The 72,089-nt window shown below is 40.5% G+C and overlaps 1 long non-coding RNA gene and 1 pseudogene across 2 annotated transcripts; both read right to left on the minus strand.

Moving 5' to 3' along the window:
* Positions 1 to 3,603: 3,603 nt before the first annotated feature.
* On the minus strand, positions 3,604 to 8,470 carry LOC140226995 (uncharacterized). Of its 2 annotated transcripts, none has more exons than XR_011901008.1 (4): positions 8,324 to 8,470; positions 5,198 to 5,465; positions 4,654 to 4,877; positions 3,604 to 4,137 (listed from the first exon to the last, which is right to left on the minus strand). It is a non-coding gene; the product is annotated as an uncharacterized lncRNA (long non-coding RNA). The 2 variants fall into 2 exon arrangements; XR_011901009.1 differs by lacking the exon at positions 8,324 to 8,470 and adding an exon at positions 7,502 to 7,718.
* A 23,394-nt stretch (positions 8,471 to 31,864) lies between these two features.
* Positions 31,865 to 45,096, minus strand: LOC140227700 (uncharacterized; annotated as a pseudogene).
* Between the last annotated feature and the right edge of the window lie 26,993 nt (positions 45,097 to 72,089).

Consider the following 72,089-nt stretch of genomic DNA (forward strand, 5'->3'; position numbering starts at 1 on the left):
TGCGTGCTACCAGTATGAACAGCTGCTCTGTTAGCAGCAGGACCTGCGCCGTGAGGTTCGCTATGACGTCCGCTGGAGGGCTGGTGGTAGCCATTGTATTCGTCGAAGTGAAGGGTGAGGATGTAGAATGGGACGTGAAGTTGGCCCTATACGATCACGTCGGGGTCACCAATGTAAGTATTATTGGTACGGGCCTATGATGAAATACCTAACTAAATTATTACTCACCGAGTGGCTAACGGGACTTGGAGCTGAAGGCACCACCAGCAGGAATGGTAGGCGACCGTATCAGTAGAGGAATGCACTAGGGCACCAGAAAAGGTGTAAAGTGTACGTGCTTGGCCCTATACGATCACGTCGGGGTCACCAATGTAGGTATTATTGGTACGGGCCTATGATGAAATACCTAACTAAATTATTACTCACCGAGTGGCTAACGGGACTTGGAGCTGAAGGCACCACCAGCAGGAATGGTAGGCGACCGTATCAGTAGAGGAATGCACTAGGGCACCAGAAAAGGTGTAAAGTGTCCTTGTAGGTTGTATTGCACTTCCCGAAATAATATGGACTAACTCCGAATGCACTAAGGGTGTCCGAAGACGACAGTGTCCCACAGAAGTATGTACAAAATATCCAGCAGCAGCGTGGAGTATCCTCCGAGTGCCGCGGCTAGCACAAGCGAGGGTAGAGTCGATCCACAGCTGGAGCGCTGGATAGAAGAACTGCACGGTCCCTAGCTGGTTGTGGTTGAATCTGCACACCACAGACCACGCGCTAGCAGGACAGAAGCAGCTAGCGATGTGATGGGACGCAGATCGCGTTGAATGCAACGATGTAACGAGGCGCCGATCGCGTTCAGATCGCGTTGAATGCAGCGATGTAACGAGGCGCCGGTCGCGTTGAATGTAGCGATGTTAAGATCCCCAGGTTGGAGTGTAGCCTGAAGAAAGGGCGAGTCGCGACGAAAAGTAGCGAATGCCGCGAAGTACGAAATCCGGGAAAGTGTAATAATCCGTATTGTATACCCTTGTAAAAAAATACCATGGTTTGACTATGAGGCATAACCATGGTTTTACATTGGATCCATCCATGGTTTAACCATAGTGCAATATGGTTTGATTATGGTCAAACCATGGTGCACTAATGTTTAACCATAGTTTAACAATAGTTAAACAATAGTGCACTATGGTTAAACCATGGTATCTACGGTTAAACCATAGGTTTAGCATGGGTTAACCATGGTAACCATGGTTTAAAGGTGGTAAATTGGAACGCACTTACCATGACATTACTGTGGTATTACCATGGTCACTACTGTGGTTCTACAGTACCAAAACCATGGTTAAGAAAAAGTAAAACCATGGTTACGGAAGTGTGAAACCATGGTTAGGAAATGGTGAAACTATGGTTAGGAAAAGATGAAACCATGGCAAACTTATGGTTTAACCATAGTGCAATATGGTTTAATTATGGTCAAACCATGGTGCACTAGTGTTTAACCATAGTTTAACCATAGTTAAACAATGGTACACTATGGTTAAACCATGGTAGCCATGGTTAAACCATAGGTTTAGCATAAGTTAACCATGGTAACCATGGTTTAAAGGTGGTAAATTGGAACGCACTTACCATGACATTACTGTGGTATTACCATGGTCACTACTGTGTTTCTACCAAGCCAAAACCATGGTTGAGAAAAAGTGAAACCATGGTAAAGGAAGTGTAAAACCATGGTTAGGAAATGGTGAAACCACAGTTAGGAAATGGTGAAACTACGGTTAGGAAAAGATGAAACCATGATAAACTCATGGTTTAACCATAGGGCAATATGGTTTAATTATGGTCAAACCATGGTGCACTAGTGTTTAACCATAGTTTAACCATAGTTAAACAATGGTGCACTATGGTTAAACCATGGTAGCCATGGTTAAACCATAGGTTTAGCACAAGTTAACCATGGTAACCATGGTTTAAAGGTGGTAAATTGGAACGCACTTACCATGACATTACTGTGGTTTTACCATGGTCACTAACTTGTGTTTCTACCGTGCCCAAACCATGGTTACGAAGAAGTGAAACCATGGTTAAGGAAGTGTAAAACCATGGTTAGGTAAAGGTGAAAGTTTGGTTAGGAAAAGATGAAAACATGGTTTTACAGCTGCCAAACCACAGAATTACAACCCAAATAACGATACAACCATGATCCATTGTACAAAGTAAACCCACTATTTAACCACAGTGCAATATCGTAGAAAAATGTATTTTTAACTACAGTTGTATTTCACAAGTACTTTGAGAAACCATGGGGAAATTTGGTTGGAGAAATATATTTTTCCACAATTGCTTTGCTATTTGATGAATAATGATCAATAAATAGCACAGTAGAGTCTTCACATAAAGTGATGAAATAAAAATATTTTCAGTAAATTACCTGGAGCAGAATAATAATTCTTACAATTCCTATACATATGTATTGTGATACAGTACATTTGTAAACATGTATATGAACCTGGACTCTGAAACAGGAGAAAACCAATTCTCTATTACATGTATTTTCCTTCTAGCTATAGTCTAAAAAATATGTACAGCTGTATTTAAAAACTGACTTCCATGTGTGTGTTGGTGGATGGGTGCAGATTTTAAGTGTTAATTGATTCACTGTTTAATAAAAGAAGCTATATGTAGCAACGAGTACATGTAGGTCGATGCTCTTACCAGCATTGACTTTCACACAGCCAAAGCTCTCCCCAAAACATACATGTATATCGAATACACTATGGCCAAATTGAGGAAACCAATAAGTCCCAATTTTTATGGCCTAGTCATGTGTATTCCTCTGAACATGCAGAAGTCAAACATTGCCCAATTTGATGTGCTTTTTCAGTCAAAAATGACTGACTGGAGTTGACTGTACTGTCATTAGCATTTAAAGGCACATAGACCCGGTGGTTTGCTTGCGTACACGGCGCATGGCACAAGCTTCCTTGAGAGACCTATGCTATCGACTCCTCTTTATCGTTAGCGTACACGGCGCACGGCACAAGCTTCCTTGAGAGACCTATGCTATCGACTCCTCTTTATCGTTAGCGCTTACGCTTTGACCCATTTCCATGAGTCCGAAGAAGTCCAATCCACTGCTGATGATGACAGCTTTAATATTTTTTTCTCTGAAGTCAAACAAAGAAGCATGCACCCTGGCATTCAAATTCTACGGACTGTCTGACACGCAGAGAAGACAATGAAGGCAACATTACCTAGCAACACCTACGCGCTTTACCGTTGAAGACAGCTCAATTTCGGCAGTCTTTGTATCAATGCTAATGGTGATCGGCACTCTCATCCAAAAGCGCTGCAGTAACTACCGGGTCTAGGCACCTTTAGAATAAGAAAGTACACAAGGGTAGAAACAGTCAATTATGATTATACATTCAAAAGTTATTTTTCAGCAGCTGGGTGTGAGAAGTCAAAGTATCATACAAATATCACATTATTTCCAGTTGCAAAACTGTAGGTTTATGTAAACAAATCAATGAAGAAAATGTACTCTTACTGAACCTCAGACAACAAATAAGACATAAGAATGCACATTTGCTCACTTTGCTGTTACGATTGAAAAGTAGCTTTTTATTGCTTCATGAGCAGCATCTTGACTGTACGTGGGTATGGCTTATTGCCAGTCACATGATTTAAAACTATAAGAATATCACCTGCAAAGAATTAGTTGGATAATTAAATACAGTGTACATATATTAGTGCATGTTTGATGTACATGATCATTAGTAGCTTTGAATTGTATAGATAATGCAAATTTGGACTTAAGTGACACCAGGAGCACTGGACAACAGAACAAAACAGCATCAAAAAAAAAAAAAAAAAAAAAATATCTAGCAACCAACAGTCCTGACATGAGAGCATACATGAACACTTCACATGCTTTGAAAACTGTCCTTGTACTTCTACTGTCCAAGACTATCCAGCAGTAAGCTTTGGTGCAACTTCTGGATGAGGCTTCGCAGGAACTAGGTCTTGATATAGCTTGGTTAGTGTGCCCTTTGTCGTTGTGGAGCCTTGAGATGTCCTTCTTTTGCAACCGTGAGCCGTGAGAATTTTCTTGGGGAAGATCACTCCTGCAACGAACTGAGAATTTATTCATTACGCTATTATTTTTTTAAAATAATAATAACGTGTAGTACGTGTTAAACTCTACTTCAAATACTCAACACACAAAATTCTTGCACAGAATAGTTACCTTGCAAAAAAAACATAAGAATGGGATTAGATTGATGTGGTACACCTAGCCATCATTTCATCACTCTAATGTGCTGGAGAGATACTGTTTAAAATACAGTGTACTTTTACAATCATTTTAACCCCTAAGTGCCACATACAGGTGAAGCCATTACGTTCCACATTCCATATCATGTATTGTGCACAAATTGCCTAGAGTAATTTCATGTTTTTCAAAAATTGATCACATTCTATTTTAAGCAGGTTGCCAATATTTTAGGATGCTGCATAGCATGCTGCTGGTATTTGAGGATGTTGCACAAGAATTTGGGTATGCTGCAGTGTAATGCTCAAATTCCTCATGAACTACACTAATAATGGGTTGAAAAAAAGAAACAAAGAAAGAAAGAAAGAGGAGTATCTTACCCTTGATGACATGGAAAAGCGGGAGAAAGTATGACATCAGTAGATGGACTTCTCTGCACCAGAATTCAGCCAGGAGGATGCCATACACGTATCAGCACTGCATATACTTGTACCCATGAAAGGAGCTAGCTAGGGGACAGCCTGATCGATGGTCATGGGTGGACTTCAAGTCTTCTATGGAGAAACCTTCTCGTGTCAGCCACTGGCACAATCAATCATTGATTCTGATGAGGAAAAAAAAAGATAACACAACATAACGATAATAGTGATGATTGAGAGAAGTGAAATAACGTTAGGCAGAAAAATCACACAGGAAAATGATGTAACATACAAAATACAGCATTGGATGATTTAAAGTTTGGTGCTTGTGCTAGCTCCCAAATGACTGCTGGAATAAAAGACTCCCAAATATTCTACAATGTCGCATAGCATGCTGCTGGTTTTTGAGGATGTTGCACAAGAATTTGGGTATGTTACAGCGATATGCTCAAATTCCTAATGAACCATACTGGGTTGAAATAAAGAAACAAAGAAAAAGGAATACCTTCTCCTTGATGACATGGTCAAACGGGAAAAAACATGACATCAGATGATCCACTTCTTTGCACCAGAATTCAGCCAGGAGGATGCCATGTACACATATTGATGTAAATCAGCGCTGCATGTGTATCATGTACTTGTACCCATGAAAGGAGCAAGCTAGTGGACAGCACGATCAATGGTCATGGATGGACCTCAAGTCTTCTATGGACTGCAAGTCTTCTATGGAAACACCTTCTCACATCAGCCACTTGCACAGTCAATCTTTGATTCTGATGAGGAAAAAAAAAAACACACGACATAACAATAATACACCTATTAATGATTGAGAGAAGAAAAATAAGGTTTGCCAGAAAAATCACACAACAATCCGTTAGGTGAATGATATACTGGTATAACATACAAATTACAAAATACAGCATCCTTTGCCATTGGGGGATTTCAAGATCAGTGCTAGTGCTAGCTCCCAAATGACTGACTTAAATTGAGCTCCAACACCGACGGTCGGATTAACTAAGCGATACTTATCAAAGTTATTGATCCCCAGCAATAGGTGTTGGAATCGCAGCATCGCAAGGTCCGTGAGAATCGCACGACGAAAAGTGATGGCGCATGATTACACTCGAATATTAAAAGATGCAGGACTGCTTAGTTTTTAGACACAAAGTGAGGAAGACAGACTAAAATGCCTCAAATTTCAACCATTCTTCAAAACACAACTTAATATTTAATTTTATGCTTCCAGGCTCAGATTTATGAAGCCACATGCTCCTGTAGGGCCTACGTTTCGTGGCGTGGGTGACCATTGCATTAGCATAAAATGTACATGCTACAGGCCTAACTCTTACACTACAAAATGGCGGAGCTAGGTTCAGCAGACGACATTCTTTGATTTCAACACCAAGCCCAGCACTTGACCGAAAGATTGGTCTGTATCTCGTCGACGGGGATATGTTCCACAGAGCAGAGACTGCATCTGGCTTTACGGATCCCCTCCTATAGACATAGTCCGGAGGTAGAGAGCCATAAGTAACGTCAAAAAAAAAAAAAAAATAAAAGACTCCTCCTTCGGACAGACGAATCTTTCACAAGTTTGCCCAGCACTAGCAACCAGAAATTTATGACATATTTTTGAGGTCATCCTACCAGCACCTACGGACTTCAAGTTCACTTCAGTTTTATCGCCAGTGCCAGTGGCTGCCAGTGCTTAAGTTAGTGCTGAGACACAATCAAAGAGTATAGAAGCTAAGAGGGCGTACTCTCGCGACTTGGCACGCAAACGGGTGTAGTGCGGCATGGAGCGGGAGCCCAACATGGAGCCCAATGGCAGCCAATTTAGTAATAATACCGCAAGCTTCTTAAACACGTGAGCCTATGGAGCAAACCCTACCTTCCTTTCATTTTCTTCATTTTAAAAGGAAGCACACAGCGGTAGAATTGCATTTCAGACCTCAAAATATCACAAAAAGTATATTTTCTGTCGATATGTAAAAAAAAAAAAATTGAAGTAATGTAATTACTTTTTTATCAGTAGTCCCTCAGCAAGTTTGTATTTGAACTGACAAACGCCACCTATCTCATTTCTCTCTCCCTCCCGAAACATAGTTTGGTCTACCTACTTCAGCTCAAACTTTGTGGGCCTGCAGATTGCGATTGGAAAGTAAATGACATTTTTTTCAAATACATTTCACGGTTAGACAGGAATGATATTTCTTTACGACAAAACAAGATTCTAAGTACATACATCGGTACATATCTTCCCCTGTTAAGTATGCCCCCTAAAAAGGGGAAAAATGAAAGGGAGACAGAAATACAAGGACCCAGTGATACGGCACTGATATCATGATCGCGTAATATACAGTACGCCCTCTAATCAATCTATCGGTCTGTTGCTTTCAATGGCGGAATGGAGTCAGTATTTCGCCCATGAGCGTACTAGTTCGCAGGAGTAAGCCCTTGTGTCTTAGCGTAGCTTCTACTGATTATCTTGATTCACTGGAGCAGTTACCACTAGAAGTCCTAACAGAGTTAGCAGAAAATAGTGTTGTTGATGTAGCTTGCACCGAACCTGATATCACCACCCAATATGAGGTAGGCCTATGCCTACTAACATTGTTAGGGATTACGCCTAACTGTTAGAACTACCGACTACCGTCTTGTTAGCCCGACCAGACGCTGTTAGAGTACGCTGTGCGAATAAATTATAGCCTGTCGCTACTAGTAGGGTTGGGGGTACCATGTATCGTCACCCTAAAGATCTGTAGCTTGTTTATTCTAAAAATATAACACAAATCCGCCTAATTCTTACCTCAAATATGCCATAAATACTGCAGTTTTGAATGTCGTGACCGTCTCGTTGATTATGAATCTCCGTTTTAAAATAGCGCAATTTTAGCGCGTGCGTTTCGTTTTCTTCGCGCAGCTAAAAAGGGAACCTTGCGATCGGCACCCCCTAACCTCCATAGGTATACACGTGAATTTCACAGCATAGGTAATACACGTGAATTTCACAGGCCATAGGTAACACGTTAATACACGTGAATTTCACAGCCATGCGTCGTTACTGAGCGGATGTGTAATTTTTAGCTTGGTTTGTTTGAGTTTGATTTTCGTTTCTTCGTTTTTATTGTTTTTATAGCTCATGACACTCAATCCCGTGCGTACCTTTTCGTTCTATACGCAAACAGCCATGATACGCAGGGTGCCGATGGGAAGGTGCCCTGCCGATAGGTGGTGCCCCAACCATACTAGATCTACACTGTCTACAGCGACTGGGTTGTGTATAGAATCTAGTTACCGTAGATAACTTGTAGAATTTACGTGACACAGTAACACTAACAGTTCAGTACATATACAGTAGCTGAGTTAGAACAACTCATTCCAAATTCTTGAGCTCTCATGTCATACTCTCACACTCACTGACTCAGTCACACTTTCAGATACAGAACAGTCTACTGGACTGGTTATCCCCACTTGATACGATCATGCGAAATTTGCACAGCAGGGGCAGGGCCGCTGCCGGCCCCGGGTCGGTCGGGACAATTCAATGCAAATCTCGCTGGTATCAGTGGTAATTATTTTAGCTAAGATTAGGTCTACTAATAATGTATTAAAAGTTACGTTGACCAACCTTCCTCGAAGAATCCCAAAGGAGCAGTTCCTCTTTTTCTTAGGGGCCGTTTGCTAGCCATTTCTGAAAATATCATATTCGTACGTCGAGATGTTTGACTCCGGTCAGAGATCATCACGAAAGAGCGTTTGAAATGATGAACAGCAAATCATCGTAGCCGTGTGTGTGGTTTTTGAGCGCGGTCGCGGACTAACGGTTCAGCAGTACATACACGTAAGGTTGTTTGTTGTTGTTGTTGGTGCTTAAAGGCGCGTCATTCAATATTGAATATTTACGCCTTTTATCTCATATATAAAAGGAATCACACTCATTTTTCGACAACGGAAAGAATAATAATTCCATTGTAATATAAATAAAATAATAATCATTATTATAATTAAGCGCGGGGAGCAATCTGTACGCATAAAGGTTGAGATAGAGAAAAACACCTCGTAAAAGGCTCGCAAAATCTGGTCAGCCCGGCTCGGTAATGTTGAGCAGGCTTCTCGGCCGATCGCGCATGACCTAGACCACTCATTTGCAACGAGGGCGCTCCACCCAACACATTATTTTGCAATACAGTTTCCCGATTTGTATACACCATGCTAAACAAAACATATTACCTAGCTATATAATTCTAACCACAAAATACAAACAGACAAGCCCAATAGCGGGTAAGTGCAGTGCTGTGCTGTGCATCAATGATGTTACGTTATATACTATTCCTCCTGATTATCTTCTCATTAGGTAGAAATAAGAAAATAAGAGAAAAGAACACAGAGGAGATGAAATGAGACTTGACACATCAGTCCCCGATAAATATGTTTCTTGAAAGAAAGAAAAAAAAAATCATATTCTGGCATATATGCCCGTGGATTTCAAAAAGAATAAAACACATTCTTGGCGGAGTTCGTCATTTTGGAGCAAATGTTGTAATGTGAGAGCATCAGATGATATCTTTAGACGTTTGCATAAAAACTTTCGTTCTCTGGAGTATTCTTTACAATACATCAGAACATGAGAGATAGTCTCTTGTTCTTTACAAGTATCACATTGTCCATTATCATGTTTTCCTATTTTACACAAATAATAATTAAGCCTACATTTTCCAAGTCTTAGTCGATGTAATACACATTCATCTTTTCTATTTTTACAGAATGATTTAAATTTCGCATATGGTGTAGGCTGAATGGTATAAAGATGCCTTCCATGTTGTGAATTTTCCCATCTCGTACACCAGATCCCGGTGTAAAAATTCAACATATAACCACGTAATTCTGTCACCGTATAAGAGACTTGCAAATCAACTTCTTGGTGTGCGAGTCCTGATTTGGCAAGAGTATCAGCTCTCTCATTACCTGATATTCCACAATGAGAGGGGACCCACTCAAAAAACAAATTTGTGCCTTTTCTATATAAATGTGTAATTTTGCACAGAATTTCAAAAACAACAGAAGAAGAATCTCGATGTTCTATTGCCTGTAATGCAGATAAAGAATCAGTTAAGATCAACACAGGTGTTTGGATTATATGGTTCACTTCTAACCATTCCAGGGCCATTAGGATGGCTATGAGTTCCGATCTGTATACTGAAACGGGAGGGATCCGGAACGCTTTACCATATTTATATTGTGGTACATAAAAAGCAGAAGAAGATACTTTATTCTCTTGTTTGGAAGAACCATCTGTATAAATCGTTAAAAAATTTTTCCTTTCATTATTAATATACTCTAACATCATCTCTCGCAAATCATACTCATTAACATCTTTCTTATTGGCTATTCTTTTCTTAATATAATAAGAAATATGTGGTGCAACCAAGTGCCAAAAAGGAATACCTCTAATACAACTGTTAAAATGTTCGATGCTTTCATCTAAAGTAGTGAATCTCATTGCAACTGGTTCTCTGCCAGCTTTCCAGTGACATGTTTCGTATTGCCAGCAAGGTAACAGGAGTGATTTTAAAGGATGATTTGCATTTTGCGCTTGAATGTGGAATTTAAATAAATCAGTAAAATATTGCCTTCGTAAATCCAGGGGCATCTCCCCACACTCTATTTGGAGTGCATCAGTTGAGGTAGTTACAACGGCTCCTGTGATAATCTTCAAACATTGATATTGAATTGATTGTAATCTATCCTTTTGATATTTAGGGGCTGAGTCATATACAATACACCCATAATCCAAAATAGATCGAATAAGTGCTCTGTAAACTACAAGTAGAGTTGCTGTATCAGCTCCCCAGTCAGTGCCAGCTAAACTCCTCAGCAAATTCATTCTTTTCTTACATCTTATTATAATTGATTCTATATTACTCTTCCAAGTTAACTTATAATCAAACCACACACCGAGATATCTAAACTCCTTTTTAACTTCCATGGGCTCAGCACCTAATCTAATACATGCCTTTGGTATTCTTCTGTTGCTAAATACAACAGCGCATGACTTCTTCGTTGATAATATCATGCCCCAATTATGGCACCATTCAGATATAAAATCAAGAGCTGTTTGAACTTTCTTCACACAAAAATCAAAATTTTTATTTACACACCATATCGCTACATCATCAGCGTACAAGGAGGCATTAACCTTGTTTAGTCCATCATTCAAATCACTCAGCATTATGTTGAATAATGTCGGGCTGATAACACTGCCTTGAGGTAAACCATAGTCAGACACAAATGTATCGGACAAAACATTGTTAAGCTTAACTTGAATTGTTCTGTTATTCAAAAAACTATGTATCCATGTAATAATTCTTCCACGGAAACCCATCTTGTGCATCTTATAAATAATTACTTCTCTGTACAACACATCATAAGCTTTTTCAAAATCCAAAAAACAAGATATAACATATTCCTTATTTACCAAACCTTTATGTACATCATTTTCTAAACTAACGATCGCGTCCATTGTGCTTCTATGACTTCTAAAACCAAACTGATTAGGGGATAATAACTGATATTTCTCTATTATCCACAACAATCTGTTATTAATCATACGTTCCATCAACTTACACATCACCGAAGTCAGAGATATTGGTCTGTATGACGAGGGTTTTGATGGGTCTGAGTCTTGTTTCAGAATCGGGTTGATGATTGAATGGGTCCATCCTTGTGGCAGCACGGATGTTTTCCAAATAAGATTGAAAATTCGTAACAAATTATATAAGGCACACTCAGGAAGGTGTGTAATCAAAGGTTGGCAGATATAATCATGCCCTGGCGCAGTATTTTTAGTGGCCTTAATCGCCGTAAACAATTCAGAAATAGTAAAATCTTCATTTACAATTTCATATTTATCGTATTCATTAAAGTCAATATAAGACTCCAACGTATCTATTTGCTTTTGCAAATTTTGAGCATTTGGCGGATGGAATGATGTGTACATCCTTGCTAACTCCTCTGCCTTTTCCTTATCATCAGCAACAACTCGGTCTTCAAAAATAAAAGCAGGGGTCCTTTTATTTACCCCGGAGATATTACCGTTCATTGACTTTATTTTATTCCATACTTTCCCAATCGGGGTGAAACGGTTTAGTGTTTCACAAAAACTTCTCCAATGGGAATGTTTTGCTTGTCTTATTATTCGTTGTGCTATTGCCTTTTTGCGAAGGTATATTTGCAAATCCGAATGAAGTAATGTTTTCTCAAATCTATTTTTGGCTTTATTTCGTGTTTTCACAGCTCTCTTACACTCGTTATTCCACCATGGTGTCGGCCTTCTTTTTACTGTTTTCATATCGTGTAACTTAAACATATCATTTGCAGTACAAAAAACCTTCTCGATAAACGAATCATACTGCTCTTGAACAGTACTTTCACGAGACATAGGATTGTTCTCAGCACAGAATACAGTACAGATTTTCTCAGAGTACAAATTCCAGTTAGCATTCAGGAATGACCAAATATGTCTTCCATTATTTCCAGATTCATTGACTTCGGGGGAAGTACCTGACATCTTGATGGTGGTACGGATAACATAATGATCACTTCCGTGATTCTGTGTTGTAGCAAACCAATTACAACGTGCGCCGAGGTCCTTTGACACTAAGGTCAGATCAAGGCTAGAAAAGTTTCCACTGCGGGGATCTAACCGCGTGGGGGCGCCGTCATTCAGTAGCACTAAATCATTTTTCGCTATGAAATTCTCAACTACATCTCCGTTTTTATCAGTGTGATCACTGCCCCACAGAACATTATGGCTATTGAAATCTCCGCAAAGGAATAATCTTCTCCTGGATTTATCTATGAGGCTCTGTAACTTGGTCTCTGTCAAAGTCGAACAAGGATTATAAAAATTTATTATCGAGAGTATGGATTTATCAATAAAAATATCTACTTGTTGACATTCTGCTTTCACATTACAGTCGATAACTTGGAAAGGGATTGACTCATGGATATAGATAGCGCAACCTCCCCGTGGGGTATCCCTGTTTCGGGGTATGCAGTGGTAGCGAGGAATATGAACAATATTTAGATCATGGAACCAGGTTTCCTGTAAACATATAACATGTACCGGCGTACATTGGGAATTTGACTTTGTTAAATATTGAATAAATTCAAAACCGTGAGCGTTAAAACTCTGTGAGTTCCACTGTAATAATATTATGGCGATTATGGGAAGTAGTCGGGCCGTCATCGTTTATACTTTCAGGTCTGACAGTAATAGATGGATATCCTCTGGTTTGACAGAATCTATATCCAGGAACGCAATCGCTGCATCAACCACAAGTTTGATTCTGTTTGAATGTGATTTGTGTGAATCTAAATTGTTGATGATAAAGACAAAAAACGACAGAAATTTAGTGAAGTCAACATGGACGATAAAGTTGTTGTTCGGCTTTGTATTTCCCACCTTCTCTGTTCTCACTGATGTATGGTTTTCATTTGCCTTTTCACAGAGAGAATCCACTGGGGTAGGTTCTTGGGTAGCGGGCATTGCCGTTTTGTTAAACTTCTCTCCATTGTTCCTATTTCGAGTATGGGGGTTTGGGTCAATGGTGTTCTGAACATTGGCAGTGTGGCTTTCAGCCTGTTTTACTACTTCCTCGGTAAGTGTAGTCTGCTTGGTGCGATTATATAGCTTCGCTGCGTCTGCGTAAGAGACGCGTTCTTGGTACCTAATGTTTTGTATTTCCCGCGCTTCTTTGTATTTTGGGCACCCTTTGTACGCGGCTGAATGATCCTGACCACATCGTACACATTTTGGGTTTTCTTTTGATTTACATTCATCGAAGGAATGAGGGCCGCCACAGCGGACACAAACTTGCGTTTTTGAATTACAAGAGTCTTGGGTGTGGTTCAATCGTTGACATTTAAAACATCTAATTGGTGGTGGGGTGTATGAAGAGACCTTGTGGTGTTCGTAACCAAGTTGAATGGATTCTGGAAGTTCTTTGCTACTGAATGATAACAGAACCGACCCGGTGGCTTGCAAAGCCCCGTTTCTTTTCTTCATGAAGCGTTTCACTCTTTCTACCTTTTGTGTCTTTAGGTTGTCTAGGATTTCTTCGTCTGTTAGTTCCGTATCTACCTGATGTATAACACCACGTGAAATGTTTTCGAAAGGCTCGTAGACTTTTACACAAACCGACATTCCCCCGAACTCCGTCAGCTCGAGAAATTTAGATACCTGTTGTGTGGTTTTACACTTGATGAGTAGTGTGCGATTTTTGCATCTTTTCATAGACTGCACATCCCCAACATATGAGTGTATTTCCCGTGCAATTTTGAGGGAATTCAGGGAGCAAATGTTTTTGTTTTCCAGGGCAGAAATTACTACCGATTGGTTGTGAGTTTGAGTAGACCTTTGCGGATGTTTTTGGTTGTTAGTGTGGGTTTCATTTTCTGCAGTATTTGATCTTGTCGTGGAGACAGACGACGAACGTCTTGGTCTTTTTTTCCTGGTATTATGGGAGTCATCTGACCCACCAGTATTTTGTCTTTCTTTCTTTTTTCTACCAACAGTCTTCCACACGCCTTCTTCATAATGGTCAACATCTTCGTCCTGGTTACTATCACTAGATCTATCTTTACGTCTATGGATCATGGAGAGGGAGGGCCGTAGATTTTCTACAGGAGTATCAGGATTGGGGGAGGCCATAAAAGAAGCATATTCTTCGTAGGCCTCCTCTCCGGAGGAGTCCGACATTGTTCCTTTTTCAAGTTTCAGAGATGGGGGTTACATGCCTTAAATAGGCGTTTTCCAGGCCTGTTGGTCCACTTTCAAAGGAAGAAAAACAAATATCAATACTGTCCAAAGAAGAGAGAAGAGAGACAATTGAGTGTTCGTAATCGTATGTGCTCGGGGTGCTGTTAGGGTGCTGCCCTAGTGCTTCTAAGAGGAAACCCGCTATATCTACGTGGGCTTACCTGTCTGTTTTCGGTTTTGTGAACTTTCAGTCCGGTTGGTGGAAAATCAGAGCAGAAACATATAGAGCAGAGCAGAGCAGAGCAGAGCAGAGCAAAGCAGAGCAGAGCAGAGCAGAACAGAACAGAGCAGAGCAGAACAGAGCAGAGAGCAGAGCAGAGAGCAGAGAGCACCCCTCGCACGTCCTCCCTCTCCGACAAGCAGCGTGAGTACAAAAACAATTCAATCAGCGACAGTTCAATCAGCGACAACAACAACACGCACATGACCTCTTACGTTACATTATTATCAAGAAAACTTGTAATCATTAATTTTTTGGTTTTGAATTAAAAAATATATGTTTAAAACTTTTTCTTATTGCGAATTAAAATTTTTTTTAATGTGTCAATATTTTTTATGCTCCATATATTTTGAAATATATTTTTGTTGTGATCTTTGGTACGAACGAGCCTCATATCAACAACCCGGATCTCCCATTCATCGTACACAATTACTACACGCCGATTGCATTCATATAGTTTTCTATTGTTGTGTGTACATGTCAAAGCTAGGGATCGAACGGGCGGCAATGGGTTACTACCTTTTTTTATTTTTTCACGAGTATGTAATCTCATTTAAGGTTTTTTATGTGCTTTATTCCGTAGTGAATAGATGTTGCATTTTAGGAATGCTGTAAATCAAGCAAGTGAAGCAGCTTTTTGTTTGCAATGGTAAGACTACTGTTTGTTTACATAATCCTGTTGAAGCCAAACGGGTGCTGGTGGTTGCGTTAGATGAATGTCCGTCATGACTTGCATTGGCATTGCGGCCATCAAATTATGAGTTTTCATATTGATTTTTGTGATCGACATCATTCAATAATCATGGCTAGTGCACGTGGTTTAAACTTTGGTAAAACAAAAAGTTAACCATGGTTTAATAACCACTGTTCTTATGCTATCATACAAGGTTCCATGGTTAGAAATTCTAGAATATGGTTTTTCCGCACTCTATATCTGATCAGCATGAAACCACGGTTGAAACCATTGATTGTTAAAAAATAACCACTTTTTCAACCGTGGGTAAACAGAAGTTAAACCACGGTTTTATAACCACTGTTCCTATGAGCTATCATACAACCATGGTGAAAATCATATGGCTTTTTAACCGCCTCTTCACTATCATGAAACCACGGTTCGTAGAACCAATCATTGTTTCATAACCATCCTTTGCACATCACACTATGATAAAACCATGGTTCAAATCCTGGTGTAGCTATGACCATCGTTTTCCTTGCTAAAATGGAATTTGAACGATTGTTTAAAACGTTGTTTTCACACTTTTGTTAAACCACTGTTAAAGTCATGGTTATATAGCCTAACCATCATTTTTTAACTATGATAAAACCATGGTTAATATAATCATGGTTAATAGCCATCGTTTTCAACCTTTGTAAAACGAAGTTTAACCATGGTATTATAACTAGTGTTTTTGTGCTATCATAAAACCACGGTTAAAATCATGGTTTTATAACTATTGTTTTTACACTATCATAAAACCATAATGAAATCATGGTTTTATAACGATGGTTTTCAACCTTAGTAGAACGAGAGTTACACCATGGTTTCCTAACCATTGTTTTTATACTATTGTGAAACCATGGTTACAACCATTGTTATATTATTATGTTATTTTTACCAAAGTAGAACGATAGTCTTGTTGTGGTTTTCTCACCATTTTTTTTTTATTTCTTAAAACTGTGGTATAACGATAATTTTTTAACCATGGTTTTAAAACACTTTCATTAAACCACTGTTAGAGCCATGGTTATATAACCATCATTTTTAACTATGATAAAACCATGGTTAATATCATGGTTATAATACCCATCATTTTTAACCTTTGTAAAACGAAAGTTTAACCATGGTATTATAACTAGTGTTTTTGTGCTATCATTATACCATGGTTGAAATCATGGTTTTATTACTATCTTTTTTACACTATCATAAAACCATGATGAAATCATGGTTTAATAACGATGGTTTTCAACCTTAGTAGAATGAGAGTTACACCATGGTTTCCTAACCATTGTTTTTATACTATTGTGAAACCATGGTTACAACCATTGTTATATTATTATGTTATTTTGACCAAAGTAGAACGATAGTCTTGTTGTGGTTTTATCGCCATTGTTTTTTTAATTTCTTAAAACTGTGGTATAACGATAATTTTTTAACCATGGTTTTAAAACACTTTCATTAAACCACTGTTAGAGCCATGGTTATATAACCATCATTTTTTAACTATGATAAAACCATGGTTAATATCATGGTTAATACCCATCATTTTTAACCTTTGTAAAACGAAAGTTTAACCATGGTATTATAACTAGTGTTTTTGTGCTACCATAATACCATGGTTACAATCATGGTTTTATTACTATCTTTTTTACACTATCATAAAACCATGATGAAATCATGGTTTAATAACGATGGTTTTCAACCTTGGTAGAACGAGAGTTACACCATGGTTTCCTAACCATTGTTTTTATACTATTGTGAAACCATGGTTACAACCATTGTTATATTATTATGTTATTTTTACCAAAGTAGAACGATGGTTTTGTCGTGGTTTTCTCACCATTGTTTTATTAATTTCTTAAAACTGTGGTATAACAATGATTTTTTCACCATGGTTTTAAAACCGTCGTAAAATGAAAGTTTTATCATGTTATCATAACTATGGTATTTTAACAATGGTATTACCACACTTTCGCCACACATTTACCATGGATATGAATTAAAAATCATGGACTACCATCGATCCATTGTAAAACCGTCCATAACCATGGTTATACCATAGTTACCGTTGTAAAACCATGGTTTTTTTTTATAAGGGTAATCCGTATGAAGTGCCAGTCCACGGCGCGAGGTATCGTCAGCGCGAGAAGACGTGTGAAGTATACGGACGTAGTATGCGGACGTGAGTGACTCCAACGATTAGGACGTGCTCTCGGAATGAAAGCTAATCGTGAAGTGAGGAAGCGTGGAAAATGAAACAGCGTGGTCGGAGAAAACATGTCACGGACAGGAGCTTTGAGAGTGGTAATTGGCTGATGAGAATGCACAGCTCGCCACTAATTGGTAGCTTGTTTCCGTGACAGCAAAACAAGGGGTGTGTTTATGAAAATCCGACTACTGTTGGAATGTGAAATACGCGTACCTCGGCACGATGACAAAAGCGAAGAATGTAGTGCGCACCTGTCGTGTGCCGGCGCACAAAGAAAGCTCGCGTGGATGTTGACAGAATGCTGGGTTGTCAGACAGCATAATTGACAGCAGGCAGACAGTAAAAATACCGAGATATTGGAAACCGCTACAGGATAATAACAAACTGCTGTAACCATTAGACCTAGATAACTGGAAAGAAGAAGAAAAAAATCTTTCAAATGGGTAAAATATTTTTGATAGCTATGTGCTGATTTAATGTAATCAGACGGTTCATTCTTTGTCGCAAATTACAAGGACTTCTTGATATCTATTCAACAGGAAAAGAGCTCCAATTGAATCCATGGGACAAACCTGAACACTGTAGCACACAATTCACTTCCCCAAACAAACAAACAACAACAACAACTAGAAATGTCGCTATGGCGACTGGTATGCCTCTGCCATAATGCATCGTTCTCCTAATAGGTCTATAGTACAACATCTTGACAATGTGTGATTACAGTTTCACATAACTGGCAAAATATTAGAATGACAGGTTTGTCACAAATGTGTTGAATGTTCACTTTCCTTGAAATAGCTTTAATTGGATGGATGGCTATACTGCCTAAGAGTGCAGGTACAATTGTATTTGGGGATTTGAGAATCTTCACTTGACTTTTGACACTTTTATAAGTCTATGCATTTAGTAACTGTCAAAGTATGGAGAAAAAGTGTAATTCATGTATCAAATACTACAATTTTTGCATTCTTACTTGGCCTTTGACCCTGGACCTTAGACCCTATGACCCTAAGATTCCCGAGAGAATTACCGTCAGGTAGAACATGCATTAATCTGTACTAAGTTTCATGATGATATCTTGAGTCACTTTCGAGATATGGAAAAAAAGAAGAAGTGAAATTTAGCACTTTCACTTGACCTTTGGGCAAGAAACTTCCTAGAAAATCTCTATTGGGCAATATATCAAGTTTCAAGAAAAATCTTGGAAATATTGCAGAAATATGAGGGAACAAATGATATTTTGATTTGACCTTGATTGTTGACCCCTGACCTTTGACCCATGATCCCTACATTCCCTAGATGATCACTGCTAGCAAGTACATGCATAGATGTAATTACATTCTATGAAGATGCCGTGAACCATTTCCAAGATATGGAGAAAAAAGGGTGAAATTTCAACATTTTAACTTGACCTCTCACCTTTGAACTTTGACCTCATAATTCCAACTCTCTGGAGAATCTTTATTTGGTATTACATGTTTGCATCAAGTTTAAAGAAAAACCTTCAGGCATTGCATAGATAAGGGGAAGATAGTGAAATTTTGGAGCCATTTGACCTTGACCTTTTGACCTTTGACCTTGAGCATGAGCACCTAAAAGTTAAAAGGCACAACCTCGTTCACTCATGTATATACATACCAAGTCTTATTAGGATGCCTCAAAGTTTTTTTTTTTTTGTTACGCTGTCCACAAAATTCATGACGGACAGAAGGACGGACGGACGGACGGACGGAAGGACAGACAACCTGAAAACATAATGCCTCCGGCGACACTTCGTGGCGGAGGCTTAAAATTGTAGGCTGAGGGTCAGAATTTCATTTCAAAGGCATATTTGGAGCTTAGTTCATAACTGAACAAAAAAATAGCATTCAAAGACAGACTAACACTAAATTCATGTCCATTCCGAGGTACAATCACTCTCATCCCTCTGATATATTATTACAGTCCTGGGCTGAAAGTCATACCAAAACTCAAATTGTAATTTCAACATACAAATAGTTTATCATGTAGAATCGCAATTTTGGACACATTTTGGACAAGAACTTGCTGACTACAAAAAGATTAGGTCTAAGGCATGACTTCTAAGATGAATGACTTCAAAATTGGTACAGTTTAGTGTGCACAAAGTATTTCACCATGTTTTATTTGGACTTTTTAAACTGACATTTCAGACAGACTTCTATTCTTTTTCATCATACATAATATGATCTAGAGGCTGCAGCTGAAATCAGACTTTCTTCACTTCTTTCCAATATTGCATCACTTTAAATTCCCCAGCAAACAATCTCGGAACCTAATATATAATGTATTGGACAATTACAACAGTCTGTATGAACTCTGCATCACATGTACAGCTATGTTTTGCAAAACATGAGGATGGAAATATTTAATCTGACAACTCAGGGGACTTTCTGGGTGTTATTCCCCCTCTAAAAAAACAAAAACAAAAACAACAAGGAAAAGTAGAAATTACGCGGTGCGTAATATATGTCCCCGCCGGAAGTAGCATTTTGTAACAAAATGTGCAATATACACGTAGGTAAAAAATCAAGGTCAAAGGTCAAAGAAGTCAAAGGTCAAAATTCTGTGTAGAAGTTTTGAAGCCCTCACCTAGTGCCATCACATAAAGCAAATGGAATCGAAATTGGGTTAGAAATGGCGAAGGAGTAGCATTTTGTAGCCAATGTACAATATAGGTCAAAAATCAAGGTTAAAGGTCAAAGAAGACAAAGGTCAAAATTCTGTGTAGAAGTTTTGAAGCCCTCACCTAGTGCTATCACATAAAGCAAACGGAATCGAAATCGGGTTAGAAATGGCGAAGGAGTAGCATTTTGTAGCAAAATGCACAATATATTTCAAAAATCAAGGTCAAAGGTCAAAGAAGTCAAAGGTCAAAATTCTGTGTAGAAGTTTTGAAGCCCTCAACTAGTGCCATCATATAAAGCAAACAGAATTGAAATCGGGTTAGAAATGGCGAAGGAGTAGCATTTTGTAGCAAAATGTACAATATAGGTCAAAGGTCAAAGGTCACAACTGAAATTCTGTGTAGAAGTTTTAAAGCTCCCATGTAGTGCTATCATATAAAGCAAACAGAATCAAAATTGGCTCATAAATGACAGAGAAGTAGCAAATTGAATATTTTGATCACACACGGACGCACACACGGACGGACGCACGGACGGACGGACGCACAGACACACACACGTACGGAGCCCGTTTCATAGTCCCCTGCTCGAACTCGTTCGGCGGGGACAAAAACAAAACAAAAACAAAGCAAAACAAAATTAGAAAAGCACTGAGAGCGCAGACCTCCGCCAAGCATGCAGCTCATTTCCACCACTGATCTTGTTCTTCCATCCACCCATATGTACTTATAGCATTGTATGCTGAATGTCGCCGGATTTCCCAATATAAAAGCCTTTGTTACGTCATAAACCCTCAGTTGCATGGCGAGCCTAGCCCTACAGTCAGACCGCAACACCCTGAAAAGCCTTCTCATTTATCGTACGCGTATGCATGGACCTTGCGGACATGAATACGTAATGAGCTGGAAGACCATATTTTTAGAGTCCCTGTAAATCTAAACGACATTACCAATCTTCCTGATTAATACATCGATAAAAAGCTGAAAAGTTGTACTTTAATGACATCCGACTACTTGAAAGGTTGTGACATATAAAATATACTGAGCAAGGAAATTATAAAACATAAAATTTGCATATTTTTCATTTTTCTTAGGGGGTACATTAGAACAATGAAATAAACGTGGACCAAAATCGAAGAGGTATGAAATGAAAGAGGAAATATCATACTATGGAAATATGATGACTTCATGTGGACTGATTATTGGAACGGGTCAGGTGATCGAATAAATCATTGCGTTGTACAGTTAATTTTTGACGAGATTTCAGTTTGCCGCGAATACGCGTTTCTGATTGGTTAATTCCCTCTGAGTGGAGAGTTGAAACAGTTGGTCAGCGCGGAAGGACAGTAACACTTTAGTGCGCGCATGTAAACCTCAAATACGTGCAGCCTGAACTCCCAAGTTCATTGACCCTACCTGCCAAAACATAAAAAAATCCTTCATAAATTCCCCCAAAATTCTCGGATCACTACCAAAAGTTAATCGTTTGTTACTTGTGTCATTCTAAACCTTTCCTGCAAGTTTAATCCAAACCGTTAACTACTTTTTGAGTTATGTTGCACACGGGCAAACTAACAAACAAACAAACCATAACGAAAACATAACCTCCTCCCTTGGCGGAGGTAACAAAACAAAACAAAACCAAAAAAAAAAAAAAAAACTCACCTCGTGGTAGGGCCTATTGATGTCTGCAGGCCAGCACAGCTCCAAACACACCAACAGCTTGCTTCTTCAGATGGAACCATGAAGGTGGCAGGCGTCAATCCTCTTTTTCACCTCCTTTCACTTTTTTTTTCCACCTGGTGATTGGCCTACACCAAACCGATATTGTCCTCTTGCACACAATATCATAACATGGTCCCAACAGCTGTACGGCTTCCTAGTCTGGGTCATTTTGCATGCTGAACTGTATTAGTCTATAGACAACAGAAGAGAAAACGGTAGAAGGTTTGACCTTTTTAATAGCATACTTATACTGTCCTGAGTTACTCAGGAGCGGATCCAGGAATTCCATAAAGGGGGGGGGGGGGTGTAAAAGTACCGCTTTGAAATACAGCACAACTCTTTCTACATTTCAGTGCTTACTGAAGTGCTCCTTTTTTTAACAGGGGGAGACTGAGCACGTCGATTCAATAATCTATTAATTTCTTTAGGTTGACTTAGAGGAGGGACTATCTGAGGTTGTGGCTGGCCTGGGTGATGCTTTCTCTCTGATGATAACGTAATCGTCATTCGCAATGTTGCAAAGGTCACGTCGTCATCATTCTCAACCTGTCAACCCTTGCCATCATCAATGGTTGTGGATAGTAGGCTTAATCACTCTGCAGAAGTTAAGGAAACAATTAATAACAATAACTTTAATATTCCCAAACGGGTCCAATCGCACTTTAAATGGGGGTCGCTTTTGATCCCCATTGTGAAATATATCGTATCTTATCTCAACAGCCCGCACTGGTTCGCGGTATTCGTATTGGAACGTATCAGAATGTAGCTGCACCCAACAAACCGGGGATCCTGATCGTAATGATCGTGGTAGATCGGAACCAATCATGGACTCGATCGGGACAATCCTATCGTATCGTATTTGAACGGGACACCAGATCGTGACAGATCGTATTGCTTGTAATAGACCATTCGTGACCATATCGCGTCCAAGCGAACCAACACGTATTGACTCGCATAACCTCGTATCCGAACGTGAAATTTCATACGAGTTCAACAAAACTTCCACGATTAGTTACGAATGTCCAATCGTGGTGTTCGCAATGGATCGCACGATATTGGGAACTATTGTATGATCCATTACGGACGCCACGATTGGACATTCGTAACTGATCGTGGAAGTTTTGTTGAACTCGTATGAAATTTCACATTTGCAGTTTAATGAGAGTTGACACAGATGCTTTCCTCTAAAACTGTTCTCAACCAACCACAACAAAACAAAACATGAAAGTGTCACAATAGATGTGAAGGCGTCAAACGATGGAGGATGAAACAACAACAGCGATTTATCATTGTATACAATACACAAGAATCAGATTACTTCACATCCCCACCCAATTAAAAAAAACACACAACGACAACAACAAAATAATACTGTATATAGTATACTTTTAAAAAGTAACCAAATTTGCCTTTGATGTGTGCTCACTCATGCACTATTTTCATTTTTGTACTGACGTTAGTCAATACGTACAGACATATCATTTCATCATTTTATTTTTGCGCATTTCTTGATTTTCGTTAAATAAATTTCCCCAAATTGATTACTCCTTTTGTATGTTTCTGTGTAATGTTAACATGGATTAATGATATGTCTGAAAATATCTAATAATTTATGATACAATTTTCATTTCATGAAATTATAAACAATATGCTAGTAATTAAATTATACCTAACAAACAATGCAAATAAAATGCCTACACAATCATAAAATTTACCATTTGGAAATGGCAATCTAAAGATGCAAGCTATCCTCTCGAGAATACAAAATATGTACGATCGGCGAATTAATTAGGGCAAATGCGCCAAAAGAAGTGAGCAGAATGAAAGTGAAAAAGTCGATCCCTATCAACACAATTAAGAAGCACGACTAAATGAGATTTGCTGCTTTTTGATACGAGCCAATACAACTTGATGCGATGATCACGATCCAAAATTAATCGTTTTAATCGTAGAAAATTTTTGATCTGTCCAAAAATTTGCTACGATTAACGCGATTGCCGTGATTAACCTTAAGATTTAATACAATCAGATACGATCACGATTTACACCACAATTTCGTGATAGTGGGAACCCCGCTTATAGTAAATAAATATCATTTCATTTCAAAAAACCTATCATATTAATAATTGAATATCTATTGCCTTGTATTTCAATGGTCACATAAATGGATTGCCAATCTAAATTCTGTATCTGGTGTTCAACGATGATCATGTATGGAAGCAGGAACCCGTCAAAAGCATCATTACCACACGACGTTTAGAACTTTGCCTCTGCCAAGAATTAAAGGGATGGCACAGTATTGGTGGAGATGAGAATTGTGCTTTTAACTTTAAAACACCTATGAAATACTACAAAGCATACCATTGATCTGGTTTGGAATGACTGAAACAGCCAAAAACAAAGTAAAACAGAAAGCTATCATGATAAAGTATGGGTCCCACACTGATATTAGAATTGCTCTGTTTTGGATATGTAAGCCATTTGAAAACCAATTTTTATCAAATAAATTTTCGATTCCTCATGGAATTACATGCTCTTTCATATTCCATAAAGGGTTTCTCATTATCTCGCCAAAAATGTTAGAAACCTGAAATTAGGTCTTAACCAAAACTATACAATCCCTTTAACGTCATGTTGTTATTCGAATTACAACGTGACCACGGAATCAGCGTCATGTTGTAATTTGATTTACCACATGTAGCAAATATTTATGTCATGTGGTATTTCGAACTGCCACATGTCGCAAATAATTACAACGAGTTGTAATTATAATTGCAACGGCAGCAGCAAGTGGAATTACAACATGTCGGAAAGTGATATTTTTGACGGTTTCCTGCTTCCATAATCATGCATCTATAATAGCCAGAGAGCTAGCGACCACTCAAGTTACCCCATCAAGCCTAAAAGGTTTGACCCCTCAGAGTTGCTGGGACCACCCTCCTCATTAGCAAAATGCGCGACAACCTGATCCCTGAGGGCGGGTTTGGCCCCCAGGGTCCCCCCTAAAAGGGCCCTTGGCGGGTGTAATTCAACCCATGGAGCCCATGGACCAAACTTGGTCTAAAAGAATATCCTATGGGTGTACATCATAAAAACATAAAAACTGACAAAATATCTGGTTGGGATTTAAAACAAGGGGTTGCCAGACGGCTAGTTTGCAGGCACAAACCCTTGTTGGTCGTGAATGAGTCTGCGCCAAGTCTACACTTTCCCATAGGCCCTGAACTGTAGCGTCTCCCAACAGTCTGAAGGACAGTGCCAGTTTAGTGCTTGTAGTAGTCTTGGCGCAGACTCCTTTACTCCCAACAAGGGTTTGTAACTGCAAACTACCCGGTATATTCTGGGATCCAGGGTAGTTTGCAGGTACAAATTGACCAGGCACAATAGTACACACACATACACACACACACACGCGCGCACACACACACACACACACACGCACACACACACGCAAAGGCATATGTTCACATATCCCTTCATGTTTCATGTACCTACATACCTTTACACAAAACACGTCTCATAGGTTTCTGCAGCCATGATACCTTGCACATATACAATGTCAGACCTATAAGAAGTTCATACTTTTTGAATGTTTTACGTGGATGCTATCAATGGACATTTTAGCAAGAACTTAACATTTGTGTGAAGTTGTTTTATGTTATACTGGCCCTACCATCTACTTATCCTTTATTATGTATTCAACTCATGAGACACCACAGCTTTTCAGAAAATGCTGAAATGAAACCTTTCTTGTGAGTAGAGACTTCAGTTTCAGACCAACCTCAGAAGTACTAAAGACCAGTTGTATAACACATTGCAGTAAACCATATCATCAACCATATCATCAACAGTGTTCAATATAACTTTTATAAAGTTCGTGTCAACAAAAGAAAGTCGGGTATAGCCTGGAGTACTTCTTTTTTTTTCGCATGCTTTTGCGTTTAGAATGCAAAAACCAAGTCTCAACCGTTACCTAATTGTTTTTTTTTTTTGAAAACCTCAAAAAAAAATTACTTTTGAGGTTTTGGCTACTGGATATCACCTTTTATGTATGAAAAATGGCATGGATTACAACATTTATGCCACTATTTCCTTTATTTGATTCTAATAAATTCCAATCAGAATAAACTGCATATAAAAAAAAAAAAACCTGAAAAAAGAAGATGGTTTCAGAAATGATATCCATTCATTTTCATAATCAGTAGTCCGTGTCACCTCTTAGTCTTGGACAAATCTGCAAATTGATGAGAGTAATGAACATAATAATGGTGTTCGTTTAGATGTATTGCTGAACTTCCTTGAAACATCAAATAACAAGGTTCACTATAGAACGCTTATTTCAGCACTTTTGTCAACTTTTTGTTCCTGGAGATACCTCATGATGGAGATAACTTATAACTTTATAATAGTTCTGGAGATAATAGTTCCCAGCCCCACACATATGAATCTCAAATATGGTATCACATACTGCAGACACTGCCATTGACCCTGGCCAGTAATACACACCAAGTTGAAATATTGAATCATCACTTGAATGAAGTGCTAAGCTCTATCAAAATAGAGCAAGTAGGCCGAGAGTGTTAGCTTGATGTGTTTTCTTTATATCAGCACTTTTGTCAACTCCTTATTTCTATAGAATTTGTTCATCATCTTTAGTTTTCTATGTCATGCATCATACTGTAGGGTAGACAAGAAAGGGCTTGTTTGAGCATTTTCCACAAGCTATTTGTCACATACAGTTAAACTCGCCTAAGTCGACATCGCATATGTCGAATAATCGCGTAAGTCGATGATTTTAAAAAGTCCCGATTTTTCCCCATTGACTTACGTGTATTAATTCACTCACAAGTCGAATTTTGTAAGTCGAATACTCGCCTATGTCGATGAAATTCCAAGAACGCTTTCACGGAAAAAACATTGAATTCACTGTGCCTAAGTCGAATAAGATTTTATTGTGTAATAAATCACTGTCATTATTCATTATTCATTACTCATTACAGGGGAAACTCGATATAACGAACACTGCTATAACGAGATATCGGTTATAACGAGGAAATTTTCTCGGTCCCAAATTTCCTTCCACACAAGTCTATGTAAAATGCTACTCTTATAGCGAGATCGGCTATAACGAAATAACTGCTATAACGAGATAAATTTTGTGACTTCCAAACAAAGAAAAACATAGTGAATCAAACCTGCTATAGCGAGGTAAAGCAAAATGCCTTCGGTAAAGCTTTACTTCGCCTGTGCTATCATCTTCCGAGATTGCAAAGCTTGATGCGCCAAAAACTGTCTTGTACACACATAATCATTTTCTTCAGTGCACTCCAGCTAGCACTGCATGTTGTACGTGTGAAGTGTGTGTGTGCACGCACACATGATACATGCAGAAAATGTGGTGGGACGGCCATATGTATACATGACATCATCATGACGTTTAGCAGGTGTGAGGCAATCTGATGCTGTGATTGGCCTTCTACTTAGGGAATTCCCCGTCTTCACACACAATTACACGCAGTCATAATGTACATACAGAATGTCTCACATACACACCACAGCATTGTGCAGACCATATTCAAGCTTTCCACACAACACACACCCATACGATAACCATATACCAATCCATAGACGATCTTGATACAATCGCAAGCTATGTAAATTTACAAATTCAAACATCTACAATTAATAAGAAACACATTCTTGATATTGGATTTCCTTGGCGAAAAACATCTTCTTACCCATAAAGGTGAGTAATTCCCTCACACACAATATCAAGTTATCAGTGTTGATTGAAATATGATGGGTAGTCCCACATGTGCAAATTAATGTCTTTATTTTATGCCTTCTTTTATGCCTACTGATATAACGAGATATCGGCTATAACGAGGAAAATGACTCGGTCCCGACCATCTCGTTATATCGAGTTTCCACTGTATTATTTTGTTTGTCAGATGAGTTTGAGGTGACAAAAAAAAAAATGATCTAAAGTATCAAAATTCAAAGCGATCGCATGAACTCGTTGAACTCTCTTCTTGTTCGGAGGTCCGCTGGTACAGCCCTGTCAGCTGCCGCGCTATGTACGTACAGCGACTGGGCTGTGTATTGCTCCACTCGCAGTAAGGCGTTCGTACAGTACATATGCGTTCATTTACATGTACAGTATTGAGCTTGCAGTGTAGTTTGGGCATTTGCATTTGCAGTGCCGTGCAGTGGAGTGGTATGGACGAAGCTGCTGAGTTTTCAAAGCGGAAAGTAGGGGGAAAGTTACGGGCACGGGTAAATCAGAATTGCACCTCTACACGCATTTCAAGCCACGGTATGGTAAACTGGAATCAATCACTGCTCAAATATCGTTCATATTCACTTCCCCAAGGTTTAACAAGGGTATAAAGTAATCGGACCTGTGCCAATACGCATGCACTGTCCATGCAAAGTTAGCCGCGGCCCTGCCGGGCGACCCGTGCTGCGGCACACCGCTCCAGCTCTCGGCTCCAGAGTAGACAACATACAAATGTACATGTACATTATACATATGTACGTGTGGTGTAACTGTAAGTCGATTTTTTTTTCGACTTACGCACAAGTCGAAAATCGCCTAAGTCGATGTGTTTTGCTCAGTCCCGAGAAGATCGACTTATGCGAGTTTAACTGTACTATGTATAGTATGGAAACATAATAAAGGATAAGCAGGCTGTGTGGCCAGTAAAACATAACAACTACACAAAATTCGAGTTCTTGCTGGAAGGTTCATAGATAGTATCCATGTAAAGCATGAAAAAAGTATATCTGTAATTAGGTCTGACCTGTATTATGTGCAGGTTCTGTGGCTGAAGAATTAGATTACCAATCCAAGTGACATGTTTTGTGTACTAGTATGTACAGCTATACTTGGAGTCATATCGTCGGCGACCATCCGAACCGTCGTATATGTCAGCGGTGCGCGAGAACACGTTTTCGAGAAAAACGCGTTTGAAGTTTGGGGGTCTTTTGAAGTCTAGTGTGGAGAAATTTCTTGCTTTTATTCCCGATCTTTTTGTATGAAAAGAAAGGCAAATTCCAGACGATTCGTATAATATATGTATCTAAAATCATTTATGAATAAAACTAATGCTACGTTCACAAAAAGAAAGGCCTCCGCACACGAAGAGTCGAAAAACAGGTATACGACGGTTCGGAGATCGCACTTTCAGTACGCGCGGTCATCCGAACTGACGTATCGGGGTGATACGTCAGTTTGCTGAACGCGCGTACCGAGAGTGCGACCTCCGAACCGTCGTATCCTATTCTTATAACACGCGCGTCTATGCGGTATGCATAGTTACATGGTATTTATCTATAAAACGAGTGATTTCGTGCATATTTTTGTGTGAATGCAGTGTCATAATTTCATAAGATGTAGTACAAATACGTCCAAGGTCTAGTTTTGACATGCAAGATGAAACACTGGTGGGGGAGAATCCTCTGCAGATTGTTTGTTTGTTTTTTGTTTTTTCACATGAATTACGCTTCAGGCATCAGGCGAGTGTTCCTTTGATGTAAAAAACAGACCAACAAACAAACAATCAAAAAAAAAAACCACTCCATGTTTAGGACACATTATCTTTGATCAGTTTGTATCTAATTTGTATCAGGCAAAAAGTGGTTATACATATTGTATTGTGAAAGAGGTGGAGCTTATGAAATTATTGCTTTTTCATTGCAGCCTGCCTCTTTTTTTTTTCCCTCTCGTTTCATCTTCTCATGCTCTCCTCCACCTCTTCTCTTTCCCTTGCCACGCTTTAACCCTCTCTCCTACTCTCCAATACTACAAACAAAAACCAAAATCACACATCCAAGCCTTGCTATTCTTTGTGATAATTCATGTTGCAATCATGACTGTAATGACCTAACTTTCATTCTTTCTAAGCTGCCATGATGGATACTGTACATTTGAAGCCATGAATAAAGATTTTCTTTTACAGCTTTAAACCAGACCACATGCTTGGCAGACATAATTCATGATCATTCTGTTGGGTAAAACTCAATTATCAGCTTGCTCATGAGAAATAACAAGCAAAAAAATTTACTTAGCCACACGTCTGTCTCACATTATTGTTTGTTTGTTTTTTATATAATATACGTTCAGGACTCTGAAACAGATGCAAATTAATTTTCTACACAGAAACATCTACACACACAAACATGGATTGTACTTGTTCACACAAATGATAAAGGTGAATTGTCCTACAGACCCCTACAGACTTAAATGATATTCAAGTACATGTAGTACTATGAATATCATTTCACTTCCAATTATATATGCTGACATTTTAGTGTGCATAATATTATGATTTCCTCATGATATGAGATCCCAGTACATAGAAGAGAAAAAAAAAGTGAGTCTTGAGACAATGCTGCATTAAAATGCAGCAATATTTATTTCAAAATCAATCCATATCTCACATCCAAAAAGAAAAGAAAAGGAATGAACATGTCCTTAAATACAATGGTCAAATTTCATGAAAAACTTTTAAATTTACAGAATGATCAAGATGTCTGTGGTACTGTAAAATGAATATTGATTTAAATTCACTGATAATGAACATGTCCTTTAATACAGTGCACTCCCGTTACAACGAACACGGTTATAACGAAATTTCGTTATAACGAAGTAAATCTTCTGGTCCCAAAATTATCACCATTAAAGTCTATAGTACAAAATTCGCTTATAACGAACACGGTTATAGCGAAATTTCCGTTATAACGAAGTCTCTTCCGAGCGCCACAGACAAAGAAAAACAAAAGAAATGTGCTCCGTTATAACGAAATGCGAATTGCTTTCGAAAATACGTAGCGGAACAAGCATATTATATAGCGTTTCTGCATGGGTGAACGCTTCTCACCACTGTGTGTTCGCTCCTTGTGTCACGCACGTTTTCTGAGGGGAACTTGCGTTTATTATTGTAATACAGCCATCCCATCACATTTCACATAGCTTTCCATTGTATGATGAGTATTCAGCAAACAGAATATGATAATAGTATATACAAGTTGTACGTGTATTCCTTGTTTTCGTTATGTATTGTATTTGTTCGGTTATAACGAAATTTCGTTATAACGAAAGAAAACTGCCGGTCCCGAGCATTTCGTTATAACGGGAGTGCACTGTACAATGGTTACATTTCCTCGAAAATTTTTAAATGTACAAATCAAGATGTCTTTGGTAAAATAAACATTGATCTAAATTAATTGTCAAACCGATTTTAACATGAGAAAATTGTACACAATACAGTTTATATTGAAATACATTCTGAAACATTCATTAGATGGAAATAGCTTAAAGCAGAGGGCCAACTTCCTCCTAATACATGTATTAGTGAATCTCTGATAACGCAGGTCTTAGGGCTCAAAAAAAAAAAAATCAGTATGATATGAGTTGTTATTATGTGCATGTTTGTGATTGTACTTTCATTTCGATATAACAGTAATATCTACGCAATGGTCCTACAGAAATCAAATCACATTTGGAAGGAGGAATAAAGCTTTTACATGTACATCTTTCACATGAAAAATATGACAGTTATTGTTAAAGAAATATCAAAGCTTATTACGATATCATAGAATATTTAATAGCTATAGAATAGACAAATCATAACATGGCGAATTGTGGTGGGGAGATAGTGCTGAGTGATAAATCATCAAAAATTTGAATACATAGACTATTGGAAATTGCTTTTGCATGCACAAACAACTGTAGGCACCATAGGCAAGCAATAATAAGTCAGAAGTTAGAGCTGACATTTTTCTGGGATGGATCTGATGGTGCTTCATTGTTCAATTCTGGTACAAAGTGTTTATTGGTATCTCTTGAATGCAGTCCATGTCCTTGGTGATGCCAACTGGAAATGAAGAAAAGAAAAAGAAAAACAAGATACACATGGTGCATAAATATAACATTTGTATCATCATGTTTATTTAAAGACTGAATTTATCATTTCTTTGAAAGGACAAGATGTCATCCACATTACAACTCGTGGTGGATCCATGTGTGGACATATGGGGTGTAAGATGTCCTTATCGTTTTTGTTCTTTTAAACAAAAAATCAACAGAAAAAACTGGAGGACGTGCGTGTGGTTCCCCCCCCCCCCACCCCCCACACACACACACTTTACAGAATTCCTGGACCCACCCCTGACAACTGCAAAAAAAAAAAAAAATAGTAATAATGGTACATATCAGCCAGGATGCTACATTCTATGCTTGTGTATAGTTGATGTCATTCTTTTTATTTGTTATTATATGACAGCAATAGCATCATTTAATCCGGATTACTAATGCTTAATCCAACAAGATTGAGTCAGCAATATCTGGCTGGGTTTCCCAATTAGATTAAGTGCTTTACAAACACTCACCAGTGAGAAGTTGGTCAGAGCTGACATTCTGTGGGATGGATCTGACAGTGCTTCATTGTTCAATACTAGCATTGGTATCTCTTGAATGCAGTCCATGTCCTTGGTGATGCCAACTGGAAATGAAGAAAACAAAAAGAAAAACAAATACACATGGTGCACAAATATTCCATTTGTTTCCATCATATTTATTGAAAAATTGACTTTATAATTTCTTTGACTAAGATTAACCTTTTAATAGCACAATTTTCAGATAGCCCTTTGCAAATGTCCACAAACAAGAGTTTTTTTTTGCCCATCAGCAGAGATCGGACAGACTGGTGATCTGCATTAATGCGAAAGCAGTCAAACGGTACACGCATCCTCATTTGAGAATTGCTCATAGATTATCACTCTGCTTGGAAGGTCCAGGTACAATTGCCAGACAAGCTACATTCTCCATCCAGCTGTGTGTTAGCCATATCATTAATCTTGTTTGCTACAATATGACAAGAAGGATAACATGTCATCCAGACTGCAACAAGTGGTTAATTCATGTGGGGCACATCGGGTGTAAGATACCCTTTATTTTTGTCTTTTTTTTAAACAAAAGAAATAAACAGAAAAACTGGAAGACATGCACGTCCCCCTCCCCCCCCCCTAGCCTTTAAACAAGGCGACTCGCTCTGCGTGCCCCCGTATAGCGCGTTTACCCCACAAACCTGTTGGCCGGCGAGTGGAGCGAGCCGCCTTTATCCACTCGTTCAGGGATGTGTACTTTTGTCGTTGTTGTTGCTTTATATTCTTTGACAAATTTGCGTACAAATTTGACGCAGAAAATACACACGGCACCAAGGCAAGCCGCGCGCGCTTGGTAACAAATTTGTACGCAAATTTGTCAAAGAATATAAATTTGTTAGCAAGCGCGCGCGGCTTGCCTTGGTGCCGTGTGTATTTTCTGCGTCAAATTTGTACGCAAATTTGTCAAAGAATATGTGTGTTCGTCCCTCGTTCTCGAGGATGACCATTGACATCAATTGGCTCGATGGGTTCGGAGGTGGCTGATGAGGCCAATCTGGGCAAGAAAGCCTCTCCCACAGGTAGGGCAGAAGTGGGTAGGGGCTACACTGCTGGGGTTGGCTGCTCTTGCTTTTCGCATCTGGCGTTTGTGCTCTGCCTGCTTGACGCGCTGCTCCTCTGCTCTACGGGCCCCTACAGCAATAGCGTGGCGCCAGGAAGGGCGATCTGCGGCAAGTGTCTCCCAGGACTCGGTGTTGATGGAGAAGTCTTTTAGGTAGAACTTCAGGTTGTCTTTGAAGCGCTTCTTTTGTCCTCCCACCTTACGCTTATTCCCATCAGCGAGTTCCCCATAGAAAAGCTTTTTTGGGATGCGGTCGTCAGACATGCGGGTGACGTGGCCTGCCCATCTCACCTGGGCCTTGCGGATTTTGGTAATGATGCTGGGGATGCCTGCCCGCTTCAGTACCTCTGTGTCCGGAATTTTATCCTCCCAGCGGATGCGAAGGAGGTTGCGGAGGCATCGCATATGGAAGTGGTTGATTTGCCTCTCATGTCTCCGGTACAAAGTCCAAGTTTCGCAGCCATAGAGAAGCGTGGTTAGAACAACTGCACAGTAGACTTTCAGCTTTGTTGAGAGGCTGATCCCTCTCCTCTCCCAAACATTTTTTCTGAGTCTCCCAAAGGCACTGCTGGCTTTAGAAATCCTGTTGTTGATCTCAGCATCAATTGTGACACAGTTGGAGAGGGTACTGCCCAGATAGGTGAAGGTCTTTGCTGCCTGGAGGGTCTGTCCGTTCACCTGGATTTGTGGTTTGTGGTACTGGCTCCCTGGAGCTGGTTGGAACATCACTTCAGTCTTCTTGGTGCTGATGGTGAGGCCGAAGTTGTCACAGGCTGAGGAGAATCTGTCCATCTGCAACTGCATCTCGTCCTCACCATTGGCATTGAGTGCGCAGTCGTCAGCAAACAAGAAGTCTCTGATGACGGTCTCCTTCACCTTCGTGATGGCCTTCAAGCGCCTAAGATTAAAGAGCTTTCCATCCGACCTGTACCTAATGTTGATGCCAGGTTCGCAGTCTTTGAAGGCGTCTGAGAGCATTGCCGAGAACGTCATGCTGAATAGTGTCGGGGCCAGGACACAGCCCTGCTTGACTCCATTTGTCACTGGAAAGTCATTGGAGGGTTCACCATTGTCAAGAACTTTGGCAGTCATCCCATCGTGAAACTGGCGGACAATTGTGATGAACTTCGGGGGGCAGCCAAACTTTCCCATAATTTTCCAGAGTCCCTCACGACTAACCGTGTCGAAGGCCTTGGTCAGATCGACAAAGGTTGTGTATAAGTCACGATGCTGCTCAATGCACTTCTCCTGAAGCTGGCGGGCAGCAAAAATCATGTCAGTGGTACCTCGACCTGCACGGAAGCCGCATTGACTTTCAGGGAGATGACCCTGCTCCAGATGTTCCAGTAAGCGATTGAGGAGGACTCGGGCCAGGATCTTGCCTGCTATAGACAGGAGGGAGATGCCTCGATGGTTGTCACAAGCCTGGCGATTTCCTTTCCGTTTGTAGATGTGAACAACTGTAGCATCTCTGAATTCTTGTGGTAACTGTTCTTTGCTCCACATGGATTGGTACAGCTTGGTGAGCTTAATGAGGGTGATTGGGCCACCCTTTTTGTACACTTCAGCAGGGATGGAATCAGAGCCTGGGGCTTTCCCACTAGACAGTTGTGTGATGGCTGTGTCGATTTCCTTCTTTGAAGGGGGCACATCAAGCTTGTGATTTATGGGCACCTGGGGGAGGCGATTGATGGCTTCATTGTTGATCTGGGCTGGTCGATTTAGTACGCTGTTGAAGTGTTCAGCCCATCTATCTAGAATCAGCTTCTTCTCTGTGAGCAGCGTAGAACCATCAGCACTGAGAATTGGGGATGATCCGGACGGTTTTGGCCCATAGACTGCTTTCAGGGCATCATAGAAGTTCTTCATGTCGTTTCTGTCGGCAAAGCTTTGGATCTCATCGGCCTTAGCACTAAGCCAAGAGTCTTTCATGTGGCGTAGTTTTGCTTGGACCTTGCTGCGGGCCTTGGTGAATGCAGCTTTCTTTGCCATGCTGGAGGGATCATTCTGATGTAGACGTAGAAGGTTGTGTTTAGTATCTAAGAGCTCCTGAATTTCTGCGTCGTTTTCATCAAACCAGTCTTGATGGTGCCTAGTGGCTGGACCAAGGCATTCAAGGGCGACAGAGTGAACAGCATCCCTAAAGGTTGCCCACTGATCCTCGATGCTAGACTGGTTTAGCTGAAGGTCTGCTATGTTGTTATGCATGTGTTCTTGGAAGTCTTGCAGCTTCTTGGGGTCTTTGAGATTGTTGACATTCAGTCTCTTTTTTACTTTCTGGCCCTGTGGCCTTCTCTTGGGCTGGATTAGGAGTTTCAACTTTGAAATGATCAGGCGATGATCCGTCCAGCAGTCAGCACCACACATGGCCTTAGTCACTCTCACGTCCTGCCTGTCCCTCGCTCTGACGATCACATAGTCAATAAGATGCCAATGCTTCGAACGAGGGTGCATCCATGACGTCTTGTTCCGAGTCGGTAGTCGAAACATGGTGTTGGTGATTACTAGGTTATGAGAGGAGCAAAATCTGAGGAGGAGATGCCCGTTGCTGTTACAGTTTCCAATGCCATGTTTTCCTACTACATTGTGCCAGGCATGATAGTCGGCCCCTACTCGAGCATTGAAATCACCAAGGATAATGAGCTTTTCAGACTTTGAAGAAGCGATGAGAGAATCAAGTTCCTCATAAAATTTGTCCTTGACCTCATCAGGGTTTGTCATGGTCGGAGCATAGGCACTAATGATGGTTGCACTTGTCTTCTTTCCAAGTGGGAGATGCATTGACATCAGACGGTCATTGAGTCCCACAGGGATGCTTGCTAGTTTCTGCACGTGGATGGATTTGACAGCAAATCCAACACCAGCCTCTCTTCTCTCTTTACTGCTACGTCCACTCCAGAAGAATGTGTAGCCACCACCAATTTCAGTTAGCTGACCTCTCTCTGCTAACCGTGTTTCGCTAAGAGCAGCTATGTCAACATTGTAGCGAGCCAGTTCTCTGGCGACCAGTGCAGTGCGTCTCTCTGGCCTGTTTGCTTTTGTGTCATCAAGTAGAGTTCTCACATTCCATGATGCTAGGGTGAGCGCTTTTGTTTTCATTTTTCTTGTGTTTCGACCGCTAGAGGGGGATCCCCGCCAGCCGCGGTATGCTGACCAGGGTAAGATGAGGCAGACTATGTTTAGGGCACCTTTTCTAGCCCCGTCCTCTTGCTGAGGAGGCGAGCAGAGCGATCCTCAAGAGGGCTGCTCGGTCGCTCAGAAGGCTGCCGAACTCCACTGCCGCCTAGGTCTAGTGAAGAGCGACCACATGTCCTGAGCCGCCTGTGTGTAGGTTTACGACTACAGCTCCCAGTGTATCCGCACCTGCTGCTTCACCGCTCCCCTATCGCCACAGGACTTGAAGGTTGCCAAATTGGCGATGTCATGACTTGCGCTAAACTTTGATTAAAGTGAAGGAGACTTGCGCAGGATCAGCCTCACTCTCTCGTCCTGAGACGCCGGGTCCAGTGGCAAGACGAAGTCGAGACGGCTGGAGGCGAGACAGGATGCAGGAGCTGCCGGAAGGTGACAAGTATGCCAGCCAACCGCCTAAGGGGCCCCACTCCATTGATTCCCATTGAGCACTAGACAGTCGCCAAGAATCAGCCCGCCTAGCCCTTCAGTTGTCCTGTTCTCCAGCAGTTTGAGGGATCTTCACCCCAGCCGGAACATGATTCACAAGAACTCTAACCTTAGGGCAGCCGAACATGACCCAGATGACCCCCAGCACTCATGGGAGGGGCACAGGTATGACGCTGGATGCCATCCCAGTATTCAAGAACAAGTTCTTGTCTGTCGCCAACCCCTGATATATGAATTATAGCTGTAGCCTTCGACCGCTGTCCACGGAATATGGAGTGGCGCGCCCTGAAGAGTCTAACAACTATAGGTCGTTGAGTCCGACTTGGTCTCTTCCACTATGGCCGTTGACTGCCTGGCAGCTCATCCGCCCATAATTAACCAAGCAGATAATTGACCAAGGAGACAGATAACAAATAAAGCAACAACGACAAGTGTCAAAGAATATAAAGCAACAACGACAAAAGTACACATCCCTGAACTGAACGAGTGGCTAAAGGCGGCTCGCTCCACTCGCCGGCCAACAGGTTTGTGGGGTAAACGCGCCATACGGGGGCACGCAGAGCGAGTCGCCTTGTTTAAAGGCTACCCCCCCCCCAGCTTTCACAGAATTCCTGGACCCACCCCTGACAACTGCAAAAAACAATGGTACATGGTAGCCAGGATGCTACATTCTTTGCTTGTGTGTAGTTTATGTCATCCTTTTTAATTGCTATTAAAGTGTATAAGACAGCAATAGAATCATTTAATCTTAATTACTAATGGATATTCCAACAAGATTAATGCAGCAATATCTGGTTGGGTTTTCCAACAAGATTAAGGCTTTACAAATACTCACCAGTGAGAAGTTGGTCAGAGCTGACATTTTGCTGGGATGGGTCTGCTGGTGCTTCGTTGTTCAATTCTGGTATTTGTATCTCGTGAATGCAGTCCATGTCCTTGGTGATGCCAACTGGAAATGAAGAAAACAAAAAGAAAAACAAAATACAAATGGTGCATAGATATTACTTTTTTTTTTTGAATCATATTTAATGAAAGATTGACTTTATCATTTCTTTCAAAGGACAAAATGTCATCCACATTACAACCCATGGTGGATCCATGCGGGGACACATGGGGTTTAAGATGCCCTTTTTAAAACAAAACAAAAATTAACAGAGAAAAACTGGGGGATGTGCGTGTGGTCCCCCCCCCCCCCAATTTGCAGAATTCCTGGACCCACCCCTGACAACTGCAAAGAATACTGGTACATGGTAGCCAGGATGCTACATTCTATGCTTGTGTATAGTTGATGTTTTTCTTTTTATTTGCTATTATATGGCAACAAAAGCATCATTTAATCGGGATTACTAATTGATATTCCAACAAGATTGATTCAGCAATATCTGGTCGGGTTTCCCAACAAGGTTAATGCTGTACTAACACTCACCAGTGAGAAGTTAGTCAGAGCTGACATTCTGCTGGGGTGAATCTGACGGTGCTCCTTCATTGTTCAATACTAGCACTGGTATCTCAGGAAGGCAGCTGATGTGTCTTTTGATGCCAACTGTAAATGAGGAAAACAAAATATACATAGCCCATGTTTATTTTATTGTTTCTATCAGATTTTTTTAAAAGAATGAATTTATCTTTTTTTTTTAATATTAAGATTAACCTTTTAATACCACAATTTTCAGAAAGCCCTATTTAAATGTCCACAAACAAGAGGGTTTTTTTGCCCATCAGCAGAGATCGGACAGACTGGTGATCTGCATTAATGCGAAAGCAGTCAAACCGTACATGCATCCTCATTTGAGAATTGCTCATAGATTATCACTCTGCTTGGAAGGTCCAGGTACAATTGCCAGACAAGCTACATTCTCCAGTTGTGTGTCAGCCATTTGTTACAATATGACAAGAAGGATAACATGTCATCCAGATTGCAACCAGTGGTTGATTCATGTGGGGCACATCGGGTGTAAGATACCCTTTATTTTTGTCTTTTTTTTTTAAACAAAAGAAATGAATAAAAAAACTGGAGGACATGCGTGTGGTCCCCCCCCCCAACTTCACAGAATTCCCGGAGCCATCCCTGACAACTGCAAAAAAACACTGGTACATCGTTGCCAGGATACTACATTCTTTGCTTGTGTGTAGTTTATGTCATCCTTTTCAATTGCTATTAAAGTGTATAAGACAGCAATAGCATCATTTAATCTCAACTACTAATGGATATTCCAACAAGATTAATGCAGCAATATCTGGTTGGGTTTCCCAACAAGATTAAGGCTTTACAAACACTCACTAGTGAGAAGTTGGTCACAGCTGACATTTTGCTGAGATGGATCTGATGGTGCTTCGTTGTTCAATTCTGGTATTGGTCTCGTGAATGCAGTACATGTCCTTGGTGATGCCAACTGGAAATGAAGAAAACAAAAAGAAAAAGAAAATACATATGGTGCATAGATATTACATTTTTTAAAAAATCATATGTATTGAAAGATTGACTTTATCATTTCTTTGTAATCCAGATTACAACCCATTGTGGATCTGCGCAAGGACACATGGGGTTTAAGATGCCCTTTTTTTAAAACAAAAAATAAACAGAGAAAAACTGGAGATGTGCGTGTGGTTCCCACCACCCAATTTACAGAATTCCTTGACCCACCCCTGACAACTGCAAAAAATACTGGTACATGGTAGCCAGGATGCTACATTCTTTGCTTGTGTATAGCTGCTGTCATTCTTTTTGTTTGCTATTATGTCAGCAATAGCATAATTTAATCTGAATTACTAATTGATATCCCAACAAGATTGATTCAACCATATCTGCTTAGGTTTCTGAACAAGATTAAGGCTTTACAAACACTCACCATTGAGAAGTTGGTCAGAGCTGACATTCTGCTGGGATGGATCTAACGGTGCTCCTTCACTGTTCAATACTAGCTTTGGTATCTCTGGAATGCAGCTGATGTCCTTTTTGATGCCAACTATAAATGAGGAAAACAAAATGTACATAGTGCATATATTTTCACTGTTAATATATTTTTTTAAAAGTTTAATTTATATCTTTTTTTATTAAGATTAACCTTTTAATAACACATTTTTCAGATAGCCCTATGTAAATGTCCACAAACAAGAGTTTTATTTTTGCCCATCAGCAGAGATCGGATAGACTGGTGATCTGCATTAAATGCAAAATCAGTCAAGCGGTACATGCATCCTCTTTCCACAGTCAATTGCATGTGCTTATGAAGAATACAAAAACATCATTGGCACAAAAATAGCATTTGCTAATAGGCTTACAAACTCTTTTGTTACTATAGGGCACCCGAATGGGATCAGCAAGTCAACATTTTTTAAACTCAGCCTTGCTGGCTACACACCATGGGCGTAAATCCCGGGGGGGATGGGGGGGATATATCCCCCCCACTTTTGAAGGAGGGGGGGATGGCCTGTACAAATATCCCCCCCTGAAATTCTCCCAAGAAAAAGATGTAGGAACAAAAAAACAAACAAACAAAGAGAAATGTGGTGATGTTGATTTCAGCATGATGGATTATTGCATAGCCTATAATCTAGGCGGAGAATGCAGTTATTGTCTTTGTAATTTGCTGAAACGTATGATGCAGCGAGATAATTGTCTTTGCCAAGCGATACACCTGATGGGGCGAGACTACAAACAGTGGACGCATCTACCGCGTCCGCTAGGCGCCACGATCGCAGTTTTTTTTTTTTCCGTGTAAGAAGACTGCCACCGATTAAAAAAAAAAAAAAGAAAACAACGACAAACAACTGGATCATAGGCGGCGTATTCGCGCGCATCCACTGTTCGTAGTCTCGTCGCATCAGACCAGCTGCATCCCCACCTAGCTAGCTTATAGGCTATATACTGTAATGCAAAGATCTAAAATTTTAGATAATCGTAGGAATTGCAACACATTTACCCTCTCCATATTGGCAGTGATTTTGCTCAGTTAGTATAATTCGTTTGCCTCCAGAAAAAACAAAAGGAACGCGTGTCGATTCCCATATTTTGCCATATGCAAGTACCTCCTTTAGTCTAATGAACATTGCTTTAGATTAATGGTTCAGACCTATTAACCAGATTTCTTGTTGTTTTCATGGGAGATGTGCAAAAAGCACTAGAAAGTTCACCTGTTAACAAACATAAATCAATAGATTAATAAGACAAGTTTATTCGCAGCCAATTTTACTGATATACAACATTCATCTCACGAACAGAAAAATGGATTCTTTAATCCCTAATTAAACAATTCCACAGAAAAGGCAAGACAGTATCATCAACAGTTTGCCAGAATAGTACGAAAAGTGTTATACACTTCTGGGATTGAAATTTCCCCAGATTACATCATAAATGTGTTTACGAGATATTTGTTGCTGCCAGTAATTACCAGCAGTTGCGCCCGGTGCGCCCCCATCCCTTAATTCCCAAAGCGAAAAAAGTACAGCTACAAACGGCAGTCTCTGGACTGTAAAATGTCAAAATTTCACGCTCGCTCGCTTCGCTCGCTCGCATTGAATCGTCATGCCATTCTCCTGATGTTGCTGCCGGGTAATTGCCAGCAGTTGCGCCCGGTGTGCCCCCCTTATTTTTCAAAGCGAAAAATATATAGCTACAAACGGCAGTTTGGGGACTGTAAGATGTCAAAATTTTCAAGCTCGCTCGAATCAGGGAGGTGGGAAGAGAAACACCTCCCTGCTCGCATTTAATCGATATGTCATTCCCCTGATGTTGCTGCCAGTAATTGCCAGCAGTTGCGTCCGGTGCGCCCCACCCCCTTCATTTCCTAAGCGAAAAAATATAGCTACAAACTGCCGTTTTGGGACTGTACAATGTCAAAATTTTCAAGCTCGCTCGCTTCGCTCGCTCGCATTTAATCGTCATGCCATTCTCCCGATGTTGCTGCCGAGTAATTACCAGCAGTTGCGCCCAGTGCGTCCCCCCCCCCTTATTTTTCAAAGCGAAAAAGATATAGCTACAAACGGCAGTTTTGGGACTGTGAAATGTCAAAATTTTCAAGCTCGCTCGCATTTAATCCTTATGTCATTCTTCTGATGTTGCTGCCTGTAATTGTCAGCAGTTGCGCCCGGTGCACCCCACCCCCCTTAATTTCCTAAGCGAAAAAATATAGCTACAAACTGCCGTTTTGGGACTGTACAGTGTCAAAATTTTCAAGCTCGCTTGCTTCGCTTGCTCGCATTTAATCGCTATGCTATTCTCCTGATGTTGCTGCCGAGTAATTGCCAGCAGTTGCTCCCGGTGCGCCCCCCACCCTTAATTTTCAAAGCGAAAGAATGTAGCTACAAAAAGCAGTGTTGGGACTGTAAAATGTCAAAATTTTCAAGCTCGCTCGTTTCGCTCGCTCGCATTTAATCGTCATGCCATGCTATGCTATTCTCCTGATGTTGCTGCCAGTAATTGCCAGCAGTTGCGCCCGGTGCGCCCCCAACCCCTTCATTTCCTAAGCGAAAAAAGTACAGCTACAAACGGCAGTTTTTGGACTGTAAAATGTCAAAATTTTCAAGCTCGCTCGCTTCGCTCGCTCGCATTTAATCGGCATGCCTTTCTCCCGATGTTGCTGCCAGTAATTACCAGCAGTTGCGCCCGGTGCGCCCCCCTTATTTTACAAAGCGAAAAAGATATAGCTACAAACGGCAGTTTTGGGACTGTGAAATGTCAAAATTTTCAAGCTCGCTCGCATTTAATCCTTATGTCACTCTTCTGATGTTGCTGCCAGTAATTGTCAGCAGTTGCGCCCGGTGCACCCCCACCCCCCTTAATTTCCTAAGCGAAAAAATATAGCTACAAACTGCCGTTTTGGGACTGTACAATGTCAAAATTTCAAGCTCGCTCGCTTCGCTCGCTCGCATTTAATCGGCATGCTATTCTCCTGATGTTGCTGCTGAGTAATTGTCAACAGTTGCTCCCGGTGCCCCCCCCCCCCTTAATTTTCAAAGCGAAAAAATGTAGCTACAAAAAGCAGTTTTGGGACTGTAAATGTCAAAATTTTCAAGCTCGCTCGCTTCGCTCGCTCGCATTATTTAATTGTCATGCCATTCTCCTGATGTTGCTGCCGAGTAATTACCAGCAGTTGCGCCCGGTGCGCCCCCCCCTTAATTTCCAAAGCGAAAAAAATATATAGCTACAAACGGCCGCTTTTGGACTGTACAATGTCAAAATTCATGATCGCGTTCATGATCTTCAGTGTAAGAATTAAGACAAGAAGTTTCTCTAAATGATACCATTTTATAGGCAAAATTGTTCAATAATAATCTACATAAAATGTACTGCTGCCTTAAACATGTTGGACTGTTTCAAGTCGATAGAACACGCAAAAAAAAAAATGAATCAAATTGCACCATTTACAACATCAATATGCAAAAAGTTCTCACACACCCTCCCCCCTCGCTCGCATCTCTCCCTCGCATCTAACCGCTCTCCCTAAGATCAAATCCTGGCTACGCCGGTGATAGGCCCCACTACTTCACATCAGTGATGTCGCACAGGCGGAGCAAGAGCTGAAATACCACGATGTAGTCATTCAATTATCTATGAATATTTCTTTTTCTTACTTGTTTTTTTTTCATAGGAAAAAGATCCCAAATTTTACCAAAAGTGTGCACCAGATCGCTGAATTTGAGGTCTGAAAATGCCATATTTTCCTCGTCTGCATGGGAGGGGGAAACCCCCTCCCCACACCCTCCCCCAGGCCGCTCCGCTCCCTCGCACAGATATTCAAACTCAAAGTCCCTCCCCTATCCCCCATCATTAAAACGGAACGATGCCCCTGTGATGACTTAAATCAAGAAAATTGAAGAATACAATTAATAGCTACAGGAAAATATCTACTGCGTTATTCAAGAAATGGATATCCTTATTATCATTTTATTGAATTTAGTTGGGCATTATTCAGGGCTGCGCTACGTTTTTGAAAGGGGGGGGGGGGGCGCAAAATCGCCTGTCAGCCAAGAAGAAAGAACATCAAAAGACAAGAGAAACAACAACCAAAAATTCTTCATACTTTTAAGGTCTGATTCTCCGCCGAAAGTCGGCTGACAAGAAAAAACAAACAAACAAACAAAAACAAGACCAAAAAGTCGTCATATTTTTGCTGCCACTTCCCTCCCACTTTGCATGGAAAGGAGTGGGACATTTGATCCCTGTAAAGTGTGTGTGTGTGTGTGTGGGGGGGGGGGGCAAGCTTCCCCCCCCCCCTCCCAGGGCTGCGCCGGTCCGGTTATGGGCTTGTAATCGTGGTGATGGTGACTATCGCCAATCATCACCCCCACTCCTCAGCACGGATTTACGCCGTTGCTACACACATAGATCTTCAGTTTTGCAGCAAAACAAGGGCATTATGAAATTGGAAAAAAGTAACTAACACAAAATACAAGCAGATGTGACACAGAAAAAGAAAAGATACTGATAGAAGGTCTAATCTGTTCATTAAAGTTGTTTTTTTTTTTTTTTTTTTTTTTTTTTGCAGGCATAACACTAATAAACATGAATTAAGGCTACACAAGTACACGCTCATGTCTTTATTTTGAAAACATGGTATACCAGGTTGTGCTGTATACGAGTTGACACCATGAAAACCTAATATACCAGGCACTACTTAAATGCATTCATGCAGTATGGAGTAAGCTACTTCTAACATTGCAGCACAGTTATGAGGTTATTAGAGGCATTGAATAAACACACACGCTGTATACTGTCCATACTTTTTACTACAAGTATGTATTGATTTGTGTGCGCTCAATCTTACCTAATTTCGCCAGGTAAATGTTGTCATCATTGTCATAATCAGAAGTATCATCTTCGTCACTGCTGTCTGCGGTGCTTGTGTTTCCATCATCGCTACTGCTTTCAGAATTCTCTCGACCCCCATACACAGCAGTAACTGTGCATTTCCACAGTTTCCTGTGCCATCGCATTGACACATGAACTCCAAGTCGTGGGAAGCTGCCCTTCCTGAATTTCAGCTGATCAACAGCTACGGTATTCCTCGTACCCATCTTTGTCCCAAAGGACTTCAACAACTGTTGGTTTCCCTGAGGACAAAGACCTGTATAAACAAAAACAAAAACATTCACTACAAGTGTATTAAAAAATGTTTAATTTTAGCAGAAATGTTTTACCTCAAGCCTATCTAGTGGTCTATTTATACATTGATCATTAAAATGCAAAAGCACAATTCAACTCATATTATAAACAGATAGAGGGCGAAGATTCCCTGTGCTTATGGTACTGTAAAACTACTCTCTAGAATGTGTGAGCACCTATAGCCTAGCTAGGCTAGATCTGACAAGTGGAACATTGCATTTAGACCTCAATTTATATATAATTAATTGTAGTGGAACATCAGCGTATCACTATTAGATATCACAGGAGGGGCTTACTCAAGTACTGCCCTCTGGCCTGTTAACACACTAAAGCCTTCATTGCAGTGATTTCAATATTATGGGGACTTGGCACTCACAGCGACATAAAAATGCATGCGATAAAAACATACGTACTCAGTACCGGTACCGTACAAAGCATTTGCAGTTGGCTAGATCTCTGAACAACACACATGTATTTATGGGCCAGCATAATTTAATCCTACTCCTTGAGTCCTAGGAATACTAGTATCAGATAAATTTACAGACGTTGGTAAAATTATTCATTTTTACTATAGCCAGTATAGGCCCTTCTACTAGATCCTTGACCTTGGCTTACATCAATTGGCAAAGTCACACGAGATACATTACACTCAGATTTGGGTGTTTTTCTTTGTGTGTGTTTGCAAGCTTGGGGCTCAATTGGCCAAAGATATATAAGTAAGTATAGAACCTATCATCAGAACTCTAGGACCCTACACTCAATGATGAACCAGCGATTAGCGGCTCTAAATTGTTGGCTGTGACTACGTAACTTGTTAGACTCGTCTACGGTCTAGTAATCTCGTACTTTTTGTGGTATAAATTCCCAAACAACTCACCCTGAAGTGTTAACAGTTTGGCACTGTCCACACCCACTACGTATGAGGTCCATATATGGACCATAAGCACATACAGCCAACTCAACGAGATCATTGTGAACGTTGTTTTTCTAGACTAAAGGGTCTATGATAAACCCTAAAAGTAATAGAGTATCCCTTTGTACCCACATATTTATCTATACACAGGACTACACCTAACAACAAAACGAAATATTTTGGAAAACCCACGACAATCTGCGTATTTAACTCGACAAGTGACAATCTTACGGATAGAACTTGCTTGGGTCTGTTCATTTAATTTGGAATTGCATGATTTCATAGCTACACATTATAAAACTCACCGGTCCTGGGGAGGGTCCGGTTGACGTTCCATCGTCTGCTTCTGCCAGTTCTGGCGATACGACACCTTCTCTGAACGCGACTCGCAGATTCGCGCCCCACCCGAACCGACGAATGTCGGTTCGGATGAACGCCTTCAGCCAATTCGCGTTCAGGCAAAATGACGTATATCAAATTTCTCTGTTAAAAACACAAAATCCGGTTTCAAAATTTTGTGAGTAGAAAGAGTGTGTGCTGGGCTTTCTTAAAACGGCAAAATCTGAAATTCGAAAAATTTACCGAATTTTTTTCTGTGACGCGCTATGTGTATTTTTTGGCATGGGCAGCGCCAGCGGTGTCTCAGCCGACCCCCCCTCCTCTCTCCCCACCCCTCTCACGCGCGCAGAATGAAAAACTGATGCATGGCTGTTTTAGCCAATGGGCATCTCGTACTGAGTGCGCGAATGCTTGCTTAGTGCGCGAACCTTTGTTACAAGTGCGCGATAAACATGTTGCCCGTGGGGTGGGGGAGAGCAGGGGGGGTCGGCTGAGACACCGCAATTTGAGCTCATGGCTGCGCCCAGTGCCATAAAATGTCTGCTGCCCTCAACGAACCCGAATCGGTCAATACGACGGTTCGGATGGTCGCCGACGATATGTGAACATAAATGTGTACATGTGTGTGTGTGTGTGTGTGTGTGTGTGTGTGTGTTCTATTGTGCCTGGTCAATTTGAGCCTGCAAACTACCCTGGATCCCAGGATATACCGGGTAGTTTGCAGGTACAAACCCTTGTTTGGAGTAAAGGAATCTGCGCCAAGACAAGTCTGCAGCCAAGTCTGCGCCAAGAGTCTGCGCCAAGACATGCACTAAACTGGCATAGTCCATGGGCCAAGACCCGAAAAATGGGTTGTTGGTACCATCTGAGGTGGCACAACCTTTTTGGTGTCAGTTTGTTTATCGGGCATAGATATGCTTATCAAGCTATGATAGCATTTCCAAATGAGTAGCTTAGTCATAATAAATGAATTTTTAACCAATTTGGTCTCGTTTTTAAATCCCTATACTTCTGAATCGAAACTAAACCGCTATACAAAGAAGAGCACTGCCTTCTGTATGTCCACAGGTGTTCTGTTGTAATCGCGGTGCGCTTAGTCTTTATTCAAGGCAGCGAAGGGAATATCCAAAGGGTTATGATGTCCACAGCTGTCACGCGGTGCGCTTAGTCTTTATCTAGACCAAAATGTGCCGTTATCATATCTAAAGTTCCTCATAAAAGGGATTATCTATACTGTTTTTATACTACCCTATCAACAAATACATCAGTTTTAAACAAAAATCACTCTGTTCATTTACAATATCATTCATGGAATGTATCGTAGTGTTGCGGTACATTGTTTTTGCATTATCTTATATTGTTGGAGGGACATGAAGCGACAATGGCGTGGTATCAGCGTTTTTACCGTGGCGTTTTCGCCGGAAAATGATAAATAATTGAAAGACACGGTAAAATTCACGAAAAATTGCTTTTATTGTTGTTGTTGTTTTTAGATAAAAGGATATACACTGTATCATAAGCTTTGGATATTCCCTTCGCCGTCTAGAATAAAGACTAAGCGCTGTGGACATCATAACCTTTGGATATTCCCTTCGCTGCCTTGAATAAAGACTAAGCGCACCGCGTTTACAATAGAACACCTGTGAACATACCATAGAGCTGCATTTTACAGCTCTATGGAACATACAGAAGACAGTGCTCTTCTTTGCGTAGCGGTTAGTTTCGATTCAGAAGTATAGGGATATAACAACGAGACTAAATTGGTTAAAAATTCATTTACTATGACTAAGCTACTCATTTGGAAATGCTATCATAGCTTGATAAGCATATCTATGCCCCACAAACAAAATGACACCAAAAAGGTTTTGCCACCTCAGATGGTACCAATATCTGGCCTGGCCCATGGACTAGGCACTGTCCCTCAGACTGTTGGGGGTCGCTACAGTGCAGGGCTATGGGAAAGTGTAGTCTTGACGCAGACTCATTCACGACCAACAAGGATTTGTGCCTGCAAAATAGTCGTCTGGCAACCCCTTTCCCGACCAGATCATTTGGTCAGTTTTTATATTTTTATGATGTACACCCATAGGACATTCTTTTAGACCAAGTTTGGTCCATGGGCTCCATGGGGTAAATTACACCCGCCAAGGGGTCTTTTAGGGGGGTCCCTGGGGGCCGAACCCGCCCTCAGGGATCAGGCTGACGCGCATTTTGTTACTGAGGAGGGTGGCCCCAACCTAGTTTGCAGGCACAAACCCTTGTTGGTCGTAAAGGAGTCTGCGCCAAGACTACTATATGCACCACTTCGGCACTGTCTCATAGGCCCTGTGTTGTAGCTTCTCGTTGGGAGAAGCTGCAGTGCTGTTGTTGTTGTTGTTATTTGAGTTTACTTGGCGTTTATCATTCCTCGAGGAATATTTACGCCAAATCTATATTCATGAAATTTCTATAAATTTCCAAATTTTACCCTATATTATTTTCATTTTATTGCAAATAATTCAAAATTAATATATCATATCAAATCAAATAAATCTCCCTCACTGGCCTCGGTTCGAGTTGCCCAATCGACGATCGTATTTTCTGGCCAGTCCGGCTCGGTACCTTGAGCAGACTTCTCGGCAAGGAGGGGGCCGTGATTGGCTGTCCACCTGCCTAGGCCACTCGAATACACGAGAGGGGCTCGATCGGTGCTCGTGATTAATCGGGAGTATTTAACGCGAATTTTATCACAAATGTACATGAAATTAGAAAAACAAAACAACGCTAAGATATAAAGCAAACATCTGGGCTGTGTGCAATGTGCAAAATTAAATCAAAACATATACTTATCTAGTAAAATTATGTGTTTGAGTAAATCTTTTTGTCCTCTGGACATACTGAACAAAAGCACGCATATGCTTTGAGTTAGTAGTTCCTACCAACAGCAAAATATGACGCACGTCAGTGGTATCTATTTCTGCTAATAATATACTTCTTTCTATTATATACTTTGGACATTCACATAAAAAATGAGTGACTGTTTCAAAAATATGTGGACAGTTCGGACACATTCCATTTTCATGGATATTCAATCTAAACAAATCATAATTCAAAGAAATATTTCCCATTCTCAATTTATGCATAATAGACTGTTCCTTCCAGTTGCTTAGGGAACATTGAAAAGTTTTCTTAACTGTTTTTTGTATCAACTTCAGTGGAGATTCTGCTTTTTCCCATCGTTTTTGCCATTTTTCCATAAAGTGCTCTCTAAGTATATATTTACATTCTGCCATATTCAAACCATTTTCAATATCGATAACATTTCGACACAAAGCAGCTTTTGCCTCTTTGTCCGCGACTTTGTTTCCATTAATGCCACAGTGGCTGGGTATCCATTCAAAACTTATATCTATTCCTTTATATTTCAATTCCGTACATCTTATAATAATTTCACTTACAAAACTCTCCGACTTATTTGAATTTATAGCCTGTAAAACACTTAATGAATCACAAAAAATAACCACTCCAGCATACAAATTCGAGACTTGTTCTAACCAGATCAAAGACATAATAATAGCAATCAGTTCAGCTCTGTACACAGACGTAAGGCCTTGTATGCGTTTTGCTTGTGCATACTTCCAATAAGGAACATAAAAAGCAGCGGACACTTCGCAAGTTTTTGGGCACTTTGAGCCATCGGTGAATACATGAACATAATGTTGCCATTTCCTGTTTATCAATTCAAGGGCCATTTGCTGCTGATGTATAACATGATCACACTTTGATAACATCATGTCTGAACTTAACTCCATGGACACTGCTGGCATCTGCCAGTGCCAAAACGGTTGATGAAAAGGTTGTACTTTTTCCACACATTGGGAAAATAATATGTCTTCACTTTTCATGATTCTTTCACCGAAAGGGTTGTGGGGATTTTCACTTTCGTAGAAATCAAATTGCCAGCACTTTTTGATATCCCGTGTTAAGGGATGGTTTGGAACAGTGTCAATGTGCCTACGGAATTGAGCAGTCAACATCTGCCTACGCAGATCTAGTGGTAATTCACCTGATTCTACTTGCAGGGTTGTCAGAGAGGTGCCTATACTGGCTCCTAGACAGATTTTGAGAGCTTGGTATTGTACTGAATTGAGAATGTTTTTTACATACGATGAAGCTGAATCATATGCTTCACAGCCGTAATCTATCAAAGAACGAATTATTGCTCTATATACAGACAGTAAATCATTGGAGCCTCTAATTCAATTCACATGAGTTAAACTCTTTAGTATATTGATTTTACGTTTGCATCTGGTTGCCACTTCTTGTATATGGGCTCTCCAATTTAACCTCTTATCAAAAATCACTCCTAAATATTTATAATCTTCCTTTGTCGTTAAAATTTCTCTCCCTATCTTGAGGGACAAAATAGCCTCCTTAGGAGTGTGAGAGAACAGCATAGGTGTGGTTTTTGTGTGGGAGATTTTAGGTCCCCACGATGAAAACCACCCATCCAAGGTGTTCAAATGTTGTTCTAACGCAGTGGTCATTATCCTAATGTCCTTTCCCGACTGCCAGATTACACAATCATCAGCATACAACAAGGTGTTGATGTCGGTCCTGAGCGGAATGTCAGACATCATAACATTGAATAACAATGGGCTCAATGTGCTCCCTTGCGGAAGCCCATTCAGTAGTTTCATTTCTTTGGATAATTCATGCCCAACTCGAACTTGAAAAGTACGTTTCAATAAAAATGCTCTTAGAAATAAGTACATATTCCCACATACGCCCAGTTTCGATAACTTTATGAGAAGAGTTTTATTCAACACAGAATCGAAAGCTTTCTCTAAATCAATAAAAATTGCCAAGGTTTTGGCGTTCACTTTCAGATGTTTCTGAATTTCATTTTCCAAATTAACAATGTTATCCACACATGTTCGATTTTTCCGAAAACCTTGTTGTACTGGGATCAAAATATTATGTTTTTCTATGTACATACTCAAACGTTCTTTCACCATTCCTTCCATGATTTTCATAAAACATGAGATGAGAGCTATCGGTCGATATGATGTCAGTTTGTCTGACATCTTATTTGGTTTTAAAATGGGTATCAATATGGAATGCAGCAGGGACTCAGGTATGTCCCCTGTTACCCATATCTTGTTATATATTCGTAACAGTACTGATTTTGATGATTCAGGTAAATGCTGATATACTTCGTATCCTACCCTATCTTCTCCTGGGGTAGATCTTTTCCTGGATATTAGATACATGTCTAACTCCGTCATATGAAACAATTCATTTAGGACGGACAACATTGATGTATTTTCGGAATATTTCACTTCTTCAAACGCTGTATTTATGTCATCAGATGTTTCTTCCTGTCCACATGATTTATAGTATTCTCCCAAGTAATCTGCTTTCTTCCCATCTTCCACAATGGGAAGCCCATTCACTTTTAAAGTTGGGATGGTTGGTATACCAGTGGAAGGGGTTCCATTGAGGGTTTTTACCGTTTTCCAGATTTGAGATACTGACGTGAAACGATTAAGACTGAGTTGAAAAGATAACCAATAATTTCTTTTTGCTTGTCTTATTGTTCTTTGAGCTTGAGACTTTTTCAAATGGTAATTTTTTTGCAGTTTCTTAGTCCAATGTTTATTTAATTTATTTCTAATTCGGTTACGCTCTCTTATGATCGTGGAGCACTCTTTTGTCCACCATGGAACTGGCTTGCTTTTGCCCTTTGATTTGATCGGACTTACTTCTTCTAAGATTTGTGTCAAACATCTCATGAATTTACTATGCAGGTCTGATGTGGATATTTCAAACCTTCCGAAACACCTTTCGTTTATTTTTTCCTCACACTTTTCCTGAAATATGGCCCAATTTATATTTTTTGTTGACCATTTCCTTCCCACTTTTTTCTGTTCAGTGCGGGATTTCAATGTACTTCCTAAAAATAACTTTGTACCAACTATAACATGGTCACTCCTGTGTTCCACTGGTATGACTTCCCAGGTGCATTTGGTAGCTATTTCAGCTGACACTATAGTCAAATCCAAACATGACATTTTTCCCGAGGACGGGTCCTTTCTAGTACCAGATCCGTCATTTAAAACAACCAAATTTGTATCTAACAAAAACTCTTCAATTATTCTTCCATTATTATCTGTTTTTACACTGCCCCATAAAGTGTTGTGGGAGTTAAAGTCCCCAACAATGATTACTTTCTTGGGGTTTGTTACATGCGTCATTAATGCATTCATGATTTCCATGCTGATCTTTTTGCATGGGTTATAGTAGTTAACTATCGAGATTTCTGAATTTTCTATATACAGCTTAATCGTCTGCATTTCTACATCATTATCATCTGTCAAATAATCAAAATACAATGAGTTATGTATATAAAAAGCCACGCCTCCTCCACACTGGTTTGTGCGATTTTTCGAAAGACATGTATAATTCGGAATTTGGAAAGACTGGTTATGTCTAAACCATGTTTCTTGTACACATATGATGTGGACTGTTTCATGACATTCAGACTCTATATATGCTATTAAATCTCCTCCATGTGAGTGCATTCCCTGTGCATTCCACTGGAGGATGAATAAACTTGTTATCACACAATGTGACATTAGAGACATGGTAAGAATTGCTCAGCTATGGTTGTTATTATAGTGCGCAATTCTGATTCCGACTTATCTTTAATAAAAGTCTGAATCACGTGAATCATAAAACCAATAATATCTTGGTTTGATGCTGACATGAAAAAATTTGAGTGCCATTTGGTGGGTTCCTCGTTCTTTCGTACTGAGTGGTGGGCTTCTGTCTCAGGCTGTCTAGGCATGGCTGTGTCTTTTGCCTGTTGAATGCCACTGCCATGGTTTTGTTCAGTTACATCATCCTGTTTATTCTGGTTGGGAGTAACAGGTGCTCTTGCCGATTTGCTTAGCCCGTTCTTCTTTGTGACTGCCTGTGTCGTATTACAATGACTATCTTTACCGAATTGATTTGGTTGGTTGTGTGGGATTTGCGTCTTTTCTTCTTTTTCCTGCCACTGACGGGCAGCTTGGGCGTAGGAAAAGTTATTCACTACTTTGATTTTCTGAATTTCCTGAGCCTGTTTAGCCATTTTACAACCATTGTATGCCGCGGAATGTTTTCCGCCACAATTCACACATTTCGGGTCGTCTTTCTGTTGGCACTGGTCAAATGTATGCATCTCCCCACATCTGACGCATCTTTGTTTAGCTCGGCAGTTTTTGATGGTGTGGCCGAATCTCTGACAATGAAAGCATCTGACCACGGGGGGATGTGGAGCCGGGAAATGTGCAAACGCCGGGAAATGTGCAAACGCCGGGAATTGTGCAAACGTCTCGCCGGGAAATGTGCAAACGCCGGGAAATGTGCAAACATCTTGCCTGGAAATGTGCAAACGCCGGGAAATGTGCAAACGTCTCGCCGGGAAATGTGCAAATTTCATCAACGGGAAATGTGCAAACATGACGCCGGGAAATGTGCAAAAGTTCAATTTTGCCGGGAAATGTGCAAAACGTCGCCGGGAAATGTGCAAATCATTTACTTTAGCGATATTGTGTATAAAGATAATAGATAAAACTCCATATCAAAACTGCCCATGAACTTCCACCATTTAGATTTTCTTAATGAAAACCTTGACAGATTTTCAACAAAATTGGCAGGTAGCAAGATTATGGAAATGGGATCTCAATTTGTTTATATAGTAGCCAACCCCCCCCCCCCCGAAAAAGGGGAGGGGGGCTCAATTAAGTCCCAAAACTACGGTATTATCGAAATTCTTCTTGTATTATATAACCAAATAAGAATGAGCTAGGATGGTTCTTTAACCCTAAAGGGACCGGGCTTTTTTGGCTATGCTCAGACCGGGGGGGGGGGGGGGAATGGATTCCGCGCCCCCCCCCCCCCCATGAGATCTCGGCCATTGGTGGTGCGATCGCGATGAAATTTCGCATGCGTAAGACCCACGTCATAATCTACAAGATTGTGTCATAAGATTTTTTTAAACAATCAATTTCTAATTCTAATTAATTAATTATGCAAATTAAGCTCAAGATGATATTTTAGCCTAATTAAAAGCATTGAGAGTCTAATTTTTGATCTGTAAATCTGTTTTTGCATATTCAACAATTGTACATCACAAAAACTTCCAAAACTCATTTCAATTCTTATGTATTTCATTGTTTTCAGAATTTCTTATGTATTTCTTTGTTTTTTAACTTTTGTTTTTTCTTTATTTTTTTCATTAGAAATTGTCACTGACCATTCTTCTACCATAATGAGCAAAAAATTAATAAATGAAAGTGATTAATTGTAAAAATAATCAGGTTCTTATGACTTTCATGACAGAACATTCTTTTCCATAGGAAATGTACACAAAATCACAAAATTGTGCCCGTTTTGGGGCGACATTCCGGTACAAAAATGGGCGTAGCTTTGCAAAAGTATGCGCGGACGTTGCAAATTTGGTCTCAAAAGTTGCGCGAGACTTGAACGAAACAATTCAAGAAGCCTCGCGACGAGGCCTTTTCGCGTTACAGATTTATAGCGCGAAACGTCGAGGGGGGGGGGGGGCGGATTCCGCCCCCCCCGCCCTTTTAGGGTTAAAGATATTGATGACAGGAGTTCACGTTTAATGGCAGATCCAGGGATGCAGGGCACGGGGCCATAAGTGGGGAGGAGTCTTCAAATTGAAGCCTCAGAGTCCCTAAACTAGTGCTATGAAGACATTAAGGACTGAAATTGCATGTTTGATTATGACGGATCCAGGGGTGTCCGGATCGCGGGGGAGGGGGTGAGGGGAGGAGAGGGATTTTCTACATTGTCAGTATCTTCTTGAAAAGTCTAGGACAGATTTTCACGAAACTTGTCAGATAGCCTCATTACGGTGATATGATCTTTATGAATTGAAATTAGCCCCCAATCCTCCCCCCCCGGCCGAAAAGGGGGGGGGGGGAGGGGGAGTTTAAGCCTCAGAGTCCCTAAACTCTGGATTTTAAACAGTATTTTTCTGTCGAACAAAAAAAAAAGAAGATAGAGCTAAGTTAGTGCCTTGTATGACTGAAATTTCATGTTTGATTATGGCAGATCCAGGGGTGCCCTGATTAGGGGGGGGGGAGGGGAAGTGACGGAGAGGAGGGGGATTGTCCACATTTACTGCATCTTCTTGATAAATCCCAAGAAGGATTTTCACCAAACTTGGCAGATACCATCTTTACGGTGATGGTCTTACATGTAAAATGAGCTCCACCCCCTCCCACCGCCAAGGGGGGGGGGGGGGGGGGGGGGGGGAAAGGAGGAGTTGAAGTTTTAGGTCCCTAAACTCTGGAATCTGTAATCTTCTTCTGTTGAACCGAATGAAGACACTACAGTTACTAAAATTTCAGGTTCGATTATGACGGGTCCAGGAGTGCGCTGGTAAGGGGTGTGAGGGGGATTTTTGATGACGGATTTTATACCAAACTTGGCAGATAGTATATTTATGGTGATTCGATCTTGATTTCTTAAATTGAATCCCCCTCCCCCCCCCCCTCCTCGCCGACGAGGAAGGGGGGGGGGGGTGGGTTAAACTCTCAGAGTCCCTATATTCTCTTGATTTTTTTTTTTTTTTTTTTTACTTCTGTCGAACCGAAAAAGTTAATATAATTATTGCCATAATCTTGCTATCTGTCAAGTTTGGGGAAAATCCCTCATAGATATTTCAAGAAGATGCTCAAAATGTGGAATATCCCCCGCCACCTATCATCCTCCCCCCCCCCCCGAACTGGGCACCCCTTGATCCACCATAATCAAACATGAAATTTCATTCATTAATCACGTTAATATCTTCAAAGCACTAACGCTATCTTTTTCGGTTTGACAGAAGATTAAAAAAAAATCCAGATTTTTGGGATGTTAAAAGTGAAGCTTTAATCCCCCCCCCTTCGGCGATGGGGGGGGGGGGTGCACTTTAACAAATCAAGATTATATTACCATAAATATGACTGTCTCTATATTTCACAAGTTGGGTGAAAATCCGTCCTAGATTTTTAGAGAATGTGCTGAAAATGTGGAAAATCCCCCTCCTCCCCCTCACCCCCGATAAGGGCACCCCTGGGTCCGCCATAATCAAACATGAAATTTTAGTCATTAATGTCTTCATAGCACTAACTTAGCTCTTTCTTTTTCGGTTCGACAGATGAAAAAAAATCAAGCATTTATACATGGTATAGGGACTCTGAGGCTTCAACTCCTCCCCCCCCCTCCTTAGGACTGGTGTGGGGGTGGGGGGGGGGGGGGGGGCTCATTTTGAGAAATTACGATCATATCACCATTAAGATGTTATCTGCCAAATCTGGTGAAAAATCGTTGTAGGGTTTGCAAGGAAATGCTGAAAATGTAATAAAAAACTAGAAATGTCGCTGTGGCGACTGATGCCTCCGCCATAATGCATGATTCTCCCAATAGGTGTATAGTACAATGTCTTCACAATGTGTGATGACAGTTTCACATAACTGGCAAAATATTGAAATGACAGGTTTGTCAGAAATATCTTGAATATTCACTTTCCTTGAACTGGGTTTGCTATAATTATTGTCTAAGAGTGCAGGTACACAATATTTAGGGAATTGAGAAATTTTACTTGACTTCTGACGGACCCTTTTATAAGTTTATGCATTGAGTAATTTCCAAGGTATGAAAAAAGAATGTAATTACAGTACAAAATAGTTTTTTTTTTTTTTTTTTCGGCGGGGGGGGGGGGGGGGCATTGAAACCTGGCCCTTGAAACTTAACCTTTGACCTTTGATCTTCTGGCTGGAAATTTCCCGGAGAACCTCCATTAGGTAATGCACGTATATATTAAGTTTTAAAACTAATAATGCAAGCATTGCATATACTAGTATATGAGGGAAATAGTAAAATTTTGAGGAGTTGACCTTGACCTTTGACCCCCTGACTATTGACCCACGACCCCTAAATTCCCTAGATAATCCCTGCCAGTCAGTACATGCGTGCACCAAGTTCCATGAAGATACATTGAACCATTTGCGAGAAAAGTGATATTGCAACATTTTCACCTAACCTTTGACCTTTTCACCTTTGACCTTATGACATGAAACTCTCTTTGGAGAATCTTTACGCAGTAGGACATGTCTACACTAAGTTTCAAGAAAATACCTTTGGGCATTGCATAGATATGGGGGAAATAGCAACATTTTTAGCATTTGACCTAGACCTTTTGACCTTTGACCTCTTGCCAATGTCATTAAAATCTACTCAACTAATTGTTCCGTCATACATCATCCTTGGACCAAGTTTGGTGAAAGCTGCTTCATCCACTTTTGAGTTATCACGTAAACAGATAAATTTTAGGATTTGACCTTGATCTTTGACCTTTGACCTCTGTCCGATTTCACTAGAAAACTTATCAAGTAATTGCCCATCATACATCATCCTCCGACAAAGTTTGGTGAAAATTGCTCCATCCAGTCTTGAGTTATCGAGTAAACGGATACAATTTCATGATTTGACCTTGACCTTTGACCTCTGACCTTAGACCGATTTCACCCAAAATCTTATCAAATAATAACCCTATCATACTCTATACTTGGACCAAATTTGGTAAAATTCCAGTCAATATTACTCAAGTTATCGCGTAAACGAAAGCGGATGGACGTACGGACGGACGGACAACCCGAAAACATAATGCCTCCGGCACCACTTCGTGGCGGAGGCATAAAAAGACAGATGGTCGCTAAGACAGGTGGTAAAGATGGTAATGGTTCGTGCGCAGCTTTGATTGAGAGTTTCTCTTCCATCTCTACATAATATAGGTGAAATGAATGGTTTGCACATTTCCCGGCGACGTTTTGCACATTTCCCGGCAAAATTGAACATTTGCACATTTCCCGGCGTCACGTTTGCACATTTCCCGTTGATGAAATTTAGAGATTTGCACATTTCCCGGCAAGACGTTTGCACATTTCCCGGCGTTTGCACATTTCCCGGCGAGACGTTTGCACATTTCCAGGCGTTTGCACATTTCCCGGCGTTTGCACATTTCCCGGCTCCACAGGGGAATGTACCGCTTCACGGAGAATTTTTGAAAACAAAGGGTCACTTCTTCTGGTAATTCTGTCTTTTCGAATGTTAGAATGACACTGCGCGTCGGGGTGGGTGCTGCTTTGTCACTCTTTTCTTCTTTGCTTTGATTCTGTTTCTTATGATTTCGCATGATTCGCTTTGCATGCGATACTCTCTGTTTTTTTTTAATTCCGTTTGTATCTCAATATCCGACATTTCTATCGGCACACCAGAAATGACACCCTTTACGTTGAGACCCTCCTCCCGAGCTTTCACATGTACATTGCCAATTGACTGAATTTCCAGAAGCTTTTGACGTTGCTTTTGGTTTGTACACTTTACCATATTAATGCCATCTTTGGTTGGCTTGATAAACTCTGGGGGTGAACCACAACATTTCTGAATGTCACGAGCGACCGTTATTAGGTTGATGTTTTTTAAGGATTTGCGTGAATCAATCGGTGAAATGTACACCTTCAAGTCGGGAGGTTTGGATCTAGGGGTGCCAAATGTAGAGTTTTCATGTTCTCCGTCTGAGGACGATTCTACCCTAGTTGATAGTTCTTCAATATCTACACTTTCTTCGCGCACCTTGCGCTTTTTTCTTTGAACTTGTTTCTTATATAGACTTAACTACACGAAAGTCCAAATCCACAGAGGTTTCTTCCTCCATACCCTCTGTGGTGCCCGCATCAGAATCCTGATGGGAGTCTAGGGGGGCAGAGGAGGCCGTACAGGCGGCCATATCGGTTCCCCCTTTCAAAAGGCGGGAAATTGAAATTCAGCCCTCAACCTCGGGTTACTGGTGCAAGTTGTGCAAAGAACAACAAAATAGCCCAGAGTTTGCTTACCTTAACGTAAACTGCCTTTTCGATGCTCCGTGTTTCTGCTCTACTATGTAACCGAATTCCGAAATATATATCCGAATAATTTAAGTAAATTTCAGAAAATATTCTCCAATTCGATCTCCACTCCACTCCACTCCGCGCGCCACCTGCAGTGGGTGCAGTGGTGCGTGTATTAGTCTTGGCACATGCAGACTCCCAATACGACCAACAAGGGTTTGTGCCTGCAAACTAGCCCCAACCACTAGACGGGGTAAATTGAGTGGTCGCTAGCTCTCTGGCTATAAATCTGCAATCGCAGACTCAAGAGGGGGAGAGGAGAGAGAAGAAAGAGACAGAAAGAGAGAGGGATGGAGGGAGAGAGAGAGAGAGAGAGAGAGAGGAGAGAAAGAAAAAAGGAAGGAAAAAAAAAAAGAGAGAAAAGAATCAGCATTACCAAGTGAGAAAATAACAAACGTCATATTATGTCCTAACCCCCAAATGGCTTATTTATGATTTACATGTAAGGCTCTGGCAGTCAGGCTTTTCTACCTGCATCCATAATGATAGAGATTCTGGGCACACTGCCAATGCGGTCTTCCATCACGATACGTCTGCGTGATTGCATTCATCATCCCGATCCGACCGAAGTCCATTGTAACCGTGTATAATATACCAGTAGTGTTTTATTACATCGATCGTGCATGCAAACAACTTTTGTAGGCTTTCACGTCGTGTAACGATCATGTGTGCATGCTGCTGTAATACTGTGCACATATGGCACTCTCTCGGATTGCAATGTTGCTTTCAGTTTCATAACGGGTTGTATTTTCCCAACAGACATTTTATGAAATATGTCGTATTTTTTGTTTGTTTACCATATGCGTCGTGTTACCGTGAATACAAACTTACACACCTATATATACAGTATATGGGATAGTTGAAAGAAATTGGACTGAGGCGGGACGTTGCTCTCGATCTTAGTCTCCCTTTTATTTGTCAAGCTTTCGGCCCGTCATTGGGCCTTCGTCAGGACCTACCAACAGAACGATTATTATATGAATAACCTGATGTGTCATATAATATAGTGCCATTTCACATATTAACCAATCTTTTAAATCATTTCCTTTATATATACAAATCAATCATTCAATTCAATACAAATATCCAATCTAACCTCAAATCATCATCAGAATGACATCATATATATGTCCAAAAATATATATAAATAAATTCTTATATCATAATGCTGCCATATAATAATCATATTGTCTTATAATTCTTAGCATGATGATCACAAACAGAATCATTATACATATATATCATATTCATATGTCTATTTGCATTGCGTATCAAGTGTATACATCCGCATACGCACACACACACACCCACATACATACGCACATATATACATATTCACATACACACACACAAGCAAATACACACACACTCACATACGCACACACACACACACAACTCCGGTTGATATAATACTATCTAAATCAACATATCCTATTTTATTTCGTATATTACCGAAATATAATAGCGTCAACCCTGCCAAAAATATATCAACTCTCAGATCAAATGTGTAAACAGCAACAATTTATGTAAATTACCTGCGTGGGACTCGTGTGGTTATCGTGCATTCCAGCACCGTGTGCTCATATTCTGTCCAAAAATACAATAATTACCATTCAATCATTCATAATGCCTCTTATTTTGCAGATATAATCAAACATAATCATATTAAAACATCACAAGATCATATTCACAAATCCATCATACACTATTTTCCATATCATTCTTATCCATGCAGTCAGATCAACTAGTGACGCTCAACAGTAATCATGAATCGTGTGATCATACAATAAATATCAACAGAATTTTACAATAATAGTATTCAATCATAATATCTATTATGTTACATATAAAAATACAGTCAAAAGTAATCATATCAGAAATCACAGATTCATACATTTTCCCAAATTCATCATTGTACACCATTATACATTTCATTCATATCAAATCACATGAACTTATTACACACTTTATTCATACATCTTGTGATCATACAATATATCAGTACATATACTTTGGATTGAAAGCTGAAAGAACATATCACATTATTATATCAGAAAAGAAGCCCCTAATGAATAGAATACCCTTCACAACTACATGTACATTCATGGTGTATCAGAAGTCTACTTTGTGATACACAACACTACAGCGAGTACTATACTATACAGTGTTCACAGAAGCTGGTTTTCCCCAACATTAGGGACTTTTCGATTTGCACGTTGAGCCAGGCGTCACCCTGTTATGACGTAGTTTTTACGTACTGCGCATGCGCGAGTGTCGACCCTCGGCTCATCGCACAAATTTCGAACGCATCACCGTCCACCCAAATCGGTTGCGCCGCGCTCAACCCACCCTTGCTATGACGTCACACTCCTCTCGGGTATCGTGCGATAGAGCACGATGACTCTCGGGAAATCCGTGCTCAGTTCACCTGTTTTCCTTTTTCTTTCGAGAGAATATCTATATTCTAATTACATGAAAGCTTATGATCTTGATACGTCACAGCAGCAGCGCTGACATACAAACTACAGCCTCTGGTACCTACTTTATTTGCACTGTTTCGCACTTTGCAACTGCCTACCGTGGTCCCACACTTGCATTTACACGTAATGCTGTACGCAAACAGATTTTGGTGCTTTTGTTTTTGGCCTAGCTAGTGCAGCAGTGCATTTGCCTAGTAGTCTTACCATGCATCATGTTTTAAAATCCACATAATTCCTCCCAGGATACGCAGCTAGTCAAAGACAAAACAAATATTACAAGTACAGAAACGAGTCACAAATTCCGCTTATATGCACGCAAGGCACAGGGCCTGGTTGCCTCCTGCACACGCCACGAGACGCGACGCCGGCGCCCGAAATCGAAATGTGTTTTAGCAGCGGGTCAACGTACAGACGTGACGCCTTGACGTACGGTTGCGCTCGGAGAGCACCCTCCCCCCGCTCTCTCTCGCTCTCTCTCCCTCTCTCTCTCTCCCTCTTCCTTGGTTGTGCGCATTTGATAGGAGCTGATGTAGTAGAGTTTGAGCAAAATGGCTGAGTGGCATCAAGACTTCATACATGGATGGCGGACTGTGGGTTTACTGTTTATAATTCCACTATTCCCGTTATGTGAGTATAACTCTTAACTTTACAGTATACTCTTGTCTTCGTCACTAGTCTTGATATGTCGTTCTAACGTCATTTTGTATTGCTATTATCGATCATTTCGAAACGCTCAGAACTGTATCACGACATGGCGACACGAGCGGTGCGAACCATAGTCCACTTCCTGGACTATATTCTATGCAGTGTGCCCGCTAGTCTGGCTTCCAGACCCTCTGCCCATACTATTTCGCTATTCATGATATTGACGCCCTCAACGTCGAAAATTAGTGTAGTTTAAGTTAATTTTATCTTCGGCAAAGGCGGCGACTTCGTCGCCGCGGAGTCCAGTTGGCAAAGGGTCTGGAAACCAGACTAGGACGTACGTTGATGGTGTCTGTATGTACACTGTACTACTCAAGATCACCCCTCCTGAAGTCTGGACGATTTTTTTCGGGAGTACCAATTGGTGGAGTGTCGCAATCAGCGGTTGGGCGCATTGTGTGGGTGCATGCATGTGTATGCGTGTGTTAGTGTGGGGAATGCGGACGATTAAAATCGTCCAGTATCTGGACTATGCGAACCATAGTCTGGCTTCCAGACCCTCTGCCCATACTATTTCGCTATCCATGATATTGACGCCCTCAACGTCGAAAACTAGTATAGTTTAAGTTGATTTTCTCGCTTTGCCTTCGGCAAAGGCGGCGACTTCGTCGCGGGGCGGCGACTTCGTCGCCGCGGAGTCCAGTTGGCAAAGGGTCTGGAAACCAGACTATGCGAACCACGGCGTCTGACAACGACAACAGGGAGCTGTATTTATAGATTTTCGCGACGGGGACGTTTAGAGGGGAAAAACAACTGTTCGATAATTTAATAATATTCGAAATAAAGTCTCATTTGTATTGAACTGAACATTGTATGTTTACAAGTTGTGTATCGTTGCTGTATCTAATGAATTTTTGTGACATGCAAGAGGACTTTGGATTGAAAGCTGAAAGAACATATATACATAGTGGTTGTAAAGATTTTTAGGTTGTCAACAATCTCTACAGGGATGAAGTGTTGTGTATCACAAAGTAGACTTCTGATACACCATGAATGTACATGTAGTTGTGAAGAGTATTCTATTCATTAGGGGCTTCTTTTCTGATATAATAATCACATTATTATATCAGAAAAGAAGCCCCTAATGAATAGAATACTCTTCACAACTACATGTACATTCATGGTGTATCAGAAGTCTACTTTGTGATACACAACACTTCATCCCTGTAGAGATTGTTGACAACCTAAAAATCTTTACAACCACAGTTACCACAAAATGCATGTGCATGAAAAATGAAGCACATATTGACAGAGGATGGGAACCCCACTGACTGTTGCATATTACACTCACGCACACACATAATATGCACGGATGCACACAGCTGACCACTCAGGCATGTCTATAGTGACCTCGATTGCTACATTATTGATTCAAAGCCTCTATTTTTGGCTTTTAGTATTTTTGAATGCTATATATTTTTTGATAAATTGTAAAATTACAAGCAAGTGGTGCCCTCTGACGGTCTAAGAAAGGTCAGAATTTTGAGGGTCATCCCATGGTCTATTTGGCATAATCTTTTACGCGAAAGATTTTAGAGTTAAAGTGAAGAGTGTGTAAAGGATTTTGAAGAAACGAAGACGGGCCTTTAAGACATACCTAATCACACTATTGCACGAAAAAAAAAATGTATTCTCGAAAAACAACAAAACTCAAGATGCAATAGATTTCATGATCCGATACTTTTAGAATAATCTAGTAAATAATAATAATAATAATAATAATAATAATAATACATTACATTAATTTGTAATGCGCTTAATAAATGTTTCTAAGCGCACAGGGAAGAGACGAAAGGAAAGATGAAAATGAGGGAAAACAGACAGGTCAAAATATAAGTAAGAATAACATGACATAAATCAAATGTGTACCAGTAATTAAACACATACAATAATTGAATTACACTCAACACATTAACTTAGAGGAAAGGAATCAATATGGGAAAAGATAAGTTTTAAGTAGTGCCTTAAATGATTCTACTGATGGGGCTTGTCTTATATGAATGGGTAAATTGTTCCAAAGCTTGGGTGCAATAACTGCGAATGAGCGATCTCCGTAGCGTGTCTTAGTGCGAGGTCCGGGTAACAGTTGAAGATGGGCAGTAGCATGGGAGCGCAGACGTCTAGATGCAGAAGAAGTTGATGAGGATCGGAGAGAGATTAGGTTCTGTAGGTATGAAGGGGCTTGGTTATGGATAGCTTTGTAAACAAAGAGAAGAACTTTGAAGACAACACGTTCCTTTATTGGCAACCAATGAAGTGACTGAATGATTGGGGTAATGTGTTCAAACTTCTTGGAACGTGTGACTACTCTGGCGGCGGTGTTCTGGATGCGTTGAAGGGGTGCAATATGGGATTGGGGTAAACCGGCTAGGAGACTGTTACAATAATCAAGGTGAGATGACACGAATGCATGGATAAGCTTTTCTGTGGCAGAAGCGTCGAGATACTTGCGGATCCTGTTAATCCTAGCTATTAACCAATCTTCGGAGTAACGAACCTTCGGAATAACGCCACAAATTTTCGGATTAACGAACCCTAGTAAAGATTAACTAGCGACAAATATAGGTTAACTAGCGACAAATATAGGTTTTGACATGTTTTCTACAACTATATACACTAAATTTCATGTTATTGGACTAATTTTTTCTATCGAAAACGAAATTTTAAACACCCTATGTTGGCTCGGGTGCTGTTCGTTATTCCGAAGGACCGTTATTCCGAAGGGTCGTTAATCCGAAACACGCAAATTCCCTATACCTAGAGGTTCGTTATAGTCCAGGCTAGGCTCCATAGAAAGTGCACCTAACCTTGTTTTTTGATATATACAATGTTTTTAGATGGTTTCTTGTCAATTCGAGGGTGCTGATTCCAAATCCGATTGATGCCACTCGCGTAACCTTGAGCATTTTCGGCAAAATGCAAAAATCCAAAATGGCCGCCAGATATGCTAATTTGGCCATGCTAATCCCAGTTATGTCAATTTTATGACCAATTATTCCATCAAAGTTTTTTTAAAATTTTTGTTCCTTGAGTAATACTTGCACATGCAAGAAATTTCTCATTTGAAGAGGTACATTTAGTATTTTAGCTTATTTTCAATTCAAAATGGCCGCCACTCCTATACTCATGTACTATATGAATGGCAAAAAATATGCATAGAAATAGAAGACGAATTTTCAGTCACATACCTACGCTTTTATCAAATTTTGCATGTGCCATGCAAATCTGATGAGTGCCACTAGCAAAACAAGCAAACAAACAAGCAAACAAACAGAAAATGTATTGTTTTTAGGCTTATTATATTCTTCTTCATACAAAACTTCAAAATGGATGCCACTCATATACCCCTGCACAATATGAACAGCAAAGTGTTCATGGAAAAAAAAAATTCTGTCACCCAGGTACACTGTTTCTCAATTTGTGTGCTGATTACAAATCAGAGGATTGTCACTAACTAAAGCTGTTTTATTCTTTGATGCAAACATCCAAAATTTTGCTACCTCAATCTGAATTTTTCCCAAGAAATTTGGAAAAACCCACCAAAGCTTGAATTGACGCCAACATCAACATCGTTTATCAGGAATTATTAGACATGAACAATTTGATAAAAGGCTGAATCCTAGATGATGACACAAATGAAATTTCCAATTACCTTTCCTGTTCTACATTATCTAAAAGCGATATTATACAAACTTTTCAGTCCCCTCACCCGAGAAAGAACATGAGGCAGGGGAAAGTGGAAAAAAAGGACCACCTCACTTCCTGTTGTCAAATCTCTGAAATGAAAACAAGGCCCAAAAGTTTTTCATGTTAACCTAGATGAACTATATGGAAGATGAATTCTACCACCATTTTTTTTTTCTGAGTAAATGTGTTTGCGTATATGATGTCAAGAGAGACTCTGAGATCTGCACAGTGCTGCCTCATTCTGAAAGCAGTGTTACTGTACAACAACTTTATACTGCTTATCCTTAATCTTCAGCACTCAGAGACTCCGACCCCGCCGAAAGTCCGTTTTGCAAAATCTCCCGTTCTTCCGCTTGAGATTTACTTTCTCCTGCCCTGTCTCTGTGTCTCCCACTTGAAATGATTTCTTACTCTGTGTGTTCACATGTTGAAAAATAAGCCTTAGACAGCTCAAGAGAACACTAAGAACCCTATTAGAGCTTCCAGAGCTCAAGCGGGCCCTGGACCCCGGCCGCAGGGAACTTTGCGCTCGTGATAATTTATGCGCTTTGCGCACATCAAGTTGGAGTCTCCCATTTGCTAGGGGTTTCATGCGGGAGAATCTCCAGATCAGAAGGTACTTGGGGTTGGAGTCTTTGAGCACTTGCAGATTCAGGATTGCTCTAGGTAACCAGACCAGCACTGTGTTAGGACTCTGAATGATGGCCTCCTTAATGGTGGCTGTAACTAACTCCACTAGAGCTCTTTCTACCATGTACATGGTGACATAACATTCCCTTCACGTTGGAAGTTTGCAGATGATCTTGCCTTTACGTCTCATAGAAAGTCCTTGGATGACATGAGCCGACTACAGACCCATCTCAAGACAATAGAGGAGTTCTTCACTTTCTGGAGACTTTGCCCCAACCTTTATAAGATTATCATCCGACCCATGCCTTCCATCTTAGTAACCATCTTGCCAATGCTATGTTCAAGGTAGCCCTCTGTGGCAAGCCTTCCAAGCATAGGCTAAGGAAGTCTACCCTCCTTCACTGGCACTCGATCACTCTCCCTCACGCTGGAAGGAAAGGATGGCAAGTGTCACCAGTGCTGTCAACGCATACCCTGACCTTCCAAACACGATAGCATGGGGGCATTTCATGAAGCGTTTCGTCTGAAAAATTTGCCTGACAAATTTGCTCTCAGCCAATCAGATGCAAGGATTTTAGTAGCTTATAACAGTTAGTCAAAAAGAGAAGATCTGACAAAACGCTTCATGAAATGCCCCCTTGAACAACCTGCCATCAATGCGTCTGAAATCCCACAAGCCTAGATTTCCCTCCCGTAACTTTAAAGTTTTGACCCCAAAACCGGTTGGTGAAGATGCTTGTCTGATGTCATCTCTGACACCACCTAAGTTACCTACAACACTGTCTCTGGCCTGGCAACAAAGCCATAGGGCTTCAGCGGGTGGTGGTCAAGCAAGTCTTCATGTCTTCATTCTGTTTCTATGGCAAATAATCGCCCTCTGACCCCTGAGGAAGTGCTGAACATCACCAGATGTGGTTTCAATTAAAGCAATTGCAGGACTAATATGCATCTTTAGCCTGAGAATTCTGCAAATTTGGGGCTGATGTCACCTGCTGCCAAACATCCAATTAAAGGGTTCTTTAAAGACAATAAAAATTACAGTTTTAGTTTTAAGACAAGACTGAATGAGATCATGATGTCAAAGTGTATATTATCAACACCTGGGAACTGTGAGAGAACTGAAAGAGGCATCTCACATTGCTCCTTGGTTGATGTTTAGTGAATAGTTTGTACGGTATTGCGTTATAGACAGTTTCGTTTATGCCTTCACCAGTTTTTGTCGTTGTTTTAAGTCAAGAAGAAAATCAAGTTTACTCTATAATATCAAGGCGGTACATCTAAATTATATCATATCAAAGTAATGGAGGTTATAATCCATTTCAAACTCGCCTCCCTCCCCCCGCCCCCCCCCCCAACTCCTTGCTGGAAAAAAAATATATAATGTAAAGGGTTTTTAGTTGTGTCATTAATGTTCGGTTATGTTTTTTTCTGCAACCATGTATCTCTGCACTTACTGTATAGGATTTTCTGTACTTTGTTAAAATATGGTATAGAGGAATGTATATTACAAGCTTTGTTTTCTAGATCCCCCTCCATTTTCAACATTGTTTGATAAATACCATGCATCTAGGCTTCTTAATATATTGTGTTAGTATTACATTTTTATATTCAACCTGCGTGTAGAATATGATATTATATTGATTTCTTGCGAGACGTTTAGTGAACTTATATTCGTTGTTGAGACAAAATGAAATAGATAAGAAATTGTGTTAAACCAGTGGCGTATCTAGGGGGGGGGGGCAAGGGGGGCACGTGCCCCGGGCGCCACTCCTTGGGGGCGCAAAAAAACGAAAAAAAAAAGCGAAGAAAAGAAGAAAAAAACGAAGAAGAAGAAGAAGAAGAAGAAGAAGAAAAAAAAAAAAACCTCGCCCGGAAGGGGGGGGGGGGGCAGAAAACCAAATCAAACAAGAAAAAAAACAAAACATGATGATGACGCGGACAAAATGACAATGTTTATTGTGTTCACTGCACAAGAATTCCATGTTCCGTATATAAGCTGAAATACAAAAATTTTCGGCGCGCTCGCTGCGCTCGCTCGCCAAATACATATAAAAAAAGAAGGTACGAACAAAACTTGATGATGACGCGGATAAAATGACAATGTCTATTGTGTTCACACATGTCATTTAATATTTAGCAGGCAAAATGTTTCACTGAGCAGCGGCTGCAATTTCTTTCGTTCTGAAGCGATCGCCAATTGGATCAAAAGGCGCCAACGGTTTCGAACATACGGGGGGGGGGGGGGGCGCAAAAACCCCCAAATCAAACAAGATAAGAACAAAACGCAATGATGACGCGGAAATATACAAATTTCGGCTCACTCGCTCGTACTAATTTAGAGTATTTTTTCAAGTCCTCAGTTTGGTGGTATAAATCGTTATCTATAAGGCCGTCACTATATCTTGATTAGAATTGTAAGATTTAATTAGCAAAAAATGACAAGAGTTCCATGTTTAGTAAGCTGAAATATAAAAATTTTCGGCTCGCTCGCTGCGCTCACTCAAATTTATCAAAAAAAGGAAGAAGAAGATAAGAAGAAAACGTGCCGACGCGGACAAAATGACAATGTCTAATTTAGAGTATTTTTTTTAAGTCCTCAGTTTTTTTGGTATGAATTGTTATCTATAAGGCTGTCACTATATCTTGATTAGAATTGTAAGATTCAATAAGCAAAAAATGGCAAGAATTCCATGTTTTGGAAGCTGAAATACAAAAATTTTCTGCTCGCTCGCTGCGCTCGCTCGCCAAAATTTATATATATATATATATATATATATATATATATATATATATATATATATACTTTGTATGTAATATATGTATAAAAGAGAGATAAGAACAAAACGTGATGATGACGCAGAAATATACAAATTTCGGCTCACTCGCTCGTACTAATTTAGAGTATTTTTTCAAGTCCCCAGTTTGTTGGTATAAATCGTTATCTACAAGGCCGTCACTATATCTTGATTAGAATTGTAAGATTTGATAAGCAAAAAATGGCAAGAATTCCATGTTTTGTAAGCTGTAATACAAAAAATTTCAGCTCGCTCGCTGCGCTCGCTCGCCAAAATTTATCAAAATTCGCTACATTTAAATCACCCTCAAAAGACCCATTTTAAGTGCTTGAAAAAAGCATATCATGTAGACTTTGTTTAAAGTCCCTACCGGGATGGGGTTGGGGTTGAACACTTTTTCAGAAATTAGGGGCGCAATTTTCGCGCTTGCCCCGGGCGCCGTTTCCCCTAGAAACGCCACTGTGTTAAACATAGTAAGGTCTATGAATATTAAATGCTGAAATATACATGTAGGCCCTCTATATTGTAAGTGACACCCAACATATTTGTATTACACATGCAACACTTTATGACAGCGTAGGTACGGGACTGGAAATACAGTAAATTTGTTCTATATTCCCATGCATTATGTTTTGCCATTCATATAGTACATAAGCATAGGAATGGCGGCCCTTTTGAATAAAAATGAGCTTTAAATACTAAATGAACCTATATGAAATGAAAATTCTCTTGCAAATGCAGATGGAGTAACTCTAGGAACAGAAATGTACAAAGTTTGGTGGAATAATTTGTCATATAATGCGCATTATTATGTTTATCACGGCCGAATTAGCATATCTGGCGGCCATTTTGGATTTTTTCATTTTGCCGAAAATGCTCAAGGTTACGCGAGTGGCATCAATCGGATTTGGAATCAGCACCCTCGAATTGACAAGAAACCATCAAAAAACATTGTATATATCAAAAAACAAGGTTGGGTGCCTTCTAGCCTGGACTATTAATCCGAAAATGAAAAAAGGGTTCGTTAATCCGAAAATTTGTGGCGTTATTCCGAAGGTTCGTTACTTCGAAGATTGGTTAATCCGAAAATGAAATTCTGAACAATGAACCTTCGGAATAACGCATCTGAGGAATAAAGAGCCTTCGGAACAACGAACCTTCGGAATAACGAGCTGTAACCGTTGGATCGCACTCGTCAGTGGAGATCTTTTTCCGAAAGCCTGCGCCAATATGCCCAGTGTTGCTATGGCGCGGTGTCTCGCATGCGATTGGCTAGTGCATCGCACATACATACACGCACATGCTCCTGTTGGGCTTTAGAAGATAACAACGTACGTCTCACAGCGTTTCGGGAATATTTTGCGTTCTCTCTGTATAGAGTATGTTCTTCTTTCGATTTTCTATCCGAGTTTTGCCGCTATGTTCGACAACCGAAGTGAATCAAAAAGTAAGCAGCAGCTCTAGCGTGTGGGGAGGCGTAAATCCGTACTGAGGAGTGGGGGGGATGGTCACCATCACCACGCTTACAAGCCCATAACCGGACCGGCGCAGCCTTTGGGGGGGGGGGGGGGGGGGGGAGGAGAGAAGCTTCTCTCCCCCCTCCCCCCCCCCCCACGCACACTTTACAGGGATCGGATGTCCCACTCTTTTGCATGAAATATAAAGTGGGAGGAAAGTGGCAGCAAAAATATGAAGACTTTTTGTTCTTGTTGTTGCTTTTTTTGCTTGTCAGATGACTTGCGGCTGAAAATCAGACCTTAAAAGTATGAAGACATTTTTTGTTTTTGAAATATCTGTGAGAGAGAGCGGAGCGACCGGGTTAACGGGGGGAGGGTATGTATGGGGGGGGGGGGTGTGTCCCTCTCCCACACGAGGAAGACTTTGCATTTTCAGACCTGAAATTCAGCGATCTGGTGCACACTTTTGGTGAAATTTTTGTTTGTTTTTTCTTTAAAAAACCAATAGAGTATGAAATATTCACAATAATGACTAAATCGTGGTATTTCAGCTCTTGCTCCGCCTGTGCGACATCACTGCGAAGGCCTACTAAATAATGGGGCCTATCACCGGCGTAGACAGGATTTGATCTTGGGGGAGCGGTTATGAGATCGTGAGGGAGCGAAGCAAGCGAGGGGGCGGGGGGAGGGTATGGTAGGGGGGTTTATCCCTCCCACGGTGAAATCTTTTTACATTGAGAATTTTGACATTTTACAGTCCCAAAACTGCCATTTGTAGCTATATTCTTCGCTTTGGAAATTAAGGGGGGGGGGGCACACCGTGCGCAACTGC

Source organism: Diadema setosum, chromosome 4 (assembly GCF_964275005.1).
Source record: "Diadema setosum chromosome 4, eeDiaSeto1, whole genome shotgun sequence".
Lineage (NCBI taxonomy): Eukaryota > Metazoa > Echinodermata > Echinoidea > Diadematoida > Diadematidae > Diadema > Diadema setosum.